Below are 72,089 nucleotides of genomic sequence, written 5' to 3' on the forward strand. Positions count from 1 at the left end.
TTGGTATGTACTTGGCCCGATGGTGCATGGTCCTTTTGGGTTGCCTTCACCAAAGCAACTTGATAGGATGAATTATGGAGAAAGAGGATTAATTATGATTTATTAATATATTATGAGAATAATATATTAAAAGAGAAATCATATTGTTTAATTAATATTAGTCAATAATTAATTAAGAATTAATTTTCTGGCTAAAAGACATTAATTAAACTTTAGAGACTAGAACTATGAATTGTATGATAGTTAAATATTGGGCTAATGGTCTCCATATTAGAGGGGTGGATGAATTCTATGGGGAAACCCATAAGAAATCATCCTAGGCCTCTAAGGAGGGAGTCCATGGGTTGCTTAGGGCTTAAGCAGTCAAATTAGGGTTTCCTTGTTAGATAACACTAATAGCCTCACTATTTAAGGATCCCTAGAGCACCAAAAACGTGGCTAAGAGTCTCCTTAGGGTTTCCCCACGTTTTTGGGTGCCTCCTCTCTTACCATTCTTCATCCTCTTGCTCTTGGTGTTTGTGAGCCATTAGAGGAGTGACACTTGTGACTCTAAGCTTTCTAAAGCCATTACAAGGAGGATTTGAGTTGTTATTACTATATAACAACAAAAGCTATGTATTCTAATATTCTTGGTGAATTTTGAAAATAGTATGACTCATTACGGTTTTATTATGTGTTCATAATGTTGTGTAACTAATAGTGAAAACATAGATCGAATATTAGGGTTGCATGCACACATAGGATTGTTTGTATAAAACCCATCAGGTATCTGGTTGGAATCTCAGGATGGAGGATCGCCTGCAGGACTCGAAAGAGTTGAAATGAGGATTTTGAGAACGGTAGCATGGGATGCTGTCGTGTTAATAGTCAATGGCAGAGTCAACATGTAGAGCATGGTAGACCGGCCGGAGAGCCGCAACATTTTGCGTCAGCAATCCAGAGGTGGAAGGTGTGGTAAGACTATGGGGTAGCCATAGCATTCCCTAGCAGCTTAGTTAGGGGAGTGTGGGTAGAGGCCCATATCTCCTATTTAGTGGAGTTGGGGCGAGGCCCTTACCTTCTAGTGATCTAGGTAGGAATCAGGAATGGTTAGTGGATGAGAATAGTATGGAGCTTGCCTGCATAGCCCTAGAGAGGTGAGACCTTGGGTAAGGCCGCTTCAGGATGTCGTTGGGTGAGACCCGTGGGTGAGGCCCGTTTGAGAGTAGCAGTATAGGTGATACTTGAGAGCAGGGTTGCTCAGTAGTATAGTCGAGTGGGACCCGTGGGCAAGACCCATGAGTTTTGGTAGTACAGGTAGGACCTGGTAAGGAACTTAGGGTTAAGTTAGGGGATTGAGGATCCCAAGACTTGTAGCGCCAAAATGGCAGAATAGAGGGGGCAGTATTAGGTAGCCTAAGTTTCCTTAGAAGTCGCTGGGAACGACTAGAAGTTTGTGTTGGGGCTAGCATCCTGTGGGAGCTGGAAATCCAGATATTGATAGATCAGTAGGGACCAGGGTGGTCTTGGTTCATCCGGAAGGCAAAAAAGGGACAATAGATATTTTCAATAAGAGGCAGTGATGATAAGCAATCTATGGTGGAATACAATTAGTTGATCGAGGGGTGCTATGTACATCACAACAGGTTGGATAATCTCAAAGGGAAGGATTTGACCCTGTTGCGCAGCTCTCATCTGAGTCTAACCGTTGCGGGGATGAATCTTTTACTCGAAGGATTATCTGGACCATTCGCTGGGAGGGGTGCTCAGCACTAAGTTATGTCAGTGAAAAGTGTCCAGTGGAGACTGGCGGTAACGACCCGTACTGGAGGAAGCAGGAGTAATGGATTTGGTGAAGGATAGGACCTTCACAGTGACAAAGGAAGTAGTTGGTTATGGAACGTTGCCTTGGGGAGGCCAGAAAGCACACAAGGAAAAAGAGGTGAACCCCCTAGGCTGTCCAGCAGAAGTACTCGAGGAGTACCAGAAGGTTTTTCAGTCGAGTAAGTTGTGTTTCCAGGATGGTCAGGGTTAGGGTTAACCCAAGAATATTATCCGCAAGGATTAATCTTAGTCAGAATGATCGGGCGGAAGGCCAGCGAAGGTAGTCAGTGGGTGTTAGGTCTCCCAGACAGAGTGTTGGAGGCAGATCAGACGTCAGTTGGCTATAGCGAACTTTGAGGACGAAGTTTAGTTTAAGTGGGGGAGAGTTGTAGCACTCAAAGTCAGAAAGGCTAAGAAAGGAAAGAAAACCATAAGTCAAAGGGTCAACTCGTCGAGTCCGAGGAGGAACTCGATGAGTCGAAGCGGGATCCAGGGGATCGATTAAGTAACCGACTCAACGAGTTGGCAAAGAGGACGCGACGAGTCCGGTCTGAAGAGGGGGACCCTCAATCCGGGACTTTGTGCACTATTTAAGCATCTCATTCTCTCCCTTAGGGTTCCTTGTAGCCTCTCTTATCCAGAATACGGAACCCTAAGCCTCCATTGTTGCACATTCAAGCTTTCTTCCCATTTTGGGTGATTTGAAGGAAGAAGGTAGAAGGGAACCATTGGGGATTCAAGGATTGGTAGTAGATCCAGAGTTTGTGGGATTTTTCAGAACATTTGAAGGCAATGAGTCGCTACCTTAACTCTGTTACACTTAGATCAACCTTTAACAAGACATTTGGGGCTTTAAGGGCAAGTTTAAGAACCATTTTGAGTTAGAAGCCCAGATCTGAAGTTGCTACTTCAGATATAAGTGTATCTTGGCCTAGAGAATCATAAAGCATCCGTGTATGGGTTGATTGTAAAGCCTCCTTGTCTTAAACCCTAGTTTATAGTGTTTTGAGTCTAGATCTCCTTAGCTACACATAAAGTTTGCCACTTTACATGAGGAATAGGCTTTAGAAGAGTGGATCTGCAGTTTGGAGTCCATGCATGATTCAAAAGCCTCTAAATGTTTGAAGGACTGAATAGACTCAGCGAGTCCTTCGAGTGGACTCGGCGAGTAGTATGAAGATGGAGATGAACTCAATGAGTTGGATGAACAACTCGACGAGTCTGTTGAAGATTGCCTTGGACTCGGCGAGTCAAGTTGCGAAACCCGAAATCCTTCGAGTTAAGACTCGGATCAGTGAGTTGAGTGGGGAGTCAGTGAGTTGGACAGGATAGGACTCGGAAATCAGTAGACTCGGTGAGTTAGGGGCTGACTCGGCGAGTTGAGTCGCGAATGAAGGATTCTGAGCGTATGAACTCGGCGAGTCAGTAGGCAGACTCGGCGAGTAGGCTTGACCTAGAAGGTTGACTTTGACCAGGACTTTGACTTTGACCAGAGTGGACTTAGTTGACTTTCGGGGGACAGTTAGACTAAGTGCTATATTGATGTTGGTAGCTCAGGGAGCTAGTGGAGCAGCAGTTCAGAGAGAGTTATCAAACAGCGACCAGAGGGATTACTAGCAAGTTCAACAGTACCAGGTGAGTTTCCCTTTGTGTGAATGGGTCAAAAAAAAATTAATGCCAACCCATGTAGATATGAGTAAGAAGACCTAGGGTTAGCCCTAGGCACTGTATGTCAGTATGATATTTAGGACCAAGGTCCATTGATAGAGGGCGGGTGCCCAAGGAATGGTTTGCATGATAAAGTATACTTATTGTCTGCGTGATACTTGTATGTGCCTGGTAGGGTGGTGAGTGTGGGCGAGGTCCCGTATCTCACCAATAGCAGAGGGTGGACAGTGTTCCACATCTCATTAGCAGCAGAGCAAGGGCGAGGCCCTAGTTAGGGAAAGAGTTAGTGTGGGCTGGGCCCGTATCTCACTATCAGTAAGAGCGTGGATAGGGTTCCATGACTCATCAATAGTAGGACAAGGGAGAGGCCCAAGATAGGAGAGGCCTTTGGACAGGATCCATTAGCATATGTTTAGCTTATGTGTTGTTATATGTTTATGTGTTATTATATGTTAGCGGGCGAGGCCTAAGTGAAACAGATTTGTATCCGAGCGGGGCTCAAAGCCAGGTGGGGCCTGGAGCAGCGGGGCCGTTGTAACGGGTGAGGCCCGAGGTAGCGGGCGAGGCCCGAAATAGAGGGTGTGGCCCAATATATGTTGTATGTGATTATGCAGGGTATGTGGTAGGTTGGGAAACTCACTAAGCTTCATGCTTACGGTTTTCAGTTTTGGTTTAAGGTGCTTCCGGTAGCGGAGGGAAGAGCTCGGGGTGATCGCATGGCACACACCATTGATTAGTCAGCTTGGGATGTTTTACTCTGATATTGAAAATATGTTTTAGAAATGAAACTCTGAATTCATGTTATGACTTATGAGATGTTTTATGAATATGGCTTTGGTAATGATTTAAAGAAAATTTTTGGTATGGATTTTTGGGACGTTACATCAACATTTACCTTTTTAGGCCCTTGAAACCATGAGTAGCTAAGTAAGGCCCATTATTGTGAAAATGGACATATTTAGCCCATTAAAATTGTGAAGGCCCAATTATCAACCCATTTGTGAAAATTAACACTCTTTGGACCTTTTAAAACCATGAATATCATAAAGACCCATCTTTATTTAAAATGACTCTTTTGGTCCTCTCATAACCATGAGTTAACATAAGAACCTCACATTTTGTTTATCTTGTCAAATATGGCCCTTTATACAATTCTATTTAGTTTTCATACTTTTTTAGCATGTTTAATTCTTTCCTCTTCGTAATAAGTCACATAAGATGGTTTAGATTACAAACATCACCAATTATGGTAGATATTTCAAGTTTAGTAGAGATCTAGCATGTTTTCATAATATAATCCCAACATATAACATGAAAACACACATACACATTCATAAATACATATATCTAACACAAAGCAACTTGTATCCTCCCCCTAAACATAGTAAAAACCAAAAACAAGGGGGTATGAAGTTGCTTTGGTTGATGGATCGGTTTTGGTGAGAAGATTGAAGAAGTTTTTGGCCTAACTTGCGTTTTGAGAAGAGTTTTCGAATCCAAGATGGTTATAGTAGCATGAATCATGAAATAAGAGTGGTTTAAGGAGAGATTTTTTTGTGTAAACTTGATGTTAAACCATGAAGTCAAGCAAGAAATTACCAACAATGATGCTCTTTGATGAAGTGTTCTTGAACACACACACAAGCATACACAAATTTGGAGAGAGAAAAGTGAGAATTTCATGAGAGTTTAGAGAAAATGTTTGTGTTTGAAGTTTGAATAGAGAGTGGAGGGTGGAGAGTGAGCCGAGAATAAGGAGAGGGAAGAGAGAAGTGAGAAAAGATGTTGTATGGAAGTGTGAGATTGTCTAGATAAATGATGTGTATTATGCCTAGTTGTATGGGGGATATTAGTAAGGTGTCAAGCCTTAATCCTTTCATTTGTTTTTCGTTATATATATATATATATATATATATATATATATATATATATATATATATATATATATGTATGTATGTATATATATATATGTATATATATATATATATATATGTATATATATATATATATATATATATATATATATATATATATATATATATATAAACTGAGAATGAGAGGGAGAAATAGATTGGGTATTAGGCTTGAAAACAAACCAAGAATATAATAGCCTAAATGATAATTTTCAGCCCATTGGGCCCATATATGTATTTACGTCACAAATGACAAAAGAAATGGGTTTTCGGTCCATTACAATTTATTATGTAGTTTTTGGCCCAATAAGGCCCATGAGAACAAAGTGAGACATTTTAGGCCCAATAAGGCCCATGAAAAGTCTTATGGTCCAAATGTTATAGTTTAATGAATGTGGGTCCAACTAGGGCCCAAACGAAGTTTCTCAAACGAAAATAATCAAGTTGAGGGTTTATTGTCCCATTAGGCCCAATAAATGATTCCCGGTCCAAAAAGAGTCTGAACCGGGAAAAATTATGGTTACAACTCAAAGTTGAGTGTATGAAATGTATCGAATTAGGTTTTTAGGCTCCACAAGTGAGTTTTGATTTGAAAATTTGTTTTTGAAATGAATAACATGTATATCATCAATCTTAAAGTTACGAGATACATTAAGAGTTGATCCTACATAGATAGAATTTCCTATCCCAAAATGCTAGTTGTGACATCATCCCCCTGTTAGAGGGAATTTTGTCCTGAAATTTTTTTGAAAGTTATTCTTAAGAACTAGAGAACAAGTGAGGGTACTTTTTCTTCAGTTGGTCTTCGCGTTCCCATGTGAATTTCGGTCCACGATTGGCGTTCCATCGAACCTTCACAATCGGAATGCGGCTTTCTTTTGTACGCTTCACTTCCCTGTCCATTATCTCAATCAGCTCTTCGATGAACATGAGATTCTCGTTTACTTTGATCTTATCTAGAGGAATGATGATGGTTTCATTTGATGAGCACTTTTTCAGATTCGACACGTGGAACACGGAGTGTACATTGCTGAGCTATGCAGGTAGCTACAACTTATAAGCCACTGGTCTAATACGGGCAAGAATCTCGAACGGTCCGATGTATCGTGGGTTTAGTTTTCCTTGCCTCCCAAAACGGATCATCGCTGTCCACGGAGAGGCCTTTAAGAGCACCCGATCTCCGACTTGAAATTCCATAAGATTTCGCTGTTTATTAGCATAGCTCTTTTGCCAGTCCTGCAATGTTTGGAGTCGTGCCTTGGTTTGAACTATTTTCTCCATCATTTCCCAAATGATCTCGGGTCATGTAAGAGTTTTGTTTGGCATTTTCCCTTTTGCCAACTGGTGTCTTCCACCTCAGCCTAGCAAAGAGGCGATCTGCACTTGCGACCATACAAAGCCTCAAAAGGAGCAACCTTAATGCTTGTGTGATAGTTGTTATTGTATGAGAACTAAATTAAGGGAAAGTAGGTATCCGATACCCTGCCAAAATCAATCACATAGGCTCAGAGCATGTCTTCAAGCACTTGAATGGTTCGCTCGCTTTGGTCGTCGGTTTGAGGGTGGTAAGTAGTGGTCGTGTCTAGTTGTGCTCCCATTTCTTTCTGGAGCGACTGCCAAAATCGTGAAGTAAATCTACTATCTCGATCTGAGATAATAGATATCAGCACCTAATGGAGTCTCACAATTTCTTTTATATAGATTCGTGTTAACCTCTCCATTTTGTACGTCTCCTTTTATTGGTAGGAAATGCGCAGATTTGGTTAGCCTATCGACAATCACCTAGATAGCATCCAATCCGTCTGTTGTCCTAGGAAGTCCATGGTAATCCTTTCCCATTTCCACTCGGGTATTATTGGCTATTGTAACAATCCCGAGGGCTTCTGGTATTCCGCTTTAACCTTGGAACAAGTAAGACACTTGCCCATGTAAGTGGTAATTTCTGCTTTCATGTTTGCCCACCAATAGTGTTGTTTAATGTCCAGGTACATCTTATTAGAACCTGGATGGACAAAGTATCATGTTTTGTGTGCTTCGTTCATGATTGTAACCTTGAATCCTCCAAATTTTGGGATCCAGATATGTTCCATGAAGTAGTAAGCTTCGTCTCGTTTAACTTCTAGATTCTTATCCATTCCATGCAGTGCTTCATTTGCGCCATTCTCCGGCTTCAATGCCTCTAATTGAGCTTCTTTGACTTGTGAAGTTAGGTGAGAGTGGATGGTTATTGATAATGTTTTCACCTGACGACCCGAGTATTCTTTCCTTGTCATGGCATCGGCTACCACGTTAGCCTTGCCTGGGTGGTACTTGATCTCGCATTCATAATCATTTAGCAGCTCAACCCACCTTTGTTGCCTGATGTTCAGCTCCTTTTGATCTAGAATGTGCTGGAAGCTTTTGTGGTCCGTGAAGATGGTCCACTTTGTACCATAGAGGCAGTGCCTCCAAATCTTTAGGGCGAAGACCACGACTCCCAGCTCGAGATTATGGGTAGTGTAATTTACTTTGTGTGTCTTCAATTTCCTGGACGCGTAAGCTATCACTTTTCCACGCTGCATAAGAACACAACATAACCCTTGATTCAAAGTGTCACAATATACTACAAAGTCTTTGGTTCCATCTGGTAAAGATAGAACTAGAGCACTACAGAGGGCTCACTTCAAGGTTTTGAAAGCAGCTTCATGTTTGTTCCTCCAGTTGAAGGGTACGCCTTTTTGTGTTAGAGTGGTGAAGAGCTTCACTTTCTTGAAGAAGTTCTAAATAAACCTTCGGTAGTAGCCTGCACGGCCCAAGAATTTCTGGATTTCTGTTGGTTTTTTCGGAATCGCCCAGCCTTCAATAACCTTGATCTTGGAAGGATCCACATGAATTCCCTCCTCACTAACTACATGACCCAATAAGTTCACACTGCAAATCCAGAACTCGCATTTGGAGAGTTTTGCATATAAATTTTCATCTCTTAGAGTTTCCAAGATTTGGTGTAGGTGTTGATTGTGCTCCTCCTTACTTCGTGAGTAGATGTGTATATTATCAATGAAGACGATTACAAATTTATCGAGGAATCGACGGCAGACTCGATTCATGAGCCCAATAAATGTTGTGGGGGCATTTTTCAGATATAATGGCATAACAACAAATTCATAATGGCCATATTGGGTTCAGAAAGCAGTTTTGGGGATATCTTCTTCTCGAACTCGCAACTGGTAATAACCGGGCCTTATATCTATTTTAGAAAAATAACTGCCTCCTTGAAGTTGGTCAAATAGATCATCAATCCGAGGGAGTGGATATCGATTTTTGATAGTGAGTTTGTTGAACTCCCGATAATTGATGCGCATTCTGAAGGATCCGTCCTTCATCTTGACAAACACGACCTGAGCTCCCCAGGGTTAGAAGATTGGCATGATGAATCCTTTGTTCAGAAGTTCACTTAATTGACTAGATAACTCATGCATTTCGGTAGGAGCTAACCTATAGGGTGATTTGGCAATTGTTGTGGCTCCCAGTATTACATCGATTCGAAATTCAACCTATCTTTCTGGGGGTATTCCCGGAAGGTCTTTAGGAAATACGTTCGGAAAGTCGCATGCCACTGGGATGTCTTTAATGTTTATTTCCTTTTTTTCTTTATCCACAACGTGAGCGAGGCAGACATAATTTTTCTTGTGTTGGGATTTTTGTGCCTTAATGCACGAGATAAGACGTAGATTGGTGCCAGGTTTATCACCGTAGATTATTATGGTTTCGTGGTTAGGGAGGTGAAGGCGAATGGCCTTCTCGTGGCACATAACATAATATCGGCATGGTGGGGACTTAACCAATCCATGCCGATAATATATCAAAACTCCTAATATTTATTAGCATCAAATCTATTTGAAATGAATGGTTGTTTAATGTTCATGTGCACCCTACATAAACGTCTTTGGTTGTTTCGGTACTCCCATTAGCCATCTCCACCGTAAAGGCTTCACTTAGCTTCTGTGGGTTGTTGGTTTAGTGTGTGTTTTAATTTATTACTCACGAAACTCCGTTCAACCCAACTGTCAAATAGAATGCATGCGTAAGTGTTGTTGAGGGGAAACGTACCAATAACAACCGTCGGGTCTTGAACTGCCTCTCCTTGACCCAAGGTTAGGACCTTGCCTGATCCTCCTACTCCTTGGTTGTTGGCTTTGGGAAAATTTCACCTATGGCCAGTTCCTCCACATCTATAACAAGTTTGATAGGCCCCGACGTTATTGCTGTTGTTGTTGTTGTTGTTGTTGTTGCTACTGCTGTTGTTTGGCTATTGGTTCTCTTAGGGTTAAGATCTACAGTAAGGGGCGGTGTGCCCCTTGAAGTTGCAGTTGGTACAATGCATTTCTCTACACTCGCCATGGTGGTGGTAGCTACATTTGTCACATTTTAGTAAGGCTCCTGAGTATGGCGTGGTAGTGGTTTGCTTAGTTGAGGCTGGAGCAACTGGTGCTGGCGCAACTTGAGCGGTAGCAACATGGACTGCTACAATTTCCTGCCTTTTGGAGGATCCCTGGTTCCTTCACCCCTTTCGTTTGTTGTCCCAATTTTTCTTGTTATTCCTTTCCTTCTTGGTCTGAGACTCAACAGTTTTAGTTCCTTTCTTGTTGCCATGGTTATAAAGCTTCTGAGCTAGCCTTTTCGCACTGTCAAAGGTCTCAAGGTTTGCTGCAATCATGTTTCCTTGTATTGGAGAAGTTCATCCCCAAATGAACAACTTGATCTTCTTCCCTTCTGATGTGATCATACCCGGGAACAAAAGGGCTAGTTCACTGAACCTTAAGTTGTAAGCCTCGATGTCTGAGTTTTGTACTATGACATTCCATAATTCCTACTCCAATTTCTGTATTTCCCCACAGGGACAGTATTCTGCCATCAACATATCTTTAATTTCTCCCCAAGGCATAGTGTTTGCGACTAGCACAGTCATGGACTTCACATGACCATTCCACTGGGATAGGGCTTGGTCAAAAAATGTGCAGGCTGCGAACTTTACATTGCTTTCCTCTGAACATTCGCATATTTCAAAGACAGATTCGATCTTTTCAATCCAAAGCTTCAAGGCTATCATACCACCAATTCCATTCAATGTTCAAGGCTTGGCATTTGAGAAATATTTGTAAGTACAGACTTTTGTAGGATCTTGGTTCATTCCTTGGTTCGAGCTTCTAGTTCGTTGACCGTTACCACCACCATTGTTCCAAGTTTGAATGTGTGTCAATGCTGCGGTGACCGCAACTGATACTGTTGGCTCGAATGCAGTAGAGTCTACCTTCGGCGGAGGCAGTGGTGGTAGTGGTGCCATATTGGTTACGCATATCATTATTTGAGGCATGTTCTGTCATGGAACAAAAAGATGGTGAGTACATAGTAGTTCGTGGTTTCGAGTTTCTTTGGCATATAGCAGTTTTGGTGGTTCGGTTGTGCATATAAATGAATTCATACAATATCATGAAATATGGAAAATAGAACACATAGCAGATAACAACGTCACAAATAAAAAATAGAACTATTTCATTAAAGATATAATATTCGTAGTACAAAGCATGAAAATTTTCCTTTTAAAAAGGCATGCAGTACATAAAAAAAAAATGCCTAATACGACACCATGACGACTTTATGAGTAGTGTAGTCACTTAATCATAAATTCGGTCATGCATACAATAGTACATAAAAGAGAACCATAACAATAGTGGTGATGAGTGGAGCCGATCCTAGTCGCGGTGGGAAGTGTCTGGTGGTGCTGATGATCAGATGCCAAAATAATGCACCAAAAGGTCAGCTAATTCACTCATCTCCTGATTGTTTTCATCTCTCTCTTGCTCCACCCAAACTGCTCTACTTCTACAACAAAACGATGTTGCCTGAGAATGGAAACTTCCTCCTCCAAGGAGTGTATCCGGTTTGTAGCGTCCTCCTATGCTATATGCGAATCTGGTATCATCTCTAAAGGGTGGGATTCACTAGGGACTTCCCCCAATGGCCTCGACCTCTTCAGTCTCCTCATCAGATCCATCATCCTCATAATATGTCTCTAGATACTCCTCAGGTCTTGTCCCTGGATATACCTCTTGAACCATTCCATGTTCCTCCTCCATCCACCCATGGGCCACCAAGGCCTGATAGTAAAGGTCACCTTGATGGTATTCAGCCATGATGTCTGCGTGAGAAGTGGAGATGTGAGAGGTGTGTAAGGGGGTATATGTAGATAACGGTTTAAAATACTTCTATAGTATTTTAATTGTTTATGTTTGAGTTCCTTCAAAATTTTTTGATATTAGGTTTGTAAGTTTCTAGATTTAATGCCCACCATGATCACTTCCAAACACATGTTGGTCGTATTTTGAATATATATAGTTGATCAACTATATTTATCCCCATACGACTATACAAACTGTCAGGGTTTAACCACGATGTTCAATTCCTTTAAAGACTTTTTATTGTTCGATATGTCATTTCACTATAAACATTGCTCTGATACCAATCTTTCACACCCCCAACCGGGACGGTGGAAAAGTCCGGGGGATTAGGTGACTTCAACTTGTAATATCATCACAGTGTAAATAATTAAATCAAGAAAACATCATCATCACACACACATTAATACAACCATCATTGTTTACATCACTATGTTGGAGTACAAATTACATTCCTAAAATATAAGTGTACGATGATAACAAAAATACAACAAAATCCATATAGATATATACACAAACTCTCACTCTCCCTCTAGCAGACTTTGGTTATAACTACAAGACTTAAGGTTGTACACTAGGTATGTACGAATGAAAGAACGTCTCACATGAACCTTAACTAAATTTATGCGGACAGTGTATCATATTGTTTACCAGTTCAAAATAATGTTTCCACGTATGTATTTAGGTTATAAGGCCCAATGAACATGAAATGAGTAAACAAGACCCATCAAGCATATAAATGGGTCAATAAGGCCCTATAACATGTAATGAAAGTATCATTTTAATAAGCATGTAAATGGATCACAAATGCCCAATAACATAAAAATGGGTGGACAAGGCCCAATAAAAATAAAAATGACATAATTAACGCATTTGTTATTATATTGCTTGTTTTAGCTCAAATATTTACCAAAATAACACAAAAGGCCCACTTGTTGTAAAAATGACATTCTTGGCCCATAAGCCAGAAATTTTCTAATTATGGCACATTTTTGGTAAAAATGACACTTTAGACCAAAAGTTTACTTTTAGGCACTCATTTTGTATAAAAGGACATTTTCAATCCCCTTTTAATAGAAATAACATTTTTGACCCAATTTAATAGAAATGACATTTTCAGCCCTTTTAACCGAAAATTTACATTTTGACCCATGTTTGTTCTAAAATGAAAATTTAATCTATAAAAAGTTAATAATTACCTTTTTAGGCTTTTGAAACCGTGAGTAGCTAAGTAAGGCCCATTATTGTGAAAATGGACATTAGCCCATTAAAACCATGAAGGCCCAATTATAAGCTTGTTTGTGAAAATTAACACGTTTTGGCACTTTTAAAACCATGAATATTGTAAAGACCCATTTTTATTAAAAATGACTCTTTTGGTCCTCTCATATCCATGAGTTACCATAAGAACCTCACTTTTTGTTTATCTTGTCAAATATGGCCATTTATACAATTTTACTTAGTTTTCATACCTTTTTAGCATGTTTAATTCTTTCCTCTTCACAGTAAGTCACATAAGATGGTTTAGATTACAAATATCACCAAGTATGGTAGATATTTCGAGTTTAGTAGAGATCTAGAATGTTATCATAATATAATCACAACATATAACATGAAAGCACACATACACATGCACAAATACATAGATCTAACACAAAGCAACTTGTATCCTCCCACAAAAAACATAGTAAAAACCGAAAACAAGGGGGTATGAACTCACTTTGGTTGATGGATCAGTTTTGGTGAGAAGACTGAAGGAGTTTTTAGCCTTACTTGCTTCTTGAGAAGAGTTTTCGAATCCAAGATGGTTTTACTAGCATGAATCACGAAATGAAAGTGGTTTAAGGAAAGATTTTTAGTGTAAACTTTATGTTAAACCATGTAGTCAAGCAAGAACTTACCAAGAATGATGATCTTTGATGAAGTGTTCTTGAACACACACACAAGCATACATGAATTTGGAGAGGGAAAAGTGAGAATTTCTTGAGAGTTTAGAGAGATTTTTTTACGTGTTTGAAGTTTAAATGGAGAGTGGAGGGTGGAGAGTCGGCCGAAAATAAGGAGAAGGAAGTGAGAAGTGAGAAAAGATGTTGTATGGAAGTATGAGACTGTCTAGATAAATGATAAGTATTATGCCTAGTTGTATGGGGGGTATTAGTGAGGTGTCAAGCCTTAATCCTTTCATTTTTTTTCTATATATATATATATATATATATATATATATATATATATATATATATATATATATATATATATATATATATATATATATATATATATATATATATATATATATATATATATATATATATATAACGAGAATGAGAGGGAGAAAAATATATAGTATTGGGCTTGAATACAAACCGAGAATATAATAGCCCAAATGAGAATTTTCGACCCATTGGGCTCACATATGTATTTACGGCCCAAATGACAAAAGAAATGGGTTTTCAGCCCATTATAATTTATTATGTAGTTTTCAGCCAAGTAAGGCCTAATAAGCCACCGAATGATTTTGTATTATTCTGCAAATCTAAAGATTACGATAGAGGTCCTATATGTAAGACTAAATATTACACTTAAGTACCTTCTAGAATGACATAAATAAAATACTATTAAATATCTTAAATATATATTGTTTATTATCCCCCCGCAAATTGAGGGCGGGGAATGACCTGCAACTTGGACCTTAGCATCAGAAATATTTGAGATGGAAGTGTTTGGTAAACACATCGGCAATTTGATCATGTGTGGAAATAAATTGAACTCTCAACTTTACTTGAATAACCTTTTCTTGTACAAAATGGTAGTCCACTTCTACGTGTTTCGTTCGTGCATGAAACACAGGATTGGCGGAAAGATATGTGGCCCCCAAGTTATCACACCAAATCATGGAAAAGCCTTTAGATTTAATATCTAGCTCATTTGGGAGAGCGTCTAGCCATTTTATCTCAGCAACCGTGCCGAAAAGAGTTTTATACTCAAATTCGGTGGAAGATCTAGAAATCGTATGGTGTTTGCGAGCATTACATGAAATTAGGTTGGAACCTAAGTAGATGGCAAATCCCCCCATGGACCACCGATCATTTGGATAGCTGGCCCAATCAGCATCAGAGTAAGATTTTAAGGTGGCACGCTAATCAACATCAGTGAAAGCCTAAAGTGTAGAAGTAGACCCATGACGGATAAAGAGGCCAAAGTGTGATGTTCCCTTGAGATAACGAAGTATTGGTTTAACAGCAGACCAATAGTTTTCTGTTGGAGTTTGCATGAATTGGCAAACTTTGTTTATGGTAAAAGTAGTATCTCATCTCAAGAGAGTTACATATTGGAGAGCACCAACTGTTTGGTGGTATTTGGTTGTATCTGTTAGCAAGGGGCTATCAGAAAATGTTAACACGTGAGAGCTACTCATGGGCGATGGTACGACTTTACAATCTGCTAGACCAATACATGTGACCAAGTCAGATACATACTTGTGCTGAGATAGAATGATGTTTTTAGCATGAGAAACAATCTCAAGGCCCAGTAAATAGTGTAAGTTCCCTAGATCTTGGGCAGCAAACATTGATCCTAATATAAAGAAAACAAATGTGATTGCTTGAGGATCATTCCCGGTAACCATAATATCATCCATGTAAATGGGAACATAGGCTAAGGTACCCCTATTCTTAAGTTTGAACAATGCAGGATCAGTTTTAGAACAAACAAAATTGAGAGACTGTAAGGTTGTAGAGAGTCGTTCAAACCACACTCTCGGTGCCTGTTTCAATCCATACAAGGATTTATGAAGTAAACAAACATGAGTAGGTCTTGATTTATCAACAAAGCCCGATGGTTGACGTAGATAAATTGTTTCCTTAAAATCACCATGGAGAAAGGCATTTATAACATCATGTTGTCCGAGAGACCATTGCTTTGTCACTACAAGAGATAGAATAACATGAATTGTTGTTGCTTTGACAACAGGACTGAATGTCTCTTGGTAGTCAACACCTGGTTGTTGGTTAAAGCCTTTCGCCACAAGGCAGGCTTTGTAGCGAGTAACATTCCAATTTGCATCCTTTTTGATCATGTAAACCGACTTTGAATCAATGGTATTAGTGTTTTTAGCAAATGGAACTAGAGACCAAGTTCCGTTTTTGACAAGTGCATCAAACTCTTCGATCATGGCTTGACGCCATATTGGGGATTTGTTAGCAATGGTAAAAGAGTTTGGTTCAATAGAATCAGTAGGATGATTGGAAGAGAAATAGGTTGATGGGTCATATCTGGTGGGGGTTTTTGGACTTTGACGAAGGTTGGGAGGTCAGGGACGGGGTTGTGTGGGTAATGGTGAAGGTTGGGGTTGGTTGGGTGTAAAGGAAACAAATATAGGCTGACTTTTTAGGTTGTTAGAAGGTTGAAAAAAGGCAACAACGGGCGTAACTAGTGCTGCAACGGGCTGAAAAGGGGTTGCAGTAGTGGGTGGATCTGGGGTTGCATTTTGAGTGTAAGGAATGGGTGGAGGTTGTGGAAAGGAGGAAAAATAAGGATGTTCTTTTTCAGTAAAGTTGTAGGAGAAGGGGTAAAAGGGAAAATTTCTTCATTGAAACGAACATATCGCGCAATGTATACACGATCAGTGGTTGGATCCAAACACCGGTAGCCATGATGAAGAGGGCTATATCCCAAAAAGACACACGGGATGGATCTAAAATCCATTTTATGTCGGTTATATGGGCGAAGATACGGGAAGCATTGACACCCAAAAATTCTAAGGAAAGAATAATCTAGGGTTTTAATGAAAAGATGCTCAAAAGGAGATTTGTTGGAGTAATTGCGGGAGGGCAATGCCCGAATCGGCCCACTTTAGCTTCAACTCGTGATGTGTCATAAGCCAGTTATGCAAAAAATCGGTGATTTAGGGTTATAAAGGTTGTGGCAGCTCTGATACCATAATAAGCCACCGAATGATTTTGTATTATTCTGCAAATCTAAAGATTACAATAAAGGTCCTATATATAAGACTAGATATTACACTTTAGTACCATCTAGAATAACATAAATAAAATATTGTTAAATATCTTAAATATATATTGTCTATTAAGGTCCATGAAAACAAAGTGAGACATTTTAGGCCCAATAAGGCCCATAAAAAGTCGTATGGTCCAAATGCTATAGTTTAACGAATGTGGGTCCAACTAGGGACCAAACGAGGTTTCTCAAACCAAAATAATCAAGTTGAGGGTTTATTGGCCCATTAGGCCCAATGAAAGATTCCTGGTCCAAAAAGAGTCTGAATTAGGAAAAGTTAGGGTTACAACTCAAAGTTGAGTGTATGAAATGTACCGAATTAGGTTTTTGGGCTTTGCGAGTGAGTTTTGATTTGATTTTTTTTAAATGAATAACATGTACAACATCAATTTTAAAGTTACGAGATACATCAAGAGTTGATCATACATAGATAGAATTTCCTAACCCAAAATACTAGTTATGACATAATGGGAATGTGGCTTAATCTGGTAAACTTTATATGAGTGTTTCTTTTATACTTAACGTAGAAAGAAGTTTAAATAGAGAAAATTCGGGAAAGGAGGCTTTCCCCTTTAAGTCACAAATGTTTTATGAATTTGGCCTTATTACTATTTCCTTTATTTTTGCATTCAATTTCCCCAATATAGTCATCTTTTGACACATAGACTATTTTTATCTAGGGTTCTATGGTTATAAATGATAGTATTTTGATGAATTATAAGGTGTATATTCTGATATAGCTCAAGATTTTGATTATTCATTTGATTTTTGTTACCAGGTAGTTTTTGGGATTCATGTTTTAGAATTGTTATGTTAGCAGCCAGGAAGCAACAACTCTTGTAGCTTAATTTCCATGCCTATTTGTAAGTCTCACTTTTATTTATGTTATTGCATTCGAAATTACCAAATTAAGTGAATTTATTTTTCTAGATATAGAAAAATAAATGAGATATCAAATATTTTATAGAGATAAATTCAGCTACAATTCTTATTTTTATATATTCACATATCGTATATTCACATGTGAATATAATGTGGTATATTCACATGTTAACAATACCTGATATATTCACATATCACCTAAAATTATTAATATTACTACCAGAGTTATGTGTTTTGATTGCTTTGTTGAAACAATCATCTAGTTTCCCTATTTGCTCACAATACGTTACTTATTTAATCATCTATAAAAGCACTAAAGTTTAGTTTATATGTTAATATAACGTGAATGACATATGAATTACATGTGATTCACATTTAAATTACATGTAATATACATATGAATCATCTGTAAATCACGAGTGAACACATATGAATTACATGTGATTCACATGTAAGTAACATGTAATTCACATATGAATTACATGTGATTCACATGTAAATCACATGTTGTCACACCCTCGAACCGATGAGACGGCGGAAGCATCTGGGGGTGGGTGACGTCGTGTGAAGTATCATCACAATTGAATAATATACATCAAGCAAACACACCCATCATAGATATAATTGATAAAGTTACATGGTTTATATGTGTTACATGTTGCAAAAATCAATTACAATATGATGATATAAGACTTGACTGATCTCATAGCATCTCGTCTTCAAAAGCTTGTTGTTACCTATCTTAGTGATTCCTTGGCAATACAAGTAGTTTTGAAAAAGTGTGAACATCAAAGTTGGTTAGTTCATAAGCATTTTGTATGATGAATATGTGTCTTTGTTCCTTGCAAATGGTAGTGTGTTCTTCCAGGAAATCCAATATTATTTTTATATGTAATGTTGTCTTAAATGTTCCAAGACCGTAGTGTACAAGTATTTTCCTTACTTAAAATAGTAATATTTAGTCTTAAATACACCAATACCATAGTATTTAAGTATTTTCCATACTTAAAATACTAATATGTAGTTTTATACTTATATAAAACCATTTGAATGCATGTTTCAAGAAATGTAAGTTGTATTGTACTTGAAATTCGTGTAATGTAGTTTTAACGTTAAATAAAACCAGTTGAAGATGTGTTCGTATTTGTAAACCAAACATATTGTTAATAACCAATTGTGAGTTACTATAACCGTACTTCATGACTGATGGCATGTTACGATGTTCTTCAGTTGTCAGAATGGTATGACATTTGTCACCCTAGCCATAACGGTCGAACTGTAGCTAACATTTTAGGTGCGGATTGCCAGTCTTGTATAGATCTATACACAAGTGTCATGTTCCTCCTCAAGGAGACACTGGTTATAATACATGACTTTTGTTGGTACTTAGGTAAGTACTTGAAGATAGTGTCTCACAAAGCTATATCAAGGGTTTACGTATAGTGTAACGAAATCCTTTTTTCTTGTAAAATTTGTATGTATCGCCTCTTCATAGTGTTTACTTAGTGTAAAAATAATCATTCTATTAAATAAATATTTTCTGTGCCCCAACCGAGTAAAATAGTGTGTATGTTCCATAAACTATATCTACTATAGTTTATATAAATTTTTCGTTGTAATAGTGAACCCTCTTTATGCTATTATCAAATTTGCCATGATAATAAATTGAAATGAAATAATTATATATGTTCGTTTATATAATTATACCCTTTTTGCTCAATATGTTAAAAAAATGTTAAAGTTTTATTGTAAACAAGTGTATATCAATATGCATATTTATATTTTGTAAAAATATAAATGTAACTGTTCTTATTTTAACACAAGTTTTCTAGTGTTTTACTTGTATCCCCCCCGCCCCCCTTAAAACATGGAAAAATCGTAAAAACTGTAGGGGTATGAACTTACCTTGGGTGTGTTGTTGGCTGGATAACAAAGTGAGTGGCGATATTCTTCAAGTTAGAACACGTGAATATAGTTGTATCCTAATTTTTTTAAAACACATAATAACATGTGTAATTAGATAAGTTAATATGTCAGTTTTATAATAACACTAGTTGTGTAAGGATACTTACAAGGTTTGAAGGGATTTCCTGGGAAAGTTTGAAGGGATTTCCTGGGAAAGTTTGATGAGGTTACTGGGCAAATATATGAATATTTGAAGATTGCTTGTAGATGGTTTGAAGAATAGGAGTATTTCTCATGAACATTGAGAGCAAAAATGAGGTGAGTTTAGACATAAATGAGGATTTGCGGATGATGGTTTTCGGCACTATATTTATATATGGAATAAAATTTTATATGACACATGCATTGGGATGTGTAGTTTATCTAATTGGAAGGTGTTCCACTGTTTAAAAACGAGATTTCAACTTATCTTACAAATCGAAAACCATGAGTTCGGTTAAAAGGTCCAACCGAGAACCTAGGTTCTTCGGTCTATAGGGAATTTTGGTCAAGGGAGTTCTGGATCTCGGTTGGTCCTCAGCTAAGAAGCGTTCTCGGTGGAGGTTGATTTCGGTTAGGAGGGTTCTCGGCCGTGAATAGATTTTGGTCTTGGATAAGATTTGATTCCTAAAAACGAAAACTCTAAATTAAGGCTCAAATTTGTACTTTATGCTTTATGAATAAATAAATCGACTTTTTAAATTGATGTGTTTTACTTTTTTTGACTTGCTTTTGACTTTTGTTGAAACAAAATAGCCGATTGTTACATTATCCCCCATTAGAGGGAATTTCATCTCGAAATTATTTCTAAAGTGAGTATTCATGAACTGGGAAAAAGGTGCGGGTACTTTTGTTTCATTTGGTCTTCTCGTTCCCAAGTGAATTCAGTTCCTCGCTTAGCGTTCCAGCAGACCCTCACTATTGGTATATGACTTTGTTTCATTCTCTTGATTTCCATGTCCATGATTTCCATGGGTTCTTCTACAATGTGTAGACTCTTGATTATCTCAATTTCATCGAGTGGGATTACAAGAGTCTCATCGGACAGAAACTAATTTAGATTAGACACGTGGAAAGTGGGATGTATGTTACTGAGTTCCTACGGTAGTTGGAGTTTGTAAGCCACCAGACTGATTCTAGCAAGGATCTCGAATGGACCGATGTACCTTGGATTTAGTTTTCCCTGCTTCCTAAAACGTATCATTCCTATCCAGGGTGAGACCTTTAACAGGACGCGGTCACCAATCTGGAATTCCAAATGTTTTCGTCGTTTATCCACATAACTCTTTTTCCAATCCCTAGATGCTTTTAGTCGTTCTCGAATTTGGACGATCTTTCCTGTTGTTTCTCATATGATCTCGGGGCCGGTGAGAGTGTTGTCAGGAACTTGCCTCTTTGCTAGTTGTGTGTCTCCAACTTCAGCCCAACACAGAGAGGATCTGTACTTGCGGCCATAAAGGGCTTCAAATAGAGCAACTTTGATGCTAGTGTGATAACTATTATTGTATGAGAATTCGATGAGAGGTAAATAGGTATCCCAAGCTTTACCAAAGTCTATCACACAAGACCTCAACATGTCTTCCAGCGTCTGAGTGGTTATCTTGCTTTTCCCGTCAGTTTGAGGATGGTACACTGTACTCATGTCGAGTTTGGTTCCCAACGACTTTTGCAGTGAGTACCAAAACTGTGAGTTAAACCTACTATCTCTGTCAAATATAATGGATATTGGTACACCATGAAATCATACGATCTCTTTAATGTATGTCCCGGTTAGCTTTTCCATCTTGTCGATTTCTTTTATTGGCAAGAAGTGTGTAGATTTGGTCAACCTGTCAACTATCACCTAAATGGTGTCAAGACCACTCGTTGTCTTAAGTAACTTGGTTATGAAATCCATAGTTATCCGCTCCCACTTCCATTCGGATATGTTTGGTTGTTGTAGTAAACCCAAAGGCTTATGGTATTCTATCTTAACCTTGGCGCAAGTTAGGAACTTCCCCGCATAGGTAGCGATTTTTGCTTTAATGTTTGGCCACCAATAAAGTTTCTTGAGGTTTAGGTACATCTTGTCTGGACCAGGATGAACAGAGTACCTAGTCTTGTGAGCTTCGTTCATGACAACATCTCTGAATCCGCCGAATCTCGGTATTGAGATTCGATCCATGAGATAACGAGTTCCATCATCCTTGACCTTAAGTTTTTATCCATTCCTCGTAAAGCTTCACCTGCCACATTCTCGAGTTTTAAGGCTTCCAGCTGAGCCTCCCTGGTCTGCATAGTCAGGTGTGAACGAATGGTCATGGTTAAAGACTTCAATTGGTGTCCCAAGTACTCCTTTCGACTAAGGGCATCTGCTACTATATTGGCCTTGCCTGGATGATAGTGAATCTCGCATTCATAATCATTTAGTAGTTCCACCGATCCTCGTTGCCTTATGCTGATTTCCTTTTAATCGAAGATGTTCTGGAGACTCTTATGGTCCGTAAAGATTGTGCACTTCGTACCATAAAGGTAGTGTCTCCAGATCTACAGAGCAAATACTACTACTCCTAGTTCGAGCTTGTGTGTGGTATAGTTGAGCTCGTGGTTCTTAAGCTGTCTCGGGGAATAGGAAATGACCTTTCCTTGTTGCATAAGAACACAACCTAGCCCTTGCTTGGATGCATCACAGTAAACTACAAAATCTTTCATCTCTTCTGGGAGGGACAATATCGGTGCGCTGCATAGAGATTTCTTTGGTGTTTGGAAAGCAGTTTCCCGTTTCTTCTCCCATTTAAAAGTTACACCCTTTTGAGTCAGGGTGGTGAGTGGCTTTGCGATCTTGTAGAAGTTTTGAATGAATCTCCTATAGTGGCCAGTGAGGCCTAAGAATTGACAAATTTTGGTTGGAGTTCTTGGGGTTGCCCAGTTTTTGATAGCCTTGATTTTTGATGGATCCACATGAATTCCTTCCTTACTAACCACGTGATCTAGGAAGTCCACCTTTCGAATCCAGAATTCACATTTCAAGAACTTTGCATATAGCTTCTCTCCCATTAATGTCTCCAAAACTTTTCGTAAGTGTTGACTATGTTCTTCCTTACTTCGTGAGTAGACTAGTATGTCGTCGATTCTGAATTCGACTTAGCGTTTGGGTGGTACTCTTTGGAGATCTTCGGGAAATATGTCAGGGAAGTTACAGACTTCTAGAATATCCTTGATGTCATTAACTTCTTGTTTCTTATCCACCACATGATCTAAGAAGGCGTAGTATTGTTTGCAAAGATACTTTTGAGCCTTGATGCAAGAAATGATTCGAAGGTTCGTGCTGGGTTTATCGCCATAAATGACGAGGGTTTCGCTACTTGACAGATTAAGGTGAATAGCTTGTTCGAAACACAGGATATCAACACCGTGAGGATTTAACCAATCCATGCCAATGATAACGTCGCAAATTTTTATTGTGACCGACATCAGGTCGATTTGGAAAGAATAATTGTTTAGAGTGAGGGTACATCATATGCATATACCATTAGTTCTCTCTGCCTTTCTGTTTTCTATTTCTACAGTGAATGTGTCTTTTAGTGATTGGGGATTTTGTTTAAGTAGGTGTTTAAATTTATGGCTCATGAAACTTTTCTAGGCACTACTAACGAAAAGTATGCATGTATATGAGTTATTGAGGAGGAACGTACTGGTAACCACAACATGATCATTTACGGCCTCCTCATGCCCCATCATTAACACTCTTTCCATAACTCGGACAATATTCACTTTTGGGCAGTCCATCTTGAATTTTCGTGTTTCACCACATCCGTAGCAATCCTAGCTCACTATGGAATTAGTGTTTTAGGTGTTTTGTTGTGCCGACATCTTACAGAATCAGGCAGTATGCCCCTTCTTTTTGCAATTGTTGCAAGACATTTCTCTGCAAGCTCTGGTGTGGTGGAAGTTGCACTTGTTACACTTTGGATGACTTCCAGCATATGGTTTGGTCGGTGCCGAAGTGTTAGGGATAGTAGCAGCGTGGACTGCAACTGTTTGTTGTTTCTGTGCAGGCTCCTGTGTCGACTGGCCCTTCTTTTTGTTCCAATACTTCTTTTTACTGTCACTTCCTTTGGTTTGCATGGGGGTAGCTGTCATAAAGCCTTGGGTGACTCCATGATCTAGACGTGTTTGTGTTAGGCGGTTGGCACTATCGAAAGTGGATGGGTTCGCAATGACATAAAGCCCGGGCTGACTCCTTGAATCTGGGTGGATAGTGCCCAGATGTATCGTTCCACTTTTTTACTTTCCGGGGTGAGCATCCCAGGACATAATATAGCCAGGTCACTAAATTTGGCAGTATAGGCTGCAATGTCAGACTCTGTCATGGTTAGGTTCCAGAGCTCTTGCTCTACCTTTTGTACCACGCCCCTCGGGCAGTATTCTGCTAGCTTCTGGATTTTCAAGTCCTCCCAGCTCATGGTGTTGGCCACTGGGAGAGTCAACGATTTAACATAACTATTCCACCAGGAGAGTGCTCTATCAACGAAAGTGCAGGTTGCAAATTTGACTTTGCTTCCCTCTTGGCATGTACAACTTTCAAACACCGACTCTGTTTTCTCGAACCACCATGTTAAAGCAATGACACCTCCAGTGCCACCGAAAGACTTTGATTTACAATTGGTGAAGTCTTTGTAGGAGCATTCCCTTGGGTGCCCATGGCTATTCCCCTGGTTAGTATTACTTGTACCACCACAGGTCCCACTTGCACTATTCATGCTGATTTGCACCATGGTGGCTGTCACATAGGTTATTAGCGCAACTTGGAAGATGACAATGTCCATCTATGGTGGTGGTGGTGGTGGAGTTATTGGGGTGTTGTTTTTTTTGTTTGACTTCTTTGGTGGCATTTTTTTGCCATAAGGTTTAAATATGTTTTTGAAGTAGAAAATCTTAATTACAGGCATGTTTATGTCACTGTACAAGAATAACAGTATGAAAGACACATAAAGAGCCTAATTTTATAGTTCCATAGTATCATAAAATAATCCTATAGTACTTTAAATTTTATGTTTGGTTCTAGAGTTTCCTTGTATGGAGTGTTGATAAGTTTTAGACTTATTGCTCACCACTACCATTCCCAAACACATGTTGGTCGTATCTTGAATACATATAGTTGATCAGGCTATATTTATTCCAAATATGACTACATAACTATCCAGGCTTAACCGTAGCGTCCAACTTATCTAAATACTTTTATATGGTTCTTACTATGATACTGTTTCTGGTATGTATACATGTATGCATACTTTTATATAAATATTTTTATATTTTAAAAGTATACTTCTTAGTCAGAGTGTTTTAGCCCCATTGTGTTTATACTTATAGTTGTATATCTTATGTGGTTTAATATACTTAGTTCACTATACACAATGCTCTGATACCAATCTATCAAAACCTCGAACCGATGAGACGGCGGAAACGTATGGGGGCGGGCGACATCATGTGCAGTATCATCACAATTAAATAATAGAGATCAAGCAAACACAACCATCATATATATAATTGATAAATTTACATGGTTTGTATGAGTTACATGTTTCAAAACTCAATTACAATATGATGATATAAGACTTGATTGATGTCATAGCGTCTCGTCTTCAAAAGCTTGTGATTACATGTCTTAGTGTAACATCCTGAGATTTTGCAGGTATTTCCGAAAACCACTCTTCTATTATTATTTTGTCATTTATAGTACCTAGGGTTAGAAGAGTCGCCCCATGAGGAGCCTAAGGGACAAAGTTGCAACTTTGAGCACAAGATTAGTACACTAAGCGTACGTGAGGTACGCTAAGCATACTAGGGGGGCCTTAGTACCTTGAGCGTACAATTGTGTAAGCCAAGCGTACTCACGTCAGATTTAAAACCTAATCTTTCGAGTTTGAATGCTATATAATCATCCTTATGAGCTCATAACCCTCCCTTACCTTAGCGTCCACAGTTTTGAGCCGTTTTCCCCAAACCCTAATCCTTTTCTTGAGTGTGTGAGCTTATAGAGTGTGTTTGAGTAGTTGGAGAAGAAAGTGTTGCATTAAGAAGTTGGTTAGGGAGGACAAGCTTGTAGATCTAAAGTTTATTTGTGCCCTAGAAGCTCCAGAAGGTAAAAAAACTTCAAACTTTATGCTTGTATGATATAGATCTTTCCATGTTTGCTTTATGGAACCATTTCTTGTCCCAAAAGTCCTCAAGTTGGTGCATCATATGATTTGGATCCGATAAGTTGTCCTTTCAGATCCTTAAAGAGGTCCTAAGTGATAAAAATGATGTCCCAATAGCTAAACGTGTCTAATGCATGGAGTAGGAAGGTATTCATGGATTAAGACCATGTATTAAGAACTTTTTGAATGTCCAAAGTGTTAAGGTTCGAAACTTTATGATTCTTAGGCATATTTGGTCAATGGATCTGAAGTTTGGGCTTAAGTGCTTAAGCCATTAAGCACTTATGATAGTTTTGGTAAAACTCATGTATGCCTTTGTAGTTTCTATACCAAGTGTACTGAGTCAACCACCCAATGGTGGTCAACGTAAAATGGAAGTACGCCCAACGTACCAGAGGAGTATGCCCCACGTACGCCCTATGTTGGAGTTTTGACAATTTGGGCTTCGGAATTGGGCCGCCTTTGGACTAATTAGACTTGGGCCTTCCTGGACTCTCTGAATGATTGAGTTTTGGGCCAATTTTGATAATTGATCCTATAACGACGTAAATTTTCAAAACAATTTTTCATTTTTCAAACAACATAAACCATCATTTAATATTCTGAAATCACATGTATAAAAAATGTCATCGTAACAAAATACATCCCAAGACCATAAAACAATTCTTCCGTCAGTGTGTACAGATCACGCCGGCGCCTTCCCACGGTCCTCGCTAGTACCTGAAACACATAACACAACAACTATAAGCAGAAATGCTTAGTGAGTTCCCCAAAATACTATTCACGCACATACGCCTTTCCAGGCCCTGAACTTCCGGTCCATGTGTATCAGGGGACTTCCATCCCGACCCGGTAAACCTTCCGGTCCTACTCGCGTCAACCTTACGGTCCACATCACAACACCTTCCGGCCCATAACATATATGCCTTCCGTCCCATAACATAATGCCTTCAGGCCCATATCAAGCATAACATACATAGAACATACAACGATAACTTATCATATACAATGCATACAACTCATAACATATTCGACCTTCCGCTCACACAATAAAACCCTTCCGGGTACAGTATAGTGAGAAAACTCACCTCGTGGAAAGTCTAGAATCTCGCGTGCTTGCCATCTCCAAATCCCAACCGCGCATAATCATAACGAAATATCATTTAATTAATATAGACTTCCACAACTATACTTTACCCTCATTAATATTCCTCAGAGGGGTAAAAGACCATTTTACCCTTCCTTGACTCAAAATGCACATGTTGACCAAAACCCTAAAAGTCAACAAAGGTCAACATCTTTCAGTACGCGGGGCGTACAAACTTATATACGCAGGGCGTACTTCGCTAATCAGCAATCGGGGGTCTCCACCCAGTACGCTGCGCGTACTGGGAGTTACGCCCAACGTAACACTCAGATTCAGCCATTCTTCATTTTTGGTCTTAAATGGTTAAGACACTTCTTCAACTTCTAGACCGGCTCTCTTTACGCCTCCTTACCCATAAAGTAGAAACCTTTAAGCCTTGGTATGGCTGTAAAGGCTCCTACACTCCTTAATACTTTTCCATTTCAACTCAAAAGATCTAGATCTCATGCATGGCTAATCATTCACATCCAAGATAACATTTTTCTGAATTTACAACTCAATTGGACCAGAAATATGATGGATCTAAGCCAATGGACGCTACTTACTCATAAAGTCTCCATCTTTGAGACCAAAACCCTAGAAAATGGTCCATAAAGCATACCACAAGAACTACAAGGCAAGATCTGAACTTTTTACCTTAGAAAGAAGCTCCAACCTTTGCTAAACACGGATCTACACTTCAACACCAACTTCTAGCCTCCACAATGGTCTCCTCTTCTCTTTTGCTACCTTGAAATGACACCACAAAGCTTAGAACACTCACAAACAAGCTATGAATGAAGGAACACCTCTCTTAGGGTTTCTTTCTGAAGGATGGTGGCTGAGGAACCAAGCCATCCCATTCCTTTTATAGCCAACCACAAAATTAGGGTTTTTGGGTCTGGACCGGTTACACCTGGCGTAACCTTGGGTACGCCCAGCGTACCCGGGGGATGATGCGTTTAAATGAGGCGCACGAGTACGCGCAGCGTACTCCTTGTACGCCCAACGTGCTCGCCCAACACAAAAGTCCCAAAATGACAATATATCAAAAGATGAAGGTTAATTAAAGGTACCTGAATTTCAGGCTGTTACAATTCTCCCCCACTAGAACCAGACTTCGTCCCCGTAGTCTTATACCGAAAACAATTCCAGATACTGCTCCCGCATCTCCGACTCAGACTCCCATGTCAGCTCGGACCCCTTCTGATGTTGCCACTGCACTTGCACCAAGGGTACTTCCTTGTTCTTCAGAACCTTAACCTTTCGATCCCTAATTGCCAATGGTCTCTCAACATAGTTCAGACCTGCATCCACCTGAATATCCTCTAATGGTACCACTGCCGACTCGTCGACAATACATTTCCTCAACTGCGACAGATGAAAGTTGTCGTGGATCTGACCCAGCTCTGCGGGTAGATCCAAACGGTAGGCTACCCTACCTACCCTTGCGATTACCCTGAAAGGTCCAATATATCGAGGTCCCAACTTGCCCCTCTTCCTGAATCGAATCACCCCTTTCCAAGGAGAGACCTTTAAGAGCACAAGGTCACCAACCTGAAACTCGAGCTCGGACCGACGCCTGTCCGCATAACTCTTCTGGCGACTCTCAGCGGTCAACAATCTCTGCCTGACCTGCTATATCTGCTCGGTCGTCTGAAGCACATTCTCCGTACTACCCATTACCCGCTGCCCCACCTCTCCCCAACAGATGGGGGTTCTACACCTCCTCCCATACAACTACTAAAAGGGTGGCATACCAATGCTCGAAAGATGGCTGTTGTTGTACAAAAACTCTGCTAAGGGTAAATAGGTGTCCCAACTCCCTCCAAAATCCAAAACACACGCTCGGAGCATATCCTCGAGCGTTTGAATCATTCGCTCGCTCTGTCCGTCCGTCTGCGGGTCGTATGCGGTACTGAAATGCAGCCTCATACCCAACTCCTCGTGAAAATTCTTCCAAAACCTGGAAGTAAATCGTACATCCTGATCTGAAACGACCGACGTCGGAACCCCATGCCGCGATACCACCTCCCTCATATATAACTCTACCAACTTCTCCGCAGAATAGCTCTTACTGATAGGAAGAAAATGAGCGCTCTTCGTCAATCTATCCACAATCACCCAAATTGCATTGACCCCTCTCGTAGTCCTTGGCAATTTGGTGATAAAATCCATGGTAATCTGTTCCCACTTCCACTCGGGAATCTCCAGCGGCTACAACTTACCATGCGGACGCTGGTGCTCGACCTTAACCTGACGACAAGTCAGGCACCTCTCGACGAACCATGCAACATCCCTCTTCATACAGGGCCACCAATACTACTTCTTTAGGTCCAAATACATCTTAGTAGCCCCGGGATGGATCGAGAGCTTCGATCGATGTGCTTCTTCCATCAAAATAGTACGCGTCTCGCCCACAAACGGTACCCAAATCCGACCCTGAAATGTCATAAATCCCCGACCATCGGTAACGAATTCTGATACCTGCCCGACAACTTGCTCCCTCTTTCGGTTTTTCGGTCTCGCAGCCTCAACCTGGGCCCCTCGGATGGTGTCCAATATCAAAGTCATCACCATCAACCTCATACAAACGTCTCGGATCGGGGCGCTCTCCGCCCTACGGCTCAACGCATCCGCTATGACATTCGCCTTGCTTAGGTGGTACAGGATCTCACAATCATAATTCTTCACCACATCCAACCATCTCCTCTGACGCATATTCAGATTTGGCTGATCCATCAAGTACTTCAGACCCTTGTGGTCCGTGTATATGGTACACCGAACCCCATATAGATAGTGTCGCCAGATCTTGAGGGAAAACACCACAGGCTCCAGTTCCAGGTCGTGGGTGGGATATCTCGACTCATGAGGCTTCAGCTGCCTCGATGCATATGCTATGACGTGCTCACTCTGCATAAGCACTGCCCCTAACCCATATATGGATGCATCACAATATACCACAAAATCCTCCATCCCTTCAGGGAGTGCGAGCACTGGGCCTTGCACAATTTCTGACGAAGGGTCTTAAATGAGGACTGCTGCTCTGGACCCGTTGAAAATGCAACACCCTTTCGGATCATCTTGGTAAGTGGCACGGCGATCTTGGAGAAATCCCTGATAAACCTCCGATAATAGCCGACCAATCCCAGAAAGCTCCTGATCTCAGTGGGCGATCTCGGCACTTCCCATCTCATCACCGCCTCGATCTTGGCCGGATCGACCAATATCCCCTTCTAGTTGACAAGGTGCCCTAGGAACTGGACCTCTCGTAACTAGAAATCACACTTGGAGAATTTGGCATACCACCTCTCCGATCTCAAAACTCTAAGAATCTTCCTCAAATGTTCCTCATGTTGCTCTCTAGACCTCGAATATACCAAAATATAATCAATGAATATGATCACCGACCGATACAACATCGGCCTGCACACCCTGTTCATAAGATCCATGAACGCAGCCGGGGCATTGGTGAGCCCAAAAGGCATCACCATAAACTCGTAATGCCCATAATGTGTTCTGAATGCAGTCTTCTGGATATCTTCATCCCGAACCCTCATCTGATGATAACCCGACCTCAAGTCTATCTTAGAGAACAAAGATTCCCCTGCAACTGATCGAACAGATCATCGATCCTAGGTAACGGATACCGGTTTTTAACAGTCAACTTGTTCAACTCCCGGTAATCGATACACATCTGGTGTGAACCATCCTTTTTCTTGACAACAAGAATCGGCGCTCCCCAAGGTGAGCTACTCGGTCGAATAAACCCCTTCCCCAACAACTCCTGAAGCTGCGAGGATAACTCCTGCATTTCTGGTGGAGCGAGGCGATAAGGTGCCTTGGCGATGGGTGCCGCTCCCGGAACCAGATCGATACAGAACTCCACTTGCCTTTCAGGAGGCACGCCCGACAGTTCCTCGGGAAACACATCCGAAAACTCGCACACTACTGGAACCTCGTCAACCGAAATTGGCCTCCCAGTGACCATTCGTGTGTCCATCACATAGGCTATGAATCCACTGCAGCCCTGCTGCAAACTCTATCTCGCCCTGGCAGCCGAACAAAACGCTGACCCACACTGGGTCCCCTCGCCATACATAGTAAGTACTCCCCCACTAGGGTCTCGTATAGTCACCAGCTGTCTCTCGCAGTCAATGATTGCTCCAAACTTACTCAAGCAGTCCATGCCCACAACGACACAGACATCTCCCATCGCTATAGGAACCAGATCTATAGGGAACTTGACACCAAAAATCTCGAGCACACATCCTCGAATCATGTTGGTGGCGTATACCGCTTTCTCATCAGTCATGGAAAGCCTCAGAGGTCGACTCGTCACCTCCCGATCAATACCGATGTGCTGACTAAAAGCCAAAGATACAAAAGACCGACTAGCACCCGAGTCAAATAATACCAAGCCAGGTACAGAATTCACAAGAAAAGTACCTACGCATATCATAATATAAGAACAATATCTCAGTATAAAAGTAAATACATGAAAGAATACATACCAGCCACAACATCGGGCGCCATGTGGACCTCCTCCGCAGTCAACTAAAAAGCTCTCCCACGAGCCTTCGGAGCCTCGGCTTTGACCGGCCAAGTCTCGGTAACCCTAGCAGTAGGCGCAGATCCCTGTGCTGATCCCTGATGAAGCTGAGGACACTCGGCCTTCCGATGGCCGGTCTGGTTGCAATGGAAGCAAACCATAAATCCCTTGGGGAAATTCCTAGAGATATGCCCCTCCTTGCGACACTTGTAGCAAGCACCTGATCGATAGGCCCCATCATGAGCCTTGCCGCAGTTTCCACAAGTGCGGCCCTTCTGACCTCCCGTCCTCGAATCAGCGGACTTGGTCCGCTTGGCTGCCGGCTGGGACTAAGCCGGCCGCCGATCTACCCGCTGAGACTCGGCCTCCTCCCTGGCCTGAGTCTCCAACTCGATCTTCCTCTTTCGGGTATTTGCCTGGAGCTCAGCAAATGTTCGGTATGTCGAGTTCGATACGAACTCTCGAATGTCCCTCCTCAGTATACCCTAATATCGGCTCATCCGTGCCTGCTCAGTGGACACTTGCTCAGGGCAGAACATCGCCCTGTCATGAAACTTCCGGGTGATCACACTAACTGAATCGTTACCCTGCTTGAGGCTCAAGAACTCCTGAATCAACCAATCCCTCTCCATCGGGGGAACATACTCATCTCTGAACATAGTAGTAAATGTCTCCCAAGTCATAGCCGAAATCTCCGCAAGAGTGAAGTTCGCCGTCACGAACTTCCACCAATCCTTTGCTCCCAGGCGGAGCTGGTTCAAAGCGAACCGTACCCTCAGATGCTCCGGACATGAACATGTGTAGAAGCATCCCTCAATGTCAGCAATCCATCACATCGCAGTGATCGGATCCTACGTCCCGTCAAACTCGGGTGGCTTCGTATTGCTGAACTCCCGGAATAGCAATGAGTCACCTCCCTGAGGTCTGGCAGCAGCAACAGCTGCGGTAGCTGTAGCGGCTGCGACCTCAGTCACCGTGGCATACCGCTCATCGAAAGTCTCCATCAGTGTGGTCTTGATAGACCCAAACATCTCCGGAATCTCGGCCCGGATCTCCGCAACCACCTCATCATAGATCATCTGACGAAGCTCCTCGTCACTCACACCGCTCATCCCCGGTCTGTGGTGTGGCCCAACCATAATGCATCTGAAATACAACATAACAATATCAGAGACTCAATCGAGCATACTCGAACTCGATAACGCAACCATACTCGGCCTCCGATACCTAAAGGATTCTTACTTGGGCTGCCCACTGATCCGGTGTCTTCAGTAGTATGGGCCCTATACTACCGACTACACCACATCAACATTAACCCCAAGTCCTCCTCCCTGGACCCCGGATCAGGAGTACTCTATTCTTGCTATGCACTGGCTACCTACTCGCTCTCAAAGAATCTCATAACAGTAGGTTCCCCTAGACTAAGGCAACACAAATCAGGCAACTCTAGTCCTAATATGAATACCTAGTCTACTCTAGCATGCATAACATATCATAACATATCTCATAACACATATTGTAAGGGTATTTTCGGGATTTTACCATTCGGGCGCTGGCTAACCGTACACACTGCTTCTCCTTTGCTTATTACAAAATCTCTTATAAAATTTTTATGCCTTTATTAATTGAATTTTTTCTCAAATCCTCGGTTTGAGTTCAGTTACGCCCGAAGGTGCATCTGAATCCCTCAAACCAAGGCTCTGATACCAACTTGCAACGACATAAATTTTCAAAACAATTTTTTTATTTTTCAAACAACATAAACCATCATTTAATATTCTGAAATCACATGTATAACAAATGTCATCGTAACAAAATACATCCCAAGAACATAAAAGAATTCTTCCGTCAGTGTGTACAGATCACGCCAGCATTTTCCCACAGTCCTCGCTAGTACCTGAAACACATAACACAACAACTGTAAGCATAAATGCTTAGTGAGTTCCCCAAAATACTACTTACGCACATACGCCTTTCCAAGCCCTGACCTTCCGGTCCATGTGTCTCAGGGGACTTCCGTCCCGACCCGGTAAACCTTCCGGTCCTACCTGTGTCAACCTTACGGTCCATATCACAACGCCTTCCGACCCATAACATATATGCCTTCCGTCCCATAACATAATGCCTTCCGGCCCATATCAAGCATAACATACATTGCACATAAAACGGTAACTTATCATATACAATGCATACAACTCATAACATATCTGACCTTCCGGTCAGACAATAAAACCCTTCCGGGTACAGTATAGTGAGAAAACTCACCTCGTGGAAAGTCTAGAATCTTGCGTGCTCGCTACCTCCGAATTCCAACCCCGCCTAATCATAACGAAATATCATTTAATTAATATAGACTTCCACAACTAAACTTTACCCTTATTAATATTCCTCAGAGGGGTAAAAGACCATTTTACCCTTCCTTGACTCAACGTCCACATGCTGACCAAAACCCTAAAAGTCAACAAAAGTCAACATCTTTCAGTACGCGGGGCGTACAGACTTATGTACGCGGGGCGTACTTCGCTAATCAACAATTGGGGGTCTCCACCCAGTACACTGCACGTACTGGGAGTTACACCCAACGTAACACTCAGATTCAACCATTCTTCATTTTTGGTCTTAAATGGTTAAGATACTTCTTCAACTTCTAGATCCGGCTCTCTTTAAGCCTCCTTACCCATAAAGTAGAAACCTTTAAGCCTTGGCATGGCTGTAAAGGCTCCTACACTCCTTAATACTTTTCCATTTCAACTCAAAAGATCTAGATCTCATGCATGGCTAATCATTCACGTCTAAGATTACATTTTTATGAATCTACAACTCAAATGGACCAGAAATATGATGGATCTAAGCCAATGGAGGCTAATTGCTCATAAAGTCTCCATCTTTGGACCAAAACCCTAGAAAATGGTCCATAAAGCATACCACAAGAACTACAAGGCAATATCTGAACTTTTCACCTTAGGAAGAAGCTCCAACCTTTGCTAAACACGGATCTACACTTTAACACCAACTTCTAGCCTCCACAATGGACTCCTCTTCTCTTTTGCTACCTTGACATGACACCACAAAGCTTAGAACACTCACAAACAAGCTATGAATGAAGGAACACCTCTCTTAGGGTTTCTTTCTGAAGGATGGTGGCTGAGGAACCAAGCCATCCCATTCCTTTTATAGCCAACCACAAAATTAGGGTTTTTGGGTCTGGACCGGTTACGCCCGGCGTAACCTTGGGTACGCCCAGCGTACCCGGGGGATGATGCGTTTAAATGAGGCGCGCGAGTACGCGCAGCATACTCCTTGTACGCCCAGCGTACTCGCCCAACACAAAAGCCCCAAAATTACAATATATCAAAAGATGAAGGCTAATTAAAGGTACCTGAATTTTAGGCTGTTACAGATCCTAAATAAGTCCCAATTAGGAAGTTGGGCCTGATTGGGAAAATTGGGCCATTAATGGGCTTTGGATATATGGACTTTTAAGATCATGGAAGTGGCATTTGGGCCTTGGCCCAGTTTACAGAAAAGGCAATATGGACTATGAGGACCTTTATTCATGATTGATATCTTATGTATTATCTTAGTATTTATTATTTTGGATAGTTCAGGATTTTCGGTGAGATAGCGATTATAGACTTTTAGTTCATTCATCACTACTTGATATCTTTTGTATTTACCAATGTTGGCCCATTGGATCTGATATCCTAGTAGTTGGTGTTATGTTAAGTATGAATTAATTATGTATGCTAGTTGTTATGCTAGTTTGGTAGATCTGTAGGACTACCTGTGTTACTATCTGATTATTTGTATGTGCATTAGTTATGTTATATGTCGACATGTTATGTGAGATGGGTTGAGGTTGTACTACTCTGTGCGGTAGCCAACAAACCCTGGAGTATTCAAGATATGAGCTGAGGGCCAGGCAGGGCATGCCATACTTATACTGAGGACTCAGGAGCATTCCAGATACGAGCTAAGGGTCGGACAGGGCATGCCAAACTCATATTATGGGCTGAGGAGCATTCTAAATACGAGTTGTGGGCTAGGAGGAGCATTATAGACTCGTACTATGGGCTCAGTGGCAAGCCAGATGTGAGTTGTGGGCCCGAAAGGCAATCCAGACTTACACTATGTGCCAACGGGTAATCTAGTCTGTAAAGTTGTGGACCCATTACATGTTGTTATTTGTATATGTGTTATTTGTTATGTATCGGTATTTTAGGGGAACTCACTAAGATTTGGGCTTACAATTTCAGTTTTGATTTCAGGTACCTCATATGATCGCGGGAAGGAAATGGCGTGATCGTATAGCTCCTAAAATTTTGTGATTTTGTTTATGGGATACACTAATTTAGAACTGCTTTGAAAACAAATTTGTAATAATTGTTGGTTTCTAAATGTTTTAAAAATTTTAAATTTGGCATGATTTTTATGGATGTAACACTTAGTGATTCTCTGAGAATAAGAGTAGTTTTGAAAATGTATCAACATTGAAGTTGGTGAGTTCATAAGCATTTTGTAAGAGGAGTAAATGCCTTTGTTCCTTGAAAATGGTAGTGTGTTCTTCTAGAAAATCCAATATTTTCTTTTATATGTAATGTAGTCTAAAATGTGCCAATACCGTAGTGGACAAGTATTATCCATACTTAAAACATTAATATGTAGTCTTAAATGTTCCAACACTGTAGTATTCAAGTATTTTCCGTACTTAAAATAGTAATGGTACGACATTTGTCACCCTAGACCTGCCGGTCTAAGTGTAGCTAACAGTTTAGGTGCAAGAGTGTCAGTCTCGTATAGATCTATACACAAGTGTCATGTTCTCCCTCCAGGAGACTCTGGTTATAATACATCACTTTTGTTGGTACTTAGGTAAGTACTTGAAGATAGTGTCTCACAAAGCTATATCAACGGTTTACGTATAGTGTAATGAAATCCCTTTCTCTTGTTAAATTTGTATGTATCACCTCTTCATAGTGTTTACTTAGATTGAAAAATAATCATTTTTTAAATAATTATTTTCTATTACCCCAACCGGGTAAAATAGTGTGTATGTTCCATAAACTATACCTATTATAGTTTATATAAATGTTTCTGTTGTAATAGTGAACCCTTTATATGCTATTATCAAATTTTCCATGATAATAAATTAAAATGAAATAATTATATATGTTTGTTTATATAATTATACCCTTTTTTCTCGAAATTTTACAAAAAGGTTAAAGTTTTATTGTAAACAAGTGTATATCCATATTTATATTTATATTTTGTAAAAATTGTAGGGCGTATGAACTCACCTCGGGTATGTTCTTCGCTGGATCACGAAGTGATTGGCGATATTCTTCAAGTTAGAACACATGAATATAGTTGTATCCTAATTTGTTTTAAAGACAAAATAACATGTTTAAATTAGATAAATTAATATGTAAGTGTTATAATAACACTAGTTGTGTAAGGATACTTACAAGGTTTGAAGGGGTTTCTGGGGAAAGTTTGATGAGGTTACTAAGAAAATATATGAATATTTGAAGATTGCTTGTAGACGGTTTGAAGATTAGGAGGATTTCTTATGAACTTTGAGAGTCAAATGGGGTGAGTTTGGACATAAATGAGGATTTGTGGATGGTGGTTTTTGGCCCTATATTTATATATGGAGTAAATTTGATATGACACATGCATTGGGATGTGTAATTTATCTAATTGGAAGGTGTGCCACCGTTTACAAATGAGATTTCAGCTTATCTTACAAACCAAGAACCATGATTTCAATCAAAAGGTCCAACAAAGAACCTAGGGTCTTTGGTCAATAGGGGATTTCGGTCATGGGAGTTCTCGGTCTAGGTGGGTCCTCGACTAAGAAGGGTTCTCGGTAGAGGTCGATTTCGGTTAGCGGGGTTCTCGATCGTGAATAGATTTCAGTCTAGGATAAGATTTGATTCCTAAAACTGAAAACTCTAAATTAAGGCTCAGTTTTGTACTTCATGCTTTATGAATAAATAAATTGACTTTTTAAATTGACGTATTTGACTTTTATTGACTTTCTTTATCTTATATTGACTCGAAATAAGCGGTTGTTACACATGTAATTCACATAGGAATTACAAGTGATTCACATGTACATTACACGTAATTCACATATGAATCACATGTGATTCACATGTAAATCACGAGTGAACACATATGAATTACATGCGATTCACATGTAATTCACATATGAATCACATGTAAATTACATCTAATTCACATATGCATCACATGTGATTCACATGTAAATCACGAGTGAACACATATGAATTACATGTTATTTACATGCACTACTAGAAAACATGCCTTTAATGACGCGCAAACAATGACACACATTGATTTACGATACGTATTTTTTGGGTGTCCTAAAAATAATGTTAGTTTTCCAAAATCTGAAGGATAGAGGACACACATTCGTACGTGCCCTAAAATTAATGTCCAACGAAAAAAATTAAAAACACGGAAGGCACCTAAGTTAAATGGGTGTCGTGTAGAGATGTTTTTTTATAAAAAAAAAATTAAAAACACGGAAGGCACCTAAATTAAATGGGTGTCGTGTAGAGATGTCGTTTTATAAAATTTTAATACCCGCGGTCCCCTTCTTTGATAAAACTAAAGGGGGAAACCAAATCTCCCAAAAATTCAAGTACCCCACCTTCCCCAAAAATTAGACCTCACAATATCTTTCATGGAATCAGAAATTGGGGGTCTACGACTCATCACATTCAAAACGCCGACGATTTTAAGGTTTTGTTGCCCCCGACATCAGAGAAGAACTAGGGCTTTTATGCTCTAGACCTTAGAATTGTGCACCCATGAACTAGGGCTTTTCTATTGGCGTGTTCAGGCAGAACAACAATATCCGCTCTTCCTCCTCGCCATCCAACTAAATCTTCGTCAATTCCTTGTTGAATACTGCTGAAGCGTATGATGGTTACCCCTGAAGAAGTTATCAAGAGAAGTCTTAATCCCAAGGGTGCATCTATTAGTAGAGATGGTCTGGAAAAGACCTTATATTCCTGCCTATTTGACTGGTAATCTGAGCCTAAGTCGAATCACGAAACATTCTCACAGAAGCTTTATCAGACATTCAAATCTCATCAACGATTTTTCAAACCAAAACTATGTTGCATTGGTTTCACCATTTCTCATTATGAAGAAGAGGTAATTTGAATAGATCTGGTACTCTCTTTCTACGTTTCAAAGCCTCTTATTTCTAATTATATGTGTTTTCTATTTGTATTCAGGTTCAATATCAAACAATTTCTGGACAAAAACAAAGATTATGTTGTTCCAGAACATCAAAATCTGTTGACTTCTTCCAAGTGCTTTTTTATATCAGGCTTTTTCCCTCCATTGATCGAGGAGACAACCAAATCATCAAACAAATCTTCTAATTTCTCTTCGATTAGTTCTCGCTTCAAGGTAGGTTTTTTTTTTGTTAAAAAATTCCTTAATGTCATGTTATGTTAGTCATAAGTTGATATGATCTTTTTGTTAATGCATGCATTACAACTTTAGTATTTGATGGAAACTTCGAACTGGACAGAACCCCACAATATCAGATGTGTGAAGCCAAATAGTTTTCTTAAGCCTTGCATCTTTGAGAATGTGAGCATTATGCAACAATTACGTTGTGGGGTGAGCACTGATGATATTTGAAATAGATATATTTTAACCATTAATAGTAAATTCATTAAACATGTAATGATTTTTCTTTTCTTATTACTAAGGGGGTTCTAGAAGCAATTCGCATCAGCTGTGCTGGCTATCCTACTTGCAAGAGTTTTTCTGATTTTGTTACTAGATTCAACATTCTTGCTCCCGAGGTTAAAACTGAGAAGTAAGTGAAGACATATTAACACAACACCTCGCTTAAAAACTAATCAATGGTCTCATTATCAATGTGTGTGTAACTTGATTTAGTTCTTTATAGTTATGATCCGAAGTTTGCATGCAAAAAGATCCTGGCCAAATAAGGGCTTCAAGGATATCAGGTGCCAAAAGTTTCTTTTTCCTCTGAATGTGTGATTTCTTTTTTGTGGTTTAACTTTTAGCATTTAGTCAACATTTCTATCCACCAAGTGAAATGTCAACATTACGTGTTTACCCTTTTGTCGATTCCTGTGAACAAAGTCAAAACATATTCCTTTCAGATTTTCATTTTCGGATCAACTCAAGATATAAGGTGGTGTATCACCTGAAATTGATTTGCTATTTTTGTTTTGTGAAAATATTTTATTAATAAAAAAAAGGTAACTTTATATAGTTCTAGCCCTCCATTAACTTTAGATAGTTGTAGTTTTCAATAACAACAATAATAATGATAACAATTAAAATTATAGTAACATACATATTTATCTTTTTTGGATCTTGTTTTCAGGTTCGAAGGCTTAAAGAGTTTGGTGTTACAAAAGGAGAATTAGCACGTTATCTTGATGCACTGTTAAAAGATAGTGAACAATTAGTTGCAATGAGTGATAACATTTCATCAGTGGATAATTTGGATTTTGTTATGGAAAGTGATGCACTTGAACATAGGGTTATGGATCATATAAACAAGGTCATGAAAGTTTGATTGTAGTTGCTGGAACAGTCACTCTTGAAGAAGTAATAATGTCAACATTCCCAAGATTATGTTTTTTTAAATGATTAGGAGATCAGAAGATTAATTAATTTGTTGAATTTATGTAGGTGAATTCCATTGGTGCACAAGTGTTGGAATACATATTAGATTTTTGAAACGCATCTACACCTATTCCTATAACTGAATGAGAGAGAGAGAGAGAGAGAGAGAGAGAGTAACTGACTATTTCACCTTGGTTTCCACTGTGATATACGTTGCAGGTTTGATTTTGTTTTCCTTATTCTTTCTTTAGTTTTACTTACAAAAAGTGAAAAAATAATAGTTAATAAATAGAAATTAAAAGTTAAATACTTTTTATATAATGTGCATATGGCAGGGATATATTGCAACTCTAGTTTTCAACAAAATTGATGAGAAGGTAAAAGCTGATTTTTATGCAATTGTCAAATTGTTTTCTTCATGTCACATGTTGTTGCTACTCATTTTCCTTAAGGGCGTCAATCAGGTTATAACTAATTATCCTTCAAAAAAATTGGTATCAAACACATACACATATCAATCTAATAATTCACATATGTTTGTATAATACTAAATTTTTTTTTCAGGATCCTCTAGTGATGCCATATATAAAGAATTGTGGCATGCCTGTGTTGGCCCCCTTGTCAATGTCCCTCGTGAAGGAGAACGTGTTTATTACTTCCCTCAAGGCCACATGGAACATGTTTGTTATTCAATTTACTTTCAAGACTTCATTTTGTACCTTTCATGTGAATCTTTTTTTTTTAATTCCAGACCACATGTAATGGCACATAATTTTGGTTATTCTTATAGCTTGGGGCTTCCATGCATCAAGGATTAGACCAGTAACTCCCATGTAATGACACATAATTTTGGGTAAGTTAGTGAGGGTAGTTTAGTCTTTTTTAGAGACCAATACTCATAATCCATTTGGGTATTTAAGTAGTTTAGTTATGGATTCATTTTTTCAGGCTGAACCAGAAACAAAAGAAGTTTATGCAAAAATAACACTCTTGCTTGACACAAATGTTTGTATATGGCGTGTAACTTGGTTCAGGTTGAACACAAAGCATAGCTACATCAACAACCTATAATAATGACTTAGGGGTTGATTCTTTTTTACTTAACTTGGACATAATAATGACTTAGGTTTTTTTTTTTTTTTTTTTTTTTTTTTTTTTTTTTTTGACTTAGTGGTCTTAATGAGTTAATCACTTAATCTGAACAAACTATACATGGCATGGTTGTTCCTTTTTTACTTAATGTGGATAAAATGACTTAATGGGTTATACCAACGGTCCTGTCTTAATCTACTTCCCAATGATTCTATTTTTTTTTCTATGATAACACTCATATTTTTGGACATGCTTGATGTCTACAAGTATGTTTAGTTTCAAATTCCAATGCATTTTTTGTAATGAAATAGTTAAATCCCAATCCCAATCCAATATTTAATATTTTCATGGTGGTTGTGATTTAACGATTTTTCCCCTATCTGAATAGTTTTTGTCAACTGCCAAGCCATTGGCAAAACGTGTTGCAGCTCCTTTATTTGATAATGTTGAAATAAAAGATTTGAATGTCTTTTATGGGGATGATAGCTTTTATGTCCTCTTAGGCTTCATCAGCAAAATTCAATTCAACATCAGCTGAAACAAAGTGGAGAAGCTCCAACAAGACACTTCCTCTCGAGATCTCTACTCAAGGTCATTATTTTAAAAAAATTCTTTATTTTCACTTAAATTAAAATCTTAATTAAACAAAATATTTACAGATTTATGAATGCTTTATATAAGTTGCTCGATGGGAAGCTCCAACAAAGTCACTTCCTCTCCAGCACTCATGGATGACGGAAAGGGAGGTATACTTGTAAGAGGTTTGGAGGAGGAGATAGTGTCGACTTATTAAAAATCTGATCTTTTTCCCTAAAACATTAAGTTTGGCGGAGAGAAAGAGAAAGGCGGTTCACCGATGGGAGTGCCAGAAGAACCAAAGCATCAAATCTGAAGCATATGGTGATGCAGTGAGGTTCTACACTGGAGCCATGCCAATATTTACGGTTATTTAATCCATTTAATTCATTTATCTTTTTGCTCTGTATGTTCATTCCCAATTTGGTTTAATTGAATGTTTATACTTCAAATATGTCCTTAACCTTGTTTGTTTTAGCTGTTCTATTGTTTATTCATTAATCACATATATCATTACAATGTTGCTGATACAAGGCTTCGTTAGCATGTAAAAAATTGAATCTTTTTCAGGTCATGGACATGCTTGGACCTAGTCTTTGGGATGCTTGGAACAAGCCGCATGAAATAGATTGTTAGTATGAAACACAAAGTAGATTAGATAAATGCAAATTTATTTATTGTAAGAAATAGAATTGTATGACATTAAATTTTAAGCAATGGATTGTATTTTTTATATGGTATTTTATTTCTAGTATGAGACAGTAAAAGAAAATTTAATTTAAAAATTAATAAATAAATAAATATTTTTTTTAAACATTTAAATTTACAATACGCAAAAATGTGTGTCATCTTCATTTATGAGATGGCCTTTCTTGACAGGGGTTTTAATGATACGCATTGCGTGTCATTAACACGCGCGTCGTAAGGTTACGATACGCGAATGCGTGTCGTCTTCCTTTATGACAGAGCCTTCCTTGATACGCATTGCGTGTCGTAAACGCGCGTCGTAATTGCACGTTGTAAATGAGCGTTGTAAATGCACATCCTCTATAGACGACGCGCAAAAGCGCGTCGTCTCTCTTTATGACAGGGCCTTCCTTGACGCGCATTTACGCGTCGTCTGAGCCTTTTACGATGCGCAATGAGCGTCGTAAAAGGCTGTTTTTCTAGTAGTGATGTAAATTACATGTAATTCACATATGAATTAGATGTTATTCACATGTAAGTTACAAGTGAATTGCATATGAATTACGTCTATATGCACACATGCATTTTGTGTGGGTGTTCTTCGCGAATTTTTTATAATTTTTTTTGTGAATTTCATATTTGAATCTTTAAGGATATTGTCACATGTAAATATCACATTATATAATCACATACAAATGTTACACGATATATATATATATATATATATATATATATATATATATATATATATATATATATATATATATATATATATATATATATATATATATATATATATGAGTGTTTTTGCATCATTTTTTTTTATTTTCTTGTAGTTTTGAAGGAATTTGTGAAAAATATTGAAGAGGTGAAAAGTGAAAAATTGAAGAAAAATATGTAAATACTCACACGAAGACATGAAAAGGATTTGAAATTTTGTAGCATTTTTTCGTTTTGTATATTTAACTTTGTATCAAATAAAATACTTGTATAATTGTGTTTATAGATTAGTAATAAAAATAAGTTTTTCTATGATTTACTTATGAATTTTATAGTATAAGAAATATGTATGTATGCAATTGAAAAGATATGCATATATACAGCTAAAATGTTGATTTTTTCTGTTAAAAAATTATAGTTTTTTTTTTTAAATATTCCAGTTTTTTTTTAGTTTACTATTTTAAAAACATCGCAGTTTATTTAAAAAAATAAAAATAAAAATTGTCAAGTTATATATATATATATATATATATATATATATATATATATATATATATATATATATATATATATATATAGTTGTAAAAGCTCAGTGAGTATCTTTAACAACGTGTATAATAGTTGCATAACTAGTTATATCAACAAATCCATCAATCAATACAACCCAAAGTGCCTTTGAGACAACTTTATTAAGTAATACCATGTATGCTCACCAATTGACATATCTACATCTACTCAAGACATGATTATGTACTAACTCTTCTCAGTAATGAATTTACAGCTACTCAAGCTACCATATTAGTTAATAGTTATAATTATTGCCACAAGGTACTCGTTATGTGACTCCTCATACTCATTAGATAACACCATGAGCTAATCTTTATGTGGGTCATCTTACTTTCTAAATATAATGAAAAAGTACTTGTTATGTGTGTCTCATACTCGTGTGATATTGTTAGAAGGTACCCGCTATGTGACTGACCATACTTGTAAAGTGCCTCTATAAGGTTTTTATATGGTTCATCATGCTTATTTGTCAACCAAATATGACTCATCAGCTACATTAACTCTCTACACTACACGGAAATAGAATAGTTACGCCAAATTATTACAATGCTCAATAATAACAACATATAATAAAAATATCCAATAACTAGACATGTTGTCCTCAGCTATACAAGACTCAAACATATTTTATATACATAAATGTTACACGCCTTAGCTGTTGTTAGTGTATATACGTTTGTGTTTTGTGTATTGGCACATGTATGTATATTTAGTGTTAGTCCTTTAGCCCCAATGGATCTTGTATTATCTATATGTATTTCCTCATTGTGTTCAATCACAATTCAATAAGAATGATATGTATCTTCATGGTATCAAAGACAATTTCTCAACCTTCCTAAACCTTCTCTATTCTTCTCTCTTTCCTCTATCTACTTCTCCTTTCCTAAACCCTAATCCCTAATGGCCGACCAAACTTCTAACCCTCCTGGTAAAGCATATGTCATCACCAACATAAAAACCTATGTTCCACTCATACTTGGTCTCACAACATACAATTATGATCCCTGGTCCGACTTCTTTATAGCTCATTGCATCGCATTTGATGTTCTAGATCATATTAAAAATCCTTTTGATCCACTTACAGCGACACCTACAGACCTCGAATGGAAGCAACTTGATAACCTTGTCAAACTGTGGCTATTTGGCTCAATGTCCCGGTCGCTTATCACTTCTATCCACTCCATCGATGCTACAACTCGAAGTATTTAGATCAACATTGAATTCATGTTCCGAGAAAATAAGGATGCCATGGCTGTGCAACCCAAAAGTGATCCTCGTTCTGTTAACATGGGTGATCTTTCGGTTCACAATTATTTCACCAAAATAAAATTAAACCGCAGGTTTACTGGAGGGAATGAGCGAGAAGGTTAAAGAAAAACACGTTTTCATCCATGCTAATAACGAATTATCCCACAAGTTTGATAACAAACTAGGTATCAGATGCCATAGCAAGCCACTACCTACCTTTAATGAAGCACGCTCCATGCTACTGATCGAAGAACAAATAATCACCACAAACTGGACTCTCACTCCTTCACATGACAACCATTCCTCCTCTTTGACCCTTCTAAATGTTAATCAAAATCCATCCATTCGAGGAGGGGGAAACAACTCTCGTCGGAACGATAGGCTTTGCAGAAATCAAAATTACAACAATCACCACCGCACACCCCCATCTTCTGCCACATAACCGCCAAATTCCATCACCGGACCTCCTGCTGGTCACCAACGCTATAACTCGGTATACTTCCATCCACCAATGTACCTTCAATCACAATAGTGGTAACCACTCACTCCTCATCATAGTCCTTCGTGGCCTACTAATCAACGAAATCAACAATCCAATCCATCTTAATGCAGACCCACCTCGAGCAATTCTACTGGACTTCTTGGAAACAAGTCACAACAAGCCCAATCTTCACACCAAAGCAACCCACAATCTTATTACAAACCTAACAATCAGCCTCCATGGGCCTGCCTAGGAATTCTAGATCAACCAACTTCAGTCTCGAGCCTATTTAGCACAAAGCCGTTAAATAACCCTTCACACGTAGGATGGGTTATGGATACCAAGGCTATTGATCACGTTCATGCAGATGCAAGTATCCTTAACACCCATTATAATAATTTTTATACTCCTCGTTCAATTTATGTCGATAATGGTTATGTAATACCTGTCACGACCTCGGGACATACCAATTTTCCTCTATCAAACACTTTCGAACCATTACACTTAAAAATATTCTTATAACCCCCAATATCATAAAAAAATCTTATTTATGTTCGTCAGTTCACTACTCAAAATAATTTCTCTATCGACTTTGATCATTTTGGTTTTATTCTTCTTGATTATTAGAAATGTCGACCTTTTATCTGATGTGACAACTATGGTCCTCTATACCCTGTCATCGACTCAACAAGTCACGCATGATTCACACTATAAATAATATGGTGCACACCCTCGTCTTTAATTCCTACCTTGCCCCTACCTTTTAGGTAGAGGCCCTTTTCATGGCCACTTACCTCCTTAATATCATTCCATTTGTGTCCATAGATAATACCAAACCTTATTATTGCATATTTGGTCGACATCCCACATATGAAAATCTTTGTGTGTTTGGTTGTTTATGTTTCCCTCGTCTCCAAATTATAAATAAACTTCAGCCTCAATCCACCCCCTGTAATTTTCTCGGTTACCTCGCATATCATCGTGGTTACCGTTGTTACAATCTCTACATACGAAAGATCATTATCTCACGCCACATCACATTCAAGGAGACTATTTTACCCTATAGTTCAGTAACACCTACCGAACCACCTTCATATGTCTTCTTATATGACACCATCGATGTATCACCCCTTTTTCGATACCTCTTTCAATCTTCATTAACACCCCTATCTCCCTGACCGCCACACCTACTCCTCAATTTGATCTTACTCCTCCTATCAACCACTCTGGTAACATTTTGCCTCCTTCATCCTAACTTACCTCGGCTCCTTCCTCCACATCTCACCCAACACCCACAACCAACCATCCTATGACTACACGTTCTAAAAGTGGCATCTCTAAACCAATTAACCGTCTAAATCTTTATTCCTCCCCTTTATCCTTTGTCTCGAGGTTACATTTATAGGATTTGAAAGATCCAAATTGTCAAAAATCCATGAACGAGGAATATCAAGAGCTTATTACAAATGGTACTTGGGTTCTTGTACCGCGAGGATGAATGTCGTGTGACCTATGTGGTTATTTAAGAAAAAGTTTAATGATGATGGTTCTCTATCATGCTACAAAGCGCGTCTAACAACGAATGGTCATAGGCAACAACACGGTATTGACAGTGATGAGACTTTTAGTCGATTTGTTAAACCAACTATTTTAGGAGAATGCATTTCGTCACAGTTATCTTTAGGAGACAGCTTACATGAAGAGTGCATTTCTTCAGTCATCTTCAGGAAATATTTTAAATGCATCAACCCCCAGGTTTTCGAGAACCATAACATCCAGAGTATATTTGTCATCTTTGGAGGTCTCTATATGGTCTTAAACATCCCCCCCCCCCCCCGATCCTAGTACCAACGATTTACTCAATATGCTCTTCATATGAGTTTTTAGCACAACATGACTGTCTCGTGTCTGTTCACCCATCATCATAGCTCAGACACAACATATTTAGTTTTATATGTCAATAATATTGTGCTTACGACATCCTCCATGACTCTTCTTCAGTTGAGTATATCTCAACTTAATAGGGAGTTCCCCACGACTGATCTAGGGGACCTGAACCATTTTTTGGGTATCTCTTCCACCCGTTCATCTTAAGGTCTTTTTCTCTTTCAAAAGAAATATGCTTTAGAGATCCTTGAACGGGCACATATGCTTTAGTATAATCTAGCCTGTACTCTAGCTGAGGCCAATCGTAAGTTAGACGCCAAGGGCCCTCCAGTAACGGATCCATCTTTGTATCGTACCCTTGTCGAAGAACTTCACCTCACATTCACCCATCCGGAAATTGCATTTTCCGTTCAACATATTTTTCAATTCATGCATGATCCCTGAGAGCCCTATGTACATGCTCTTAAGCATATTCTTTTCTTATTTCCAAGGAACACTAGATCATGACCTTCAACTTCATGTGTCTCCCTCTTCAGACTTGGTTGCATATTCTGATGTAGATTGGGGTGGTTGTCCGGTATCCCATCATTCTACCACTATTTATTGTGTCTTTCTTGGTGATAACCTTATCTCTTGTTCCTCTGAACATCAAGGAGTAATTTCTCAGTCTAGTGCAGAAGCTGAATATCATAGCGTGGACAATGCTGTGGAAGAAGCATGTTTAGTTCAAAATATTCTTCGTGAACTTTGGTGTCCTTTGAAGAAAGCCACAATTTTCTATTGCGACAACATCAGCTTGGTGTATATGTCATCAAACCCAGTTCAACACCAACACACTAAGCACATCGAGATCAACATTTATTTTGTGTGTGATCAGGTTGTATGCAGATTAGTTTGTGTTTTCCATGTTCCGTCTTCTGCTTATTATGCTGATATGTAACATCCATAAAAATCATGATAAATTTAAAGTTTTTAAAACAACCAATTTCACAAATTATTTACAAACATACTTTTTCAAACATGTTCAACATTAAAGTCCCCAAAAAATCATAAGTCAAAACATGAGGATGTGTACGGTCACACCTTTGCTTTCACGCGATCATTTGAAGTACCTGAAATATAACCTAAAACTGTAAGCCAATGCTTAGTGAGATATCCTAAAGTACCAAAACATAACATAATCATAATACAGACAACATACATGTAACGCCCGTAGATCTGGGCTAGTTAATTTAGAGATAATAGGGGTTGAAAATGACTTTTCGACAAAAGATTATTTAGTATAAAGAATCTTAACCAAATTGTATAATATGTCTCAAGGGTTCCATACATCTAAAGAACGCCGGAATCCGAGTTATAATAAAGAAGTTATGGTCCGTCGAAGTTTTACGGCAAAACCGGCACAACACCGGGAGACGTAAATAGTGAATTTACGATGGAGGACTTTTTAGCCTTAGTGATCTAAACCAAAGTTGTAGTATGCATTAAAGTGTACAACCCGAAACTCTAATTTTAGTTTGAGCCCTTTATGGCTCACGCAACCTTAATGAGAGTTGAATATCTCATTAATAGGAACTCAACAGTAAAAACATAGACGAAAACGGAGTCCGTATGTAGAAGTTATGAATTTTATGCGGACATTTAACAGTATAATATCCTCCTACTATTAAATTCAAGATCGGTCGAGAATTAGCCGACAAAGTCTAAATGAGGGTTGTAGATCTTATTTTTACATACAGGTGGATATAAAGAACGTCAAAAACAGAGTTCGTATGCGAAAGTTATGAATTTATGAAAATCGGCTGATTTCCACCCTGTGTGCGATGCCACATGTCAGCACCAGGTGAAAACTTGGAGCCTACGCAACACCACAACGTGGTGAGAGGCACGATGACATGGTGACGCTCTAGAGCACTATAAATAGAGGTGATGGGGCAACCCTCAACCTCACACCTTCACCCCTTCTTTCTCTCTCAAGAAACACTCTCTAAACCTCCCGAAACCTCCCAAAAAGCCGAGGGAACCCCCTAGCACGAGGCGGTAGCCCCGGAGCATCTGACGGCTCAAAAGGAAGAGCCTTCGGCTCAAAAACTCTACTCCGACAGAGCCCAGTTTCCAAGGAAACCCGTTGCAAGTGAGCTAGACCTACCCTATCTTTAGTATAGCTTATGTTTTAATATAGTAGCGTTATTAGGAACTTATAATGAGTATTTGGGCTATTATTATGAGTTATGTAAAAGTTTTTCTTAACGCTTATATAATAGTAATAATATCTAGACTATTAATTAGTCGCGGTTAATGTTAGAATAAACTCTAGTGGTAATGATACTAGGTTTTGTCTGAGGGAAATTGTTTAAACAGTAACAAAGTGTTGTCCGAGTACCGAGTCATCACCTTATCAGGTAAGTGCATAGTTAGTTTCATCTTACACATAGATTTGAAGTATTTTATATAAACTACGTGCTATGTGTGCATATTATCTGAATACTTGTTCTCTATGTTGGATGATTGTTTTTATACATGTTTTAAATTATTTAAATTGTATACGTATTTTATATATACAAATATGTTGGCTATGACATGGGTAGATGAATGAGGAGAGATAAAAGATGATGTGAGTAAACATTGGCAGCTATAGACTTAGTGCCTAATAAATAACATCGGAAACTATGGACTTAGTGCCTATTGGACAAACACTGGTAGCTATGGACTTAGTACATGTTAGGAATTGGTAGCTATAGACTTAGTACCTATTAGATAAACACTGGTAGCTATGGATTTAGTACCCGATGAATAAATTATAGCAGCTATGGAATTAGTGCTTTACGAACGAGCATTAGTAGCTATGGATTTAGTGCTAGTCCTATAACCCTGGAAGCAAGGGACTTCAGAATAAACGAATGCAGGATAGATGACTCTTAGGATAGATCCTTAAGAGTAAATAAGATAATATGGATGGGTAATTGGGTTGATTGTTTGATTGTTTAAACATAATAATTATATTATTGTGGGTTGAAAACCCTATGTACTCACCAGGTTCCCCAATCTGAACCACTCAGTTTATTTATATCACAAATGTTGGTACGAAGTCACATTACACTGAGAGTTTAAGGAGATACAAATCACTAGTGATACTGAATGTAAGTTCTGTTTATGCTTATGTTTCTGTATTGACGATGACATCCCAAATGTTTTAAAATGAATAAAAATACTTTTCTTTAGAAATGATTTGATAACGTATTTATCATGTTTTACTGGGAACAAATTCCGTAACATTTTTAGTAAAAGAGGTACTCTGATTTTTTATAAAGAATAAACAAAATCGGTCTTTTCTAGCCGTGAAAATGGGGATGTCTCAGTTGGTATCAATGCATTAGTTTAAGCGAACTAGGAATTTGTAGGAAATTTCTAGACTGAAACTTAGAATGTTAAGCAATGATTGTGAGATGAGTGTCTGCGATATTTTAGACACAAGCACTAGTTTATTTTAGGAAAGATGCCTAAAAGTTTTATGTGCTAAATGTTTTATGTTATAGCTATAAAGATGCCTTATATGCTATTACTTTTCGGATCTATGGTCTGTTGCTGACCGGATCTGGAAATTTTATGTGTTCAAATTTCTAAATGTTTGATTACAGTATTAGAATTGGCATATAACTTTTCAGCGTAACAAGGAGATCTATACGTCTATAAAACCTTTCCTACCTTAAAATTCTCGCCTCGGTACACCGAACGTCTGCTTGGGTGTACAAAACGTCATGGTGAAGACAGACTAGGAAATATCCAAGGAAGATGACAACCAGAGCCTAAGAATGAGATGGGTCATGCATCGGTCGTTGCGCCTGCACCCGAACCTATCATAATGGCAAAAGTTCAGGAAGTGATGTGAACCATGATAGACTGAGAAAATAGAGGAAATGAGATGGCTTACGATAGTGAATGATACCTATCAGAAGATATCATAAGAGAGGTATCTTGCCTTTAGAATACATCTGATAAAATAGCAGTACGTCTAGAGAAGTACGGTACATCTGAATGTACACATTTGATTGGCGGGATGATAGAACGATTGGTGTAATTCCGAAAGTTTTCCCATCATCTGTAATTTCCATCACTAACCGAGTTGAAGCAGAATTGACTATTCAAGATATGTATGGAAAAAGTCTTAGTAGAGTCTAGGGAAACTTTTATGATTATCTAGACACACTCATATGTGTTAAATTGTTTTTTTATTTTAGGACTTGGGGATTGCGAGACAATACTTGGGACGAGTATGAGTAGGTGTGAAAGGCAGTAGATGCATATACTACCGGAAACATAGGACTCGCGCATCGATCAGGGAAAGTCACAAGCTTACCTAGAACCAATAATTGAGTCCGTTTTATTCAAGCATGTTGTTACCATCGTTTTGGTAATGACTAAGAAGATTGTTGTTATTCTGACCCTAGTGGTCATATCAAATTGAGTCCGAATACGATGAGTATGATACATGGTTCAGAGAACCAAGTTCAATGACTTAAACCGGAAGATTGAAATAAAAGATAATCAAAGAAATCATTATAGGTATCATGATAGTTGGTTGTAGCTAGAAATGCTACCTTTTAAGATGTGATTAGATCACAATATAACATGAAGGAAGGTATAGTCTGTTATGGAAGACTCTAACAGACCTGAGTCTAAGCGTTGCAACATACAATGATAGGTCATTAGAATATGACACATCGTTCCATTGTAGTAATAAAAGAACTTATCTTAAGTTCATATCCAGTGAGGATCGAGATAGTGACTTGAAGGTCATAATTTGGAGTCTAACATGAGATAGGGAGCAAGCGCAAGATCGAGCACCGCCTATAGTCAAGGAGTCCAAGAGTTACATACTCATTCGAAACAAGGAAGTTACGATTATTACCTAGGATGAAGAGATAACGTATGGAGTGATTATACTGCCCTATTTCGTTGATGATTCTGGGACGTAATTGTTGGATAAGGTGTCTAAGTCCATAACTATTTTTGGTATGTACTTGACCCGACCCAGCATGGTCCATTTGGGTTGCATGGCACCATGCAATTGGATAGACTAAATAAGAGAAATAACACTTGGAGATTATTAATATTTATAAGTTCTAATATATTAATAATATTATTTGATAAGTTTGATCACGAATTAATTTAGAATTAATTAAGTGATCAAAAGAGAACTAATTAAATATATGGGTTGATTATGTAAATCATCCATATCTTGTATAGTGGGCTAAGAGGCTCCATGGATTATCAAGTTGGGTTCCACCCATAGGATGCTCCACGGATGCTCCATGGGAGTTACAAACCCATGGGTCACGGAAATGAAGAGTCATGACACATTAGGGTTTACATGGTATAACCCTAGATGTGTCAACACTATATCAGAATCATATTCTCCACCAAAATGGCGACACTAAGGAAACAAGAGGGCTAGGCTGATTTCAAGAAGTGTGCATTCTCTCAAAAGTCTTTCCAAGAGCATTTGGTGTTGTGTGAAGCATTTGAGGCATCACACTTGGGGTGCTAGGCTCATAAGGTTTCAAGGAACATAAGCAACAACAAGGTAAGTTATTCTATCTATCATTCAAGTTAAAATTGTTCCCTATGTATGCTAGATAGGAATATAGCCTTGGAATTCAACTTTGCATGATAATTAGACAAACATAGATCCAAGGTTATTAGGGTAGCATGTACACTTAGGAAGTGTTAGAATGCTCAAAATCCAACAGTGGTATCAGAGCCTAGGCTTGTTTGTTTGTTATTTGTGCTAAAAAGTTGAAGAAAGTCGAAAAACTTGCTGCCTGACTGCTGGACTCGTCGAGTCCATGGGGGTACTCGTCGAGTTCACTTGTATCTTCAACCTACTCGTCGAGTAGGTTAATGCACTCGGCGAGTAGGGTCGACAGAGTGCAGATTTTCGACTTTAGTTGCCGGAAATGGATTAGAAACATTACCCTAAACTGTTTTGGTACTTGAAAACTTGTTTTAGATGATGTAATGTCTTTGCTAATTCATTTACAACAACTAGTTATCAAAATTACAAAGTTTTAAGTGTAATTTTGATTTATGAATGTGTTCATATTCATGTTCTTGTTCTTATGATGTTTTAGATGATCATAGGAATTATTTGTAACCTATGTGGTGATTAATTCTTGATCATAATGTGTTTTAATGGAGTCCATAACTTGTCCTCAAGTTATGGAAAACCAAGAGTCACACTTGAATCAAAACCATTAAAAGAACACAAGAGTTAGAAAAATGAAGAGTCTTCATTTTATTACTCTATTAAACTCATAAGTTACAAGAAATGAAAAGTTTTGAAAGTTACAAAACTTGCCCTCAACTTTTGGAACAAGTAAAGTTCCAACCCTTAGAATTTTAAAAGTTAAAATTCAACCCTTATACTTATATTATTATAAATTAATAATTATATATATATATATATATATATATATATATATGTATTAGAACAAATTCGTCTTACCGCTAGTACGCCTCATTCACGAAGCCGGTCTATAAGGTGGGTATAAGGTTGTTGCCTATAAAATGGCGACTTAATGGGTGTCCATTCTCACCTACCGCTCTCTTGACTGGTGGAGGGTCGTTAGCCGAACGGGTAGGACAAGGACTTATAAATTCTCATTAAAAGTATGATGAATATTGTAAAGTAACTAAATGTTTTATTAAATTCCCAATCTTAGTTACTTTAGGAAAATGTGAATAAGGTGCTAATCCATGAAATTACACTTTACACTTTGTCTAAGTCGTTGGTGGAGCGTGTGTGGTTAACCGGCACACTAACTTGGACTTAACAAGGTAGGTAAAGGGTGACTTAAAGTTTATTATAGTATCGGTGGAGCGTGGGTGGTTTACCGGCACATCGATTGAGTGATAAACTTTAAGGGTACCAAGTGATTTGCATGGTTACTTCACACCTCGTTTTGTGATCCTCGGTATCCCTGTCACAAAACTTGGAGGGCACACTCGAGATTGAAACATGACTTTGAAAAGTTCATTGAATCTCAAAGAATCTAGGAATTTCTAAGAACCAATCAAAAAACCTAATATCTAATATTTCAGTTTTCGTGGTGGAAATTGGTGAATCGTCATTCACCTACCTTTCAAATATGTTATAGCTTGGATTACGGCATACCTCTTCTAAGTTATAATATATTGTGATTGGATCCTAGCCTTAATATTACATTTGGGTGTTTTATTAAGGACTCTCTTAATATCTAAACTAATCTTGTCCTCTTCCTTCAGATGTCTTCAAACAATGTTGCTTCTGGCTCTAATCCTAATGGCTCCTTTACCCTTATGAACTTGTGTGGGAAAGTCATTTTTGATGGATCCAACTTCAATGAGTGGATCAGAAACATCAGGATGATTACCCGCTACGAGGACAAAGAATATGTCCTTGACAAGGAGCTTAAGGAGATTGATGAGACCACTGCAAGTCCTCTGGAGATCGCTGACTTTCAGGCACATGAAAGGGATGCTACGAAAGTAGCATGCATCATGATGGCCACAATGAAAGCGGAACTCCAAAAGTCCTATGAGGATTTATACCCTTATGAAATGCACCAAGATTTGATGGAAAGTTACCAACAAAGTGCATGACAAGAGAGGTACGAAATTATCTGCTCCATGATAACAACCATGATGAAGAATGGGGATTCCGTCACGAGCCACATGCAGAAAATGCAAAGGTATGTGGATCGATTGCTGAAGCTTAATGTGAACTTCCCTGAGGAGCTTGCAATAGATATAATTTTGCGCTCCTTACCATCGTGCTATGATCAATTCCGCATGACATATCACATGAATAAGGAAGAGATCACACTCAGCAAACTTCAGGGACTTCTCAAGACTGCAGAATCATGTCTTAAGGGGAAGTTGGTTGTTAACTCTCCTACTCCAAACTCCACTCCGGTTTTGGCAATCGGGAAAAAGTCGAGGAAAGAAGAGAAAGAGTTCTTCGAAGGGTACCAAAGTTAGGACCCTTGATGGCTCTTCTTCAAGTGGAACCAAGAAAGGTTTCGTCACTCCTTCTTCTGACCCAAAAGAGGCTGAATGCTTCTATTACCATGAAAAATCACATTGGAAGCGGAACTGCCAAAAATACCAGCAAGATGTGAAGGATGGTAAAGTTAAACCCAACGATGCAGATATTTACACTATCATTTCTAATAACTCACCCCATTCGAAATCTTGGGTCTTTGATACCGGTTGTGGTATTCACATTTGTTGTGACTTGCAGGGACAAAGAAGAAGTGAGAATGTGGAGCAAGGAAGAATAAACTTAATCATGGGGAATAGGAAAGTTACACCTGTCACCAAGATTGGAGTTTATACTTTATCGCTAAGTAGTGGGTTAAATTTAGATTTGAATAAATGTTGTTATTCGCCAGAAATGGCAAGAAATATTATTTCCTTTCATGCATTGTATAAACAAGGTTCCACCTTTTCATTTGATAATGAAGTTGGTTCGATTAATTCTTTCTTTAATAATGTTCTTTATTTTAAAGCATTACCTTGTGATGGTGTGTATGAAGCTATATATGTTGTAGATAACTTAGGAAATAATGTTTTGTGTATTGATTCTCTTAATAATAATAACTTGGATAAATCATCATTATGGCATTGTCTTCTTGGACATATAAGCAAGAAACGCATAGGCCAACTCCAAAAGGATGGAGTCTTGGAGTCGTTTGACCTAAAGTCAAATGATAGTTGCGAATCATGCTTACTTGGAAAAATGACGAAGTCACCCTTCATAGGCTCATGTGAGAGGGGTGAAGGTTTGTTGGACCTTGTACACGCGGATGTGTGTGGACCATTCAAACATGCCACAGGGGATGATAATCGTTATTATTTGACTTTTACTGATGATTACAGTAGATATGGATATGTCTACTTAATCAAGCATAAGTTAGAGACTTTCGAAAGGTTTAAGGAATTTAAACAGGAAATCGAGAATCAATTGGGCAGGAACATTAAGATGCTTCGATCCGATCGAGGTGGTGAGTATCTTAGTTCAGAGTTGCTCGACTATCTAAGGGAATGTGGGATTGTCTCACAATTGACACCTGCCAGGGAACCGCAGTTGAATGGTCTGGCTGAGAGGCATAATCGAACCCTGTTAGACATGGTTCGTTCCATGATGAGTCGAGCGTCGCTACAAATCTTATTATGGGGGAATGCCTTAGAGACTGCCTCCCATATCCTTAATCTAGTCGCTACAAAGAAAGTTGCCAAAACTCCTCACGAGATGTGGACTGGTAAAGTACCAAAACTAGACCACATCAAGATTTGGGGTTGCGAGGCTTTCGTGAGACGCGAGACTCATGATAAGCTCGAACCTCGAAGCGAGAGGTGTATTTTCATCGGCTACCCACAGCAATCCTCTAGTTACCTCTTCTACAGCCCTAGTGATAATGTGGTCTTTGTAGCAAGAAGAGGAGTCTTTCGAGAAAGAGAGTTTATAAGCCAAGGAGATAGTGGGAGGCAAATTGATCTTGAAGAAGTTCAAGATTCAAGTGGTGAAGGAACTTGAAACTCTAGCCCTCAACTTGAGGAGGAAACTCCTGTTGAGCTAATTGATGAATCTGTACCTCTGAGGCATTCCACGAGAGTTAGGAGTGCGCCTGAGCATTACTATGGATTCCACATTACTGCGGAAGGTGAGACACTTATTAGTGATGGAACACTAGTAAGTCAAGATGACCCTAACAGCTATGAGGAAGCCATGGCAGGCCCCGAGTCTGCTAAATGGAAAGAGGCTATGGATAGCGAGATACAATCCATGTATGACAATCAAGTTTGTAACTTGGTTGAGAATGCACCAGATCGTAAGACAGTAGGGTGCAAATGGATCTTCAAGAAGAAGACCGACATGGATGGTAATGTACACACTTATAAGGCTCGACTGGTCGCAAAGGGCTTCTCTCAAATTCTTGGAGTGGATTATGATGAGACCTTTTCTCCAGTAGCCAAGATTAAGTCTATTAGGGTTATGTTAGCCATAGCCGCATTTCATGACTATGAAATTTGGCAAATGGATGTCAGAACCGCTTTCCTTAATGGAAAGTTGGCTGAAGATGTTTACATGAGTCAGCCAGAAGGTTTTGTCAGCAGCAAGTACCCTAATAGAGAGTGTAAGCTTGAGAAATCCATCTATGGATTAAAGCAAGCACCTCGCAGATGGAATCTTTGCTTTGATGAAAAGGTCAAGGAATTTGGCTTTTCTAGGAGTGAAGATGAATCTTGTGTGTATGTCAAGGCTAGTGGGAGTATAGTTATCTTTTTGGTATTGTATGTGGATGACATACTACTCATAGGAAACGACATTCCAACCCTACAGGAAGTAAAGTCCTGGCTTGGGAAGTGTTTCACTATGAAGGACCCTGGTGAAGCTGCCTATATTTTAGGGATAAGGATCTTGAGAGATCGGAGTAAAAGACTAATTGGACTTAGTCAGAGTACCTACTTGGATAAGGTGTTGAAGAGATTCAGCATGCAGGACTCTAAGAAAGGAGAGTTACCCATCCAGAGTAACGCCTAATTGAGTAAGACACAAAGCCCTAGCACTGAGGCTGAGATAGCAGAAATGAGTCAATACCTTATGCTTCGGCTGTAGGATCGATCATGTATACTATGACGTGTACTCGACCTGATGTAGCCTTTACCCTGAGCATGGTTAGCAGGTTTCAGGGGAACCCTGGCAAGGCACACTGGACTGCGGTAAAGAATATTCTCAAGTACCTACGAAGGACTAAGGACTGGGTCCTTACTCTCAGTGGGAGTGATGACTTGAGAGTTGTAGGGTATAGTGATGCTAGCTTCCAGACTGATAGGGATAATTTCCGCTCTCAGTCGGGCTGGGTCTTTACCCTAAACGTAGGAGCAATTTGTTGGAAGAGTTCCAAGCAAGAGACAGTGGCTGATTCAACTTGCGAATCGGAGTATATTGCAGCGAGCGAGGCGGCAAAGGAGGCTATATGGCTAAAGAACTTCATCGGAGACCTTGGAGTTGTACCAGCTATTAAAGAGCCAATGGAAATTTTCTGTGATAGTGAAATCGCTGTTGCCTTAGCCAAGGAACCAAGGGATCACGGGAGATCCAGACACATCGACTAGAAAAATACCATTTTATTAGACATTGAATAGAAGAAGGACTACTCGTGGCAAAGAGGGTATCATCGGATGAGAACCCAGCAGATCCCCTCACGAAGGGACTGACTCGGGTTAAGCATCTCCAGCATGCTCGGAGCATAGGGCTAAAGGATGATATTAGATTTAGCAGTTAGATAACCTCGAAATTTGTAAAGTGTAATTGACATTAGATGATGAAAAAAAGGTGTTTTATTTATTAGTAAAGTGTTGCTATCTCTTGTTGTCACACCCCGAAAACCGAAGGCGGAAAACATTTTCGGGGTTGACTACCACGTTGAGTATCAAATCCAATGCACATAGTAAGTAAAGTAAAACAACCATTACATTACATAATAAAAGTTTTACAGTTGTTTCAAAAGTAAAGTTTGTACAGTTGTGATACATAGTATATATAAACAAAATGAAACGGATCTTCATGTACTCCGTCTTCGAGCAAAAGGATCTTCGGGTACCTGTTCTAACGCTGACCTGAGAACACAAGCGATTTGAAAATCAGCATAAAGCTAGTGAGTTCATAAGCGGTTTTTGTTTGTGAAAATGTTTCGAGTTTCCTTTCTGTTTCTGAAATGTTATATGCACCAAGAAAATCCCATATTTTCTTAATAGTTGGTTATTGTTTCTCAATTGTAAAGTATAGTAAGTTTGTACACTGAAAACACGTTTATTCATGTGAAAATGTATAGTTGGTTATCTGACTGGTTAAACTGTTCTGTTTACTTATCATGTGTTACCAAGAAAGTCCCATACTTTCCTTATTGTATGTTACAAATTGTAAAAGATGTAATGTTATCCAGTTTGTTACTCTTTCTAGTTATGTATGTGTTACCCAGGAAGGCCCCATGCTTTCCTGCATATAGGTTTCTAATGTAAACGATGTTAAAGATGTAAAAGATGTAATCGTGATTAGGTTCCATACTTTCCTGAATGTTAGTTACAGTAAGTTAAAGATGTAAAAGATGTAAATGTTTACTAAAATAATGACTTAATTATACGGAAGATCGGAAATCGAATTTGGAATGACGATTTGGTTGCGCGAATTGTACTACGAAAGAGTTACAATAAAATGATACGGAAATTTCGGGTAATTACATTATCCCCCCGTTAAAGGGAATTTAATCCCGAAATTCAAGTTTAGAACATAAGACAAGATACAAATCATGGATAAGAAAAGAGTTGTGGATACTTCTGTTTCATTGAATCTTCCTGTTCCCAAGTGGATTCCGGTCCCCGCTTGGCATTCCAGCGAACCTTCACTAACGGGATGCGACTTTGTTTTGTACGTTTGACTTCTCGATCCATGATTTCGATCGGTTCCTCCACAAAGTTGAGGTTTTCATTGATCTCGATCTCGTCTAAAGGAATTGTTAGGGTTTCATCGGATAGGCACTTTTTGAGATTTGAAACATGGAAGACAGGATGAATGTTACTGAGTTCGCGAGGTAAATGGAGTTTATAGGCAACTGGACCAATCCTGGAGAGGATCTCAAAGGGTCCAATGTACCTTGGATTAAGTTTCCCACGCTTACCAAAGCGTACAGTGCCTTTCCAGGGCGAGACTTTTAACAGAACACGGTCTCCAACCTGGAATTCTAATGGTTTCCGATGATTATCAGCGTAACTCTTTTGACGAACACGTGAGGCTTTCAGTCGGTTACGGATTTGAATGATGTTTTCGGTGGTTTCGCGGATGATTTCAGGACCAGTGAGAGCACTATCGGGGACTCGACTCCTGGCTAACTGTGTATCCCCCACCTCGGCCCAACACAGAGGGGATCTGCACTTACGACCGTATAGGGCTTCGAACGGAGCAGCCCTAATGCTGGTGTGATAACTGTTGTTGTACAAGAACTCGATCAAGGATAGATGTGTATCCCACGACTTTCCAAAGTCAATGACACATGCCCGAAGCATGTCCTCCAGGGTTTGGATTGTTCTCTCACTCTGTCCATCGGTGTGAGGATGATACGCCGTGCTCATATCTAGTTTGGTTCCAAGGGCTTTCTGTAGGGATTGCCAGAATCTGGAGGTAAAACTACTATCTCAATCAGAGATAATGGATACAGGTACACCATGTAGACGTACTACCTCCTGGATGTAGATTCGCGCGAGTCTCTCCATCTTGTATGATTCTTTGATCGGGATGAAGTGAGCGGATTTTGTCAAACGATCGACAATTACCCAAATGGTATCGTACCCACTAGAACACTTGGGTAGTTTGGTGATGAAGTCCATGGTAATCATCTCCCATTTCCACTCCGGGATCTCGGGTTGTTGGAGCAGACATGAAGGTTTCTGATGTTCGACTTTGACTTTGGCGCAAGTCAGACACTTGCCCACAAATGTAGCTATCTCAGCTTTCATGTTTGGCCACCAGTATTGTTTCTTGAGATCCAGGTACATCTTGTCCGAACCCGGGTGAACAGAGTATTTGGTTCTGTGTGCTTCCTCCATGACTATTTCCCTGAATCCACCGGATTTGGGAATCCAGATTCGATTCATGAAACAGTGAACTCTGTCACCTCTGATCTCAAGTTTCTTTTCCATCCCTCTCAAGGTTTCATCTGACACGTTCTCGGGTTTGAGGGCTGTATATTGAGCTTCTCGGATTTGCATGGGTAGATTGGAATGAATGGTCATCGTTTGGTTCTTCACTTTGTGGCCTGCACTATCCTTTCGGCTAAGGGCATCTGCTACCACATTGGCCTTGCCGGGGTGGTAACGGATTTCACTGAGTAATTCTACCCATCGCTGTTGCCTCATGTCTAAGTCTTTTTTATTAAAGATGTGTTGCAAACTCTTGTGATCAGTGAAGATTGTGCACTTGGTTCCGTAGAGATAATGTCTCCAAATCTTCAATGCGAAGACTACTGCTCCTAGTTCCAAATCATGTGTGGTATAGTTGACCTCGTGTGCTTTCAGCTGTCTAGAGGCATATGCAATCACCTTTCCTCTTTTCATAAGCACACAGCCTAAACCTTGATTAGACGCATCGCAGAAGACAACGAAATCCTCTGTCCCTTTAGGCAGAGATAGAACAGGCGCGCTGCATAAGGCTTTCTTCAATGTTTGGAATGCGGTTTCTTGTTTATCACTCCAACAAAAGGGTACACCTTTCTGTGTCAGATTCGTTAAAGGTTTGGCGATTTTGGAAAAGTTCTGAATGAATCGTCGATAGTAGCCGGCGAGACCCAAGAATTGACGAATTTCTGTGGGTGTTTTCGGTGCCGACCAATTCTCTATCGCTTTAATCTTGGAAGGATCTACATGAATACCTTCCTCGCTTACTACGTGACCGAGGAAAGTTACCTTCCGTATCCAGAATTCACATTTGGAAAATTTCGCGTATAGCTTTTCGGATTTAAGGGTTTCCAACACTAGCCTCAAGTGTTGCTTGTGGTCTTCTTCGCTTTTGGAGTATACGACGATGTCGTCAATGAACACGATAACGAATTTGTCTAAGAAGGGACGGCACACCCTGTTCATCAAGTCCATGAACACAGCCGGTGCATTGGTTAGACCGAAGGGCATCACTACGAACTCGTAGTGTGCATACCGAGTCCTAAAAGCTGTCTTAGGAACATCATTCTCCTGGACTCGTAACTGATGGTACCCTGACCGAAGGTCTATCTTAGAAAAGTAGCTGGCTCCCTGGAGTTGATCGAAGAGGTCGTCTATTCTTGGAAGAGGATATCAGTTCTTAACGGTTAACTTGTTCAGTTCACGATAATCGATACACATCCGAAAGGATCCATCTTTCTTTTTGACAAACAGAATCGGAGCTCCCCAGGGTGAGGAACTCGGTCTAATGAATCCTTTACTGAGTAACTCATTGAGTTGACTGGATAACTCCTGCATTTCTGCCGGGGCTAAGCGATACGGGGATTTTGCTACGGGAGTAGCTCCAGGAATTAGGTCAATACGGAACTCGACCTATCGTTCGGGAGGAATTCCTGGAAGTTCTTCGGGAAACACATCAGGAAAGTTACAGACTTCGGGGATGCTCGCGAGGTCTCTAACTTCTTGTTTCTCGTTGATCACATGAGCTAAGAATGCAACACACTCCTTTCGAAGGAGCTTTCGAGCTTTGATGCAAGAAATGATATGAAGGTTGGAACTGGGTTTATCGCCATAGATTACGAGAGTTTGATCCGAAGGAAGATTGAGACGGATAGCTTTTTCGTAACAAAGAATGTCAGCATGATTGGGGCTCAACCAATCCATGCCAATGATAACATCAAAGCTCTTAATGGAAACGGGCATGAGATCTATAGGAAATGAGTGATCATTTAAGGTAAGCGTACAACCTATGAATACATCGTTAGCACTTTCTTTCTCACCGTTAGCCATCTCGACGGTAAACGTTTCAGTTAGTGGTTGAGGATTTGGTTTTAGATTATGTTTGAATGCATGACTAACAAAACTCCTTTCAGCACCCGAATCGAAAAGAATACTAGCATATGAGTTGTCGAGAAGGAACGTACCCGAAACAACAGTGGGATCAGCAACTGCTTCCTCCCGTCCCATGGTTAGAACCCTTCCAGTGTTATCGACAGTTGACTTCTTGGGACAGTTCCTTTTAAAGTGCCCAACTTCCCCACAATTGTAGCAGGCTTGACTAACACCTGCTCTCGATGATTGATTGGCTGATTGGGTAGGAGTTCTGCATTATCGAACTGTGTGCCCTTTCTTACCACAGTTGGTGCAAGACAATTCTCGATAGGGACCAGGATGATGATGGTATTTACACTTGTCACACAGAGGGAGGTTACCAACATATTTACTGGTAGGAGTTGAGGCTGTGGATCCCATGGCAGAAACAGCAGCAATAGGGGTAGTAGTAGCAACATGGACGGCTACCGTCTGTTGTTTCTTGGATGATCCATGAGAAGATTGACCCTTCTTCTTCTTCCAGAATTTCCTCTTTTCACCACTCCTTTGAGTCGGCTCAGAAGTGGTAGTGATTTCCTTAACATCGTCGCTGTAATCAATCAGAATTTGTGCTAAGGTCTTGGCACTATCGTAGGTATCCGGACGAGCAGCCAAAACATGACTCTTTGTTGGTTGAGATAACCCCCAAACGAACCTTTCGATCTTTTTGTTTTCAGGAGTGACTAATCCGGGGCAGAGAAGTGCGAGATCATCAAATCGGGAAGTATATGCAGCAATGTCGGAACCTTTCATCTTCAGGTTCCAGAGCTCATGCTCTAATTTCTGCATTTCACCACGGGGGCAGTACTCGGCAATGAGAAGTTCTTTCATGGCCTCCCAGCCCATGGCATTGGCTACGAGTAAGGTCAGAGATTTGACTTGGCCATTCCACCAAGTCAAGGCTTTATCAATGAAGGTACAGGCTGCGAACTTGACTTTATCAGACTCCGTACAAGCACAGATTTCAAAGATGGACTCTATTTTCTCGAACCATCGAGATAAGGAAATGACACCTCCAGCACCATTAAAGGATGTTGGTTTTGCGTTCATGAAATCCTTGTAGGAACCCCCTCTTTGGTGTCCCTGGCTACTTTCAGGGTTTTGAGATTGAGGACCACCACTTGAACCACTAGGGTTCATTTGTGACATAGCTGCTACCATTGCAGCTGTCATCATCGTCTGGAGTGATGCTAGGTCAAACTGGGGAGGAGGTGGCGGCGAAAAAGGATTGTTGTCGTTCTTTGAGCTAGGTCTCTTTCGGGGAGGCATCTTGATCTAATAAGATCAAGAAAAAGAGGATGGTAAGTCCTCTATATTGAATCGATAGACATGACAGTATTATGATTCGAGTAAGCGATAAAGCAGGAAAAAGTTATCGAACAAATAATTTATCGCTAAGAGTAATCACAGATAGCCACTCGAATAAGGATTACTACAGAGGATTTGGAATTGAGAAATACTCCCATAGTATTTCCTGAATTGTTTATGACAATGATTCGATGTTTGGGATATTAGGGTAAGTTTTAGGCATGCCGCATACCACAGTCACTCCCAAGCACATGTTGGCCGTGTCTCGAATGAATATAGTTGGCCAGGCTATATTGACCCTAGACACGACTACATAACTGCTCAGGTTTAACCGTAGTACACAACACCCATTTACTTATGTTCTGTTCTACTTGTGGTTACGGATGACGACGGTTCGGTATACTTGTATACTTTTGAAAATACTTGTAGTTTGAAGATACTTTTAATTCAGAGCACTTAGGCCCTTTAGTGTTTATAGTTTTATACCATGTAAGGTTTGGTATACTTCATTCACTATAAACAAGGGCTCTGATACCAATCTGTCGCACCCCGAAAACCAAAGGCGGAAAACATTTCCGGGGTTGACTACCACGTTGAGTATCAAATCCAATGCACATAGTAAGTAAAGTAAAACAACCATTACATTACATAATAAAAGTTTTATAGTTGTTTCAAAAGTAAAGTTTGTATAGTTGTGATACATAGTATATATAAACAAAATGAAACGGATCTTCATGTACTCCGTCTTCGAGCAAAAGGATCTTTGGGTACCTGTTCTAACGCTGACCTGAGAACACAAGCGATTTGAAAATCAGCATAAAGCTGGTGAGTTCATAAGCGGTTTTTGTTTGTGAAAATGTTTCGAGTTTCCTTTCTGTTTCTGAAATGTTATATGCACCAAGAAAATCCCATATTTTCTTAATAGTTGGTTATTGTTTCTCAATTGTAAAGTATAGTAAGTTTGTACACTGAAAACACGTTTATTCATGTGAAAATGTATAGTTGGTTATCTGACTGGTTAAACTGTTCTGTTTACTTATCATGTGTTACCAGGAAAGTCCCATACTTTCCTTATTGTATGTTACAAATTGTAAAACATGTAATGTTATCTAGTTTGTTACTCTTTCTAGTTATGTATGTGTTACCCAGAAAAGCCCCATGCTTTCCTGCATATAGGTTTCTAATGTAAACGATGTTAAAGATGTAAAAGATGTAATCGTGATTAGGTTCCATGTTTTCCCCAGAAAAGTCCCGTACTTTCCTGAATGTTAGTTACAGTAAGTGAAAGATGTAAAAGATGTAAACGATGTATAAATAATTCATTATTACTGTAAGTAAATCTCTGTTATCCTAATTGCGAGTTCCATAACCATACAATAGACTGAAACCTGTGGCAATAAGTAGTCCACATGTGGCAATAAGTCGTCCACATACTTATGACTTTCGTCACCCTTGAACCATTTCGGCTCGGCTGTAGCTAGCAGCCAGGTGTGGGGTAGTCAGCCCCGTATAGATCTATACACTCAAGTCACGCTCTCTAAATACCAGAGATTCTGGTTATGGGTGTAGTCCTCCACTCGCGTAATCTGGGTGGAGTGTTCTCCGAGGACGTGTCTCCAATCATACAGGAATAACAAATTTACTAGTAATAATATGATAGTCCTCCACTCGTGTATGTGTGTGGAGTGTTACCGAGGACAAAACAGTGTACAGGTATTATGTTCAAATGTTTTAATGTCATGCTTTTAACTGATAAAATGTGGAAAGCCATTTGTGAAATATATGTAAAACATACTAGTTTAAAGACCTATTTCACAAATATATGTTACGTGATCTGTATGTTCAATCTGTTATCAGTTGTAGTAATCAGTTATAAAAGCATAAGAATATGAAACACACATTTGAAAACATGTTTTGAGTACAAGAATTCCCTTGTACTTTGCTTGTGTTCCCCCCCTGAAAACAGTGAAAAACAGTGAAAAATAGTAGGGGTATGAACTCACCGGACTCGGAAACTTGTCGGTTTTGAATGCTAGATGTTGGTTCGGGGTTTGATTACTTGCGATGTTCCTATGTAAAATGAAATAATGTCCATATATATATATACAATTAGGGATGCATTCACTAATCATATGGAACATTACACTCCAATGAGGTTAAACACCTCAAAACGAGCGTTTGGAGTGACCCGGGTGACATCTTCGGATGTATAATGGCACTAGGGACTTGGGACTTGAGTTTACTCCCCAAGAGTAAACATTTTAAAGAGTTTACAACTATGGAACACACACATACATGAGTTTACGGCCGTAAACTCATGTGGGTGTGGTTTTGATGGTTTAAGGGCTCAAATGGACATAGGGATTGCTAGAATGGATTATCTAAAATGCCTTGGAACACTTGGAATGAATTTATACCATTTAAAACATGAGTTTACGGCCACACTCATAGAGTTTACGGCCGTAAACTCACCCTTGGCTAAGAATGGTTAATTTGAACTATTTAGGGCAATCACATGTGATTCAAACTAATTTTCTAAGCATTGTTATGAATTTAGATTACCATTTTACAAACTTATAGGAGTTTACGGCCTAGGAGGAGTTCTTTGGCCGTAAACTCACTTATGTAGGGTATATGTTGTGTTTAAGGTCTCCAAACCATTTTTAGATGACTCTAGGATTTACCACAAAGCCATTGGTTGAGTTTGAAAGCATTTTGACATGTTTAAGGGCACTAAATCACCATTTAAGAGGAGTTTACGGCCCAAGAGTATGTCTTGGCCGTAAACTCACTTTTATTACTCAAAAATCAAGTTTAAAGTGTTCCAAGTCTAGATTAGCAAGCCCAAAGGTCATATCTAAGTCCCAACTATGATTTGGAAGGGTTAATTGGCTCAAAAACCCTTTGAATATGAGTTTACGGCCCAAGAATGATCCTTGGCCGTAAAATCCTTCAAACCTCATAAAATTCATGTTTTAATTGTTTAGAGTCCATATCTTGAAGTCCCTTGGCCATATCTAAAGTCCAAATGAGTTTAGGAAGGAGTTTAAGGGCTTAAAACCCTTCAAATTGGTGTTTACGGCCTAGGCATGCTCCTGGGCCGTAAACTCACATATGTTGTCCTATTTTGTGATTAAATGTCGAATTTGGAAGCCTAACATGCTATAGATTAAGGCTAGGAAGGTACCTTAGAGATTTGAAGCCTTAAATTTGAGTTTTGATCTCTTAAACTTGGATGAGGAGAGAGGTGGGTAGTGTTTAGTGGTAATTTGACCAAAGGCTTCAAATGAAGTCTTAAACACGTTTATATAGTGTTTAAGTTTTGGACACGGTGGAATTCTACCCGATACCGATGTTAGACAAGGCTTTTGGTCGTACCCGATTGAGTTACCGTAACCCGATACGGTAATTTCTAGAAATATTCCGATCACTAAAGTTGGGTGTTAAAATGATTTCTAAATGTATTAAGACACCCATTAAGTCATTTTAAATGTATACTAAAATAATGACTTAATTATACGGAAGATCGGAAATCGAATTTGGAATGACGATTTGGTTTGGTATAACATATTATTCAAACCTCCACAGTCGGTTATATGTCGGAAGTAGGTATGAATCAAGACTGTCATGATTGGTTGCAGAGGTCTAAGGTGTTAGACAAGGCTACAACAATCATGAGTGCTCATAAGCTCTGAGCATTGGACTCAACCCACGCTCACTGGAATCACTTCATGGAATTCTATCTCGAGTGATCATGAGACGGTAATATCATATAAGTCTTCAAACCTAGAGATATGATTTGTTACTTACAAGTTGGTTATGCATTGATTGTACGAAAACGCATTGGTAACTCGATGTTATAAATCGTGCTCTTGTGTGTAATTCAATGAGTGGTAGAACAAACATATGAGTCAAAGTTTATCTGTTCCTTCTTGGATTAGAAGCCGATATCTGGGCCCCTCGATGATTTTGTTTTGACCTATGTACCGGGCCCGGTCAGAACTAAGTTGATGTGTTCAATTAAGTTCTTTGTCAAAAAAATCGGAAATCGGGAAACAAACTGTTGGACAATAAGTAAGACATTGTTCCATGTATTTGTCCGACTGATATCTAGAACAGAGGATTATATGATCACTTATTTTAAATGGCGTACCATCATCTTCTCAGTTCCGAGAAACCTTGAAAGGAGCTATGATTGCCGATCGGTTCCTGAAGTCATACTTGCAGTAATAGTTATTAGACTTATCCAAGTGGGAGACTATTGGATAAGGTGTCTAAGTCCATAACTATTTCTGGTATGTACTTGACCTGACCCGGCATGGTCCATTTGGGTTGCATGGCACCATGCAATTGGATAGACTAAATGAGAGAAATAACACTTGGAGATTATTAATATATTATAAGTTCTAATATATTAATAATATTATTTGATTAGTTTGATCAAGAATTAATTTAGAATTAATTAAGTGATCAAAAGAGAACTAATTAAATATATGGGTTGATTATGTAAATCATCCATATCTTGTATAGTGGGCTAAGAGGCTCCATGGATTATCAAGTTGGGTTCCACCCATAGGATGCTCCATGGATGCTCCATGGGAGTTACAAACCCATGGGTGATGGAAATGAAGAGTCATGACACATTAGGGTTTATATGGTGTAACCCTAGATGTGTCAACACTATATAAGAATCATATTCTCCACCAAAATGGCGACACTAAGGAAACAAGAGGGCTAGGCCAATTTCAAGAAGTGTGCATTCTCTCAAAAGTCTTTCCAAGAGCATTTGGTGTTGTGTGAAGCATTTGAGGCATCACACTTGGGGTGCTAGGCTCATAAGGTTTCAAGGAACATAAGCAACAACAAGGTAAGTTATTCTATCTATCATTTAAGTTAAAATTGTTCCCCATGTATGCTAGTTAGGAATATAGCCTTGGAATTCAACTTTGCATGATAATTAGACAAACATAGATCCAAGGTTATTAGGGTAGCATGTACACTTAGGAAGTGTTAGAATGCTCAAAACCCAACAATAATCATCCTAAGGGGGATATAATTGTAACGCCCGTAGATCCGGGCTAGTCAATTTAGAGATAATAGGGGTCGACAATGACTTTTCAACAAAATATTATTTAGAATAAATAATCTTAACCAAGTTGTATAATATATCTCAATGGTTCCGTACGTATAAAGAACAATGAAATCCGAGTTATAACAAAGAAGTTATGGCTCGTCGAAGTTTTACGCCAAAGCCGACATAGCACTGGGAGACATAAATAGTTAATTTACGATGGAGGGCTTTTTAGCTTTAGTAATCTTAACAGAATTTGTAGTATACATTAACCGAGAACATCCATAAAAAGAACGCCCAAATCTGATTTCGTATGAGGAAGTTACGATTTTTCTAAGATTCGGCTTAATAATGTACAACCCAAAACTCAAATTTTAGTTCGAGTGGTTTTTGGCTTACGCAACCTTAATGAGAGTTGAAGATCTCATTAATAGGAACTCAACGGTAAAAACATAGACGAAAACAGACTTCGTATGTAGAAGTTATGAATTTTACACGGACATTTAATAATATCATCTCCTCCTACTGTTAAATATAAGATTGGTCGAGAATTAGCTGACGAAGTCTAAATGAGAGTTGTAGATCTTATTTTTACCTACGCATGGATTTAAAGAACATCGAAAACGGGGTACGTATGCGAAAGTTGAATTTTTGAAAATCGACTGATTTCCACCCTGTGTGCGATGCCACGTGTCAGCACCAGGTGAAAACTTAGAGCCTATGAAACACCACGATGTACTGAGAGGAACCAAGACATGGTGACGCTTCAGGAGCACTATAAATAGAGGTTTCGGGGCAACCCTCAACCTTACACCTTCACCCCTTCTTTCTCTCTCTAGAAACACTCTCTAAACCTCCCAAAACCCCCAAAAAGCCAAGGGAACCGCCTAGCACGAGGCAAAAGCCCCAGAGCGTGTGACGGCTCCGAAAGGAAGAGCTTCGGCTTAGAAACTCTGCTCCGACAGAGCCCGATTTCCAAGGAAACTCGCTATAAGTGAGCTATACCTAACATATCTTTAGTATAGCTTATGTTTTAATATAGTAACATTATTAGAAACTTATAATGAGTATTTGGGCTATTATTCTGAGTTATCTAAAAGTGTTTCTTAACGCTTATATAATAGTAATAATATCTAGACTATTAATTAGTCGCGGTTAACGTTAGACTAAACTCTAGTGGTAATGATATTAGGTTTTGTCCGAGGGAAACTGTTTTAACAGTAACGAAGTGTTGTCCGAGTCACTACTAGAAAACAGACCTTTAATGACGCGCTTTTTATGACACGCTCTAATTAACGATACGCAAAAGGACGTGCCCTTAAAATATTGTCATTTTTCCAAAAAATTTAAGGATTTACGTCATGCTTTATTGCGTGCCCTTAATTTTGTGTCTCAAGAAAAAAAACACGGAGGGCGCTTTATCTTAAACGCGCGTCGTCTGTACCTGTCGCTTTATAATTTTAATGAAACGCGCTTTTAGTAGACAGGGGGAAACGAAATCCCTAAAATTTTGAAAACCCGCCTTTTTTTTTCTATCATCTATCTACCTTTCATCCTTGCAATCCACTCTCCCCTCTCTGATACTCTCTCCTCTAGACTCCTTTCTGAAAAATATCATGTAAAGTTGTAGAGACAGAGTCTGAAATCATCAAGAGGAGAACAAGAAGATAAAGCGATCGTGAATCGTAATTGATCTGTGAGGTCTCCTCATCAATGGCGTCGACCAAATCTAAAACCTCGAATTCAAATCTAATCAAAATGGATTCAGGCCTCACTTCTCTCTCATAGCGATTTAGGGATTTTGGTACAAGGTATTGACTCTTAGACACCAGCGACTTAGGGTTTTTCTTACAAGGTTTGTCTATGCACTTTGATTTCTCAAATGAAGAATCGATAATGTTGGATTTCAAAAAAGAAAAATAAAGATAATGTTTGTGTCTTTTTGAGTTCATCTGAGTCAGTGGGAATCTGGAACAACACTTCAGAGTTCAATATTAAGTATCTCTGGGTTATCTGTCTACACTATCATCGTTTTCAACATGGTCATTCAGGTTTGTGTTCTTTCTTTGCTCTTATACTTTCTTAACTTCGTTTGGGGTTTGTTTAGAATTTGGATTCAGATCTATTTGTGTTGATGGCTGATTCAGATTGGAAGAGTTCCAATCTATGATAATGGCCGACCCATGGTAATTATATTCCTGTTATCAAGCCATGTTAGAACCCTCTATCCAAAAGAATCTGATTGGTTCTTCTTGTTTCATCAAATCGGAGCAGACGTTGGCACTTCGCTTAAGGGCACATCATACTAGAGGGAAAATTTAAGGGCATTTAAGGTATTTTCGATAATATTAGTTCTAGGGCTTCCTATATTGTGGAGAAAGGCAACGACGTGTTTCTCTGTGGTGATGGGAACAACGCACTCTGACGCGCACATTTACCAAGAGAGGTCTGGTGAGTGTGTGCGATAGCGACAACAAGAAAAACCAAGAGAGGTTAAGGATCGATTTAGGAGAGGAAGAAGAGATGTGGGAGAGAGACATGGTTAACAGAAGCATCGATCAAGAAAGAAGGCAGCACCAAGGTCGTTGCTACTATCGCTCTCGACAAAACAACAGTTACAATGGCCGATGGAAGATGGAAAATAAACAAAGTAATTGAAATTGATAAGAAGCATCCCCAAACATTCTGATTTCCTTCTATTCAACAGATTTTTGGAGGTACTTTCTAAGCTAAAGTTTGAATTTTGAATATAGATAGGATATTACATATTGAATGTTAAAGATTTTGATATATGGTATATGCATTAGTTTAAATTTGGAATCATCAAATAACAATGAGGCTATGATTAGTTGTATAAGATCAGGCAAGATCAGGC

The sequence above is a fragment of the Lactuca saligna genome, chromosome 4 (genome assembly GCF_052625555.1).
Source record: "Lactuca saligna cultivar CGN05327 chromosome 4, ASM5262555v1, whole genome shotgun sequence".
In the NCBI taxonomy this organism is placed as follows: Eukaryota; Viridiplantae; Streptophyta; class Magnoliopsida; order Asterales; family Asteraceae; genus Lactuca; species Lactuca saligna.